Source organism: Helianthus annuus, chromosome 10, assembly GCF_002127325.2.
Source record: "Helianthus annuus cultivar XRQ/B chromosome 10, HanXRQr2.0-SUNRISE, whole genome shotgun sequence".
NCBI classification, from domain to species: Eukaryota; Viridiplantae; Streptophyta; class Magnoliopsida; order Asterales; family Asteraceae; genus Helianthus; species Helianthus annuus.
This window is the reverse complement of record NC_035442.2, coordinates 124,265,114-124,337,202: the sequence shown is the minus strand read 5'-3', so window position 1 is coordinate 124,337,202 and position 72,089 is coordinate 124,265,114. Positions and strand designations below refer to the sequence as shown.

The 72,089-nt window shown below is 36.0% G+C and overlaps 3 protein-coding genes across 4 annotated transcripts; all 3 read left to right on the top strand.

The window, feature by feature from the left end:
* The first annotated feature begins 23,657 nt into the window (after nt 1–23,657).
* LOC110884795 lies at nt 23,658–29,778 on the top strand. 2 transcript variants are annotated; one of them, XM_022132512.2, is made up of 10 exons: nt 23,658–23,823; nt 26,728–27,086; nt 27,187–27,288; nt 27,362–27,521; nt 27,603–27,779; nt 28,330–28,464; nt 28,538–28,620; nt 28,725–28,821; nt 29,342–29,417; nt 29,530–29,778. In XM_022132512.2, the coding sequence occupies exons 2-10, from the start codon at nt 26,812–26,814 to the stop codon at nt 29,565–29,567; spliced, it is 1,143 nt and encodes a 380-aa protein (XP_021988204.1). In that variant the 5' UTR covers nt 23,658–23,823; nt 26,728–26,811; the 3' UTR covers nt 29,568–29,778. The 2 variants fall into 2 exon arrangements, with proteins under 2 accessions (XP_021988204.1, XP_035834911.1); XM_035979018.1 differs by lacking the exon at nt 23,658–23,823 and adding an exon at nt 25,846–25,940.
* Nucleotides 29,779–45,432: 15,654 nt separating this feature from the next.
* On the top strand, nt 45,433–48,446 carry LOC110884796. Its single transcript, XM_022132513.2, has 4 exons — nt 45,433–46,623; nt 47,058–47,137; nt 47,227–47,491; nt 47,931–48,446. Exons 1-4 carry the CDS (start codon nt 45,876–45,878, stop codon nt 48,185–48,187), a joined length of 1,350 nt encoding a protein of 449 aa, XP_021988205.1. The 5' UTR covers nt 45,433–45,875; the 3' UTR covers nt 48,188–48,446.
* Nucleotides 48,447–49,441: 995 nt separating this feature from the next.
* On the top strand, nt 49,442–53,412 carry LOC110884797 (heat shock 70 kDa protein, mitochondrial). The gene is made up of 6 exons (XM_022132514.2): nt 49,442–49,618; nt 50,621–50,694; nt 50,774–50,852; nt 50,956–51,522; nt 51,588–52,208; nt 52,614–53,412. Exons 1-6 carry the CDS (start codon nt 49,544–49,546, stop codon nt 53,235–53,237), a joined length of 2,040 nt encoding a protein of 679 aa, XP_021988206.1. The 5' UTR covers nt 49,442–49,543; the 3' UTR covers nt 53,238–53,412.
* Nucleotides 53,413–72,089: the final 18,677 nt, after the last annotated feature.

The window sequence follows — 72,089 nt, the reverse complement described above, 5'->3', positions numbered from 1 at the left end:
ATTCTCTGCCGATTACTGGAAACTTATAGATGGTTATGAATTTGCTCGATCTTATTCGTTGTTTCCAAGGCAACTTTTAGATCCTGATAATTGGACCTACCAATTCTCTGCCTAGCAATAGATGTTTAACATCTATCTATACAAGGTCTCCCAAAGGAGCAGCCCTGATACTTATATAACAACTATTATAGACAAGCTAATCTTAGGGTGAGATGGTTATTCCAATCATTGCTTAAAACTAATCTCAAAGAATAGTTGTTCCTTACAGCTAGTCGAATAAATCGACGATCCTGGCAGAAATTTGGGGATTCCTAGATATTGCCTAAATAGGGTTGCGGTAATCAATGCATAAGCAAGATGAACCGTCTTTCTTATTTTAAAACTCGGAGTTCTTAGAACCTTGAATTTTGGCTTTACGAAACCTTATCCAAAACTTATTTATTTGGCTCTTAGTTCTTCCTATTTCGATGGTAATAACAGATATAAGATTCTTACAATAACTGCAGCCCTAAGCGGGATGTTTGTCCTAACATCCTCTTGCCTCTCAGAAGGTAACCATGGTAATTCTTATAAGGAAGCTAATTATGACACATAGAGATGTCAGAGATTTCTGCATTCTCAGGCTTTGGCTCATCTATCGCTTTCGGTGTCAGATAAATGACACATTCCCTTTACCATTGCAAAGATGCCCTACGTAGAGACACTTATAAGGACATTTTTATATTGGATATCTTCTTTGAATACTACTAGTCGACTTTAGTACAATATGATCATTGGGATATCTTCGGGGATCCCATGCATTAAACCTCCATACTGATCAGGCATGGAAGCAATCTATGGGACACACTAGGATACGCAAATCCTCATATGGTATTCTTATCAAACATAGTTTGGCATTCGCAGACGATAGAAAACAATGAGAAAATAATAAAATAAAATAAATAATATATATTGTCGTACTCTTTCTGGGGAAGAGTACTCTAGATTCTTATGAAAGGATTATCTCCGAGGATGGGAGAGAGGTCATCAAAGATTCCACTGGTAAATTATACCTCATATTTAATATATGAAGTCCTTATGAATGTAATCCAGAGTTTGCTAAGCTTATGGTTTGCTAAAGGTTTATTATCCCTTGCATCAATGCAAAAATACTTGGCAGTCATTATCAATGCTAAATGGTAAAGGACGTACCTAATGCTATTATCGATGTGCACTGCCTCAGGTATTCAACCGGTAGTCTAGGCGGTTCCTTTCTTATCCTTTCCAGACCTAGCTGCTCCTTTCTTGGCAGCCTTAGGGCAATTAGTACTGATGTGCCCCTTTTCACCACAGCTGAAACAGTTTGCATCCTTCATGTCCCTACATTCGTGGGACTGGTGGCCAGTTCTTTTACAGATGCCACATTGCTTTATCTTTTGGCTTAATCGACACTGCCCCCAATGTCTTCTTTTACAGGTTTTGCATGTAGGCTTTTTGTTGGAATCCTGTTGGTTATTGTTGAGCTTGGATTTGCTCTTCTTAGGATTCTGAGAGTTATCCTCCTCCCTTTGTCTTTTGTCATTAGTTTCATTCATGAACGACTTTTGTCTCACTACATCTAGAGTGAGAGACAAGGATAGATCTACAGCTGATCTGTAGTTGGTTGGCCTTGAAGCCTTAACATCCCCTTTTATTTCTGGTGCCAAACCACCGATGAAACGCGCAATGCGTTTTGGTTCCGGGGTGATTAAATAGGGTACTAGTCTAGATAGGGAGTTGAAGTCGGTAACATATTGCTGGCAATTTAGGTTTTTCATTGAGAGGTTCAGAAAATCTGTCTCCACCTTTTCCACTTCGTGTTGTGGACAGTAGTTCTCTTTGATAAGGTCCGCAAACTTGGACCATCCCATAAGGTATAGGGGAATTTTCCCCGTGGACTGCATCATGGCCTTCCACCATACAAGAGCCTCTCCTTTAAAAGATTGTGAAACAAATTTTACTACGTCCTTATCAGCACAATCGCTGATGTCCACAACCGTTTCCATTTCCTCAAGCCATTCCATAGCATCAATTGCTCCTTTTTCGCCATTGAAATCTCTGGGTTTGCATGAGACGAAATATTTGTAGGTGCACCCGCCCTCAGTTGAAAGGGGCTTATCATAGAGTACTAGCTCCTGAGGTTCGCTCTTTTCATCTGAAGAGTGAACAGAGCTCTCCTTACGAGCTGATGTATACGTTTCCGTATGGATCTTTGAGTGAGTGACACTCGGTTCCTTTTTGTTCTCAAGTACCTTATCCACAACTTCACTAATTGCTGCGCTAATCAAGGCCTGAAGAGTAGTGCCATTAACATTTATATTTATACTTGCATTCTTGTTTTTAGCCGCTGCACTGCTGTGCGCTTCGTCGGAAACCTCCATTCTGGAGCTTTGGTACTAACACCAAAAATAACGTATGCTTAGATGCAAGTTATTATGAGATCATCGTAATGGATGATTTATAAAGTCATGGTATTACTAAACCATAATGGCTGTTTGGTTTATAACTTCCTTATAGTATGCTACTAGAAAGTATGTCAATTATATTTAGCCTAGGTCAAAAGGACCATCAATTGAGTTTATGGTTTGGACCGAGTCCATCACCTTTTGACTGGGGGTCACAATGTCACAACTGCCTTTGTCATAACGACAATCTTTAGATAGTTGGAAGGCTTGTCATGAAGGACATTAATAATCATAGGCCCGAAGGCCTTGTCACAAAGGACATACAAAATATGGCACTTAAGGTATTAATATATAAGCTGCAATCTTATTGGATCAGAGATCTTAAGGTTCGAACATAGTTCTTTACCTTTGGACAGAGAGTCAAAGACTACAACCGTCATCTTGTGGAAGATAATTTATTTTGCCACAAAGGCTAGTCAATGAACATCATTCTGACTAACTAGATGATTGTGAGCCCCAGAGGAGTCAGCCATGGTGAAGCTTTGAAGGCTAACTAACCATGATGTAATAGCTTACTTAATTATAGGGAATTGTCGAACTTGATAATTTAAATAGCCATGGTGCAAACAAACCATATAGGCCAATAGATAGTATTTAGTTTATTTGATCATGTCTTGCCTAGATTTTTAAATAAACCATCTTTGGCGTTTTTAAATGGAATAAATCCTTTATACTTACTAGACAGGGGACATAAGTCACGACTGTCAATGTCATAGCGACATCTTATATAGCACAACGGCTTGTCCCATAGGACTTTTCGATGGCATAGATGCCTTGTCACTAGGGAAATTTTAAAACATAACCAATGATTCCTTTGGATCGGAAAATTTCATAATTCATTGTCTTGACAAGAAGTTATGAAGTAAAACTATCGTTTTCATGTATGCATCTCTGCCCGTAGGTATACATCCCAGGTGGATGTTTAGATGTGTACATCATGTTCGACGTTTATTAGCCATGATTCCTATCGATCATATAGGCTAATTAAGGAGTTTGGAAGTTCCTAATATAGAGGTGACCATCGTGATTTTATCGCATCACTGTTGTCGGGAGTGTTAACACGTTTTCAGGTTTTTGACAAGGACCTGAGTTTCTTTAAGCAGGTCTTACCATCGTAGCCAGGTTCCTAACGACATTCAAGCTAGGTTGTACCTTACTAAGATTCTTGTTAAATGGCAAATCAAATAAAAATTGATATTTTCCATTTATTTAATATTTCTTATTTAGAATGAAAGTCCAAACGTAATCATTCCATTATATAAAAGTAAAGGTATAAAGTTGCCCTAAGCGGGACTTAAAAGGAATAATGTTGTCCTCGCAGGGACTGAAAGATAAATATGTCCTTATAAGGACTAATATGGAAACGATCTTCAGTAGAAGGAGCTTCTTCTTCATTTTATTTCTGAATGCTTTCTCCTTGGATGTTCATTTCACTTTAGCCGTGGTACGAAGCTCAGCATCTCGGGACTCCGGGTGTGGAGAACTCCTATTACGGCTCCTTCGCTTGGCGACGTATCCAATATATAAAATAATTGGAAGCAGTAAATTCCAGATTAGAATCGGGAGTATTCCTATGTTAAGTCTAGACTCAGAAGGTTAAGGAATGTGCTATTGTGTCATTGAGATTAAACACTAAGGGCTAGTGTTTAATTCACTCAATGTTGGCTCTGATACCAACCTGTCACACCCCGATCTCCACGTGTCACCGGTGGGCCCGGTGTGGGGTATCGTGACGTAGTTGATAACATCATAGTCAAACAACACAATTTATAAATGCACAGCGGAAGCAAAAGATAATATTTTACAATCCGAATATAAAGTAATATCAAGTATTACAACGGATAGTAGAGGATCCACAGGCGGATCTTAAAAATTAAGTATTGTTCAACAGACTTTAGACGCCTAAAATTTGCAAGATTCCTTATTAACGCCCTGAGCAGCTTCCAGCCTATTACGTACTTGTACCTGTCACTTAGACTTTGGAAAATACGTCAGTTTTCACTGGTAAATACACTCAACTGACTCATTTGAAAAGAGTTTATGAAAATTGGTTTAGGCGCACAAGGCACAAAACTATTTTGACACTTGATTAAAATGCACAAGGCAAGATTAATCTTTTATACTTGGGACAAACTATATCTCATGTTATCAGTTTTACATAACTTGCTCTACATGCGGGGCCCGGTCCTATGCCGGTTCAAGATTAACCGACACACCACTATTCCCCTATTGGGAATCCCATACTGGGTATAATCAAATAATAAGCATGAAGCATCTGTCAGGTGTATGCCTACACCCCGTGCTTAGGTCGTGGCCATTGCAATTAATGAGTCAAGGATATCCAGGACACGGTCGCATTAATCCCCAATGTTTCAGTCAAGCAATACGAATTAAAACAGGTTATTTGGATTTCCCGACACATTGGTCTTCGAATCCCATACCTGACCATGCGGTATTTATATTACCGTATCCCAAGCCCGTAATAGGGAAAATAAGTTAAGAGTATTTACCTGAGCTAGCTCCTGTCTTAAATAGCAAGAATTATAATAACTCAGCCGTATTCACTTAAGTAGGCGTAGGTACAATTTACCGGAAGGCTCTCGTCTGGAACGATGGTATAAATAACCAATTAGAATACTAACGGGTCTTTAATTGAGCCTAAGCTCAGACCGGTTAGTTTTAAGGAAATATACGGTTCAAGCGCACGATTAAGCGAAGACCGGATAGAACGTGATTTAGACCCGACAAGTTTGAATACTTGTATAATATGGGTATACTAAATACATTCTGGATTTTGAGATAAAAATGATAACGTTTGACCCGTTTCGGTCAATTTACGCAAACTAGTTACGTAAACCGAACCGAACGCAAAAAAAAGGCGTTACGGGTAGTCAAATAAGTCAAATGCAAGTTCCCTGAGGTAATATGCTTTAAATATGATATAATATCAGTAAGTTATGTTCTATATTGCCCGGAATAATTTTAAACTCAGTTTATGCCTTATAAGGGCATTTTGGTCATTTGAAAGATTATAAAAGAGTAAAATTAGAAATCTGAGTTTCGGGTCTGGCTTATACAGTAAATATACTCCATTTAACATATTATATCAGTAGGGTATGACCCATATACCAAACTTAACATTTAAAAATCAAACTATGCACCGTATGGGTATTTTAGTAATTTCACAAGGGCTAAAACTGGAAATCTGAGTTCATATACTTATACTTACTGTTATTATGTGAGAATATGCTAATTACATCAGTAGGTATAAGTCCTATATGTTTAAAATGAGTATAACGCTTACTATGCGCTAAAAATGCTTAAATTGCGATTTAACGCCGTTTCCGGGTTTTCAAAATAAATCTGGGATTTTTATATTTCCAAAATACTTAAAATAATTTATTTAACATATAAAATCAGTAGGAAAAGGTTTCGGGTCAAAAGAATGCATAAAACTCATTTTATGGCCTAAACGGTCAACACCGGCATTAACCGAATCGACTTAGCGACGTATGATCCGATCAGCCAAAAATTAAATAAAAATCATCAAAAATCCCAAAATATTATATAACATCAGTGGGTAAAAAGTTTTATATCAAAACGTGGCCTTAAATAGGTTATACGCTAAATGCGCCGTTTATTAAACATAAAGATATAGTTTTACGCTATCGGCCATAACTCAAAATCTGGACCACCAACTGGTCTCAAATTTTCGGTGCAAGTTTATATATTAGAAATAAAGATTTCTACTCTTTCACTTTTCCAAAAATCACGTTTTATATCAAAAAGGGCAAAATAGTCAACTTTTAAGCATAATCGGAAACATGCGAATGAATCGGCTAAGCATAGACTCAGGCAACAAAAATTCCAGAAAGTTTTACCAAAATAAAAATGGTCAAAAATACTCTCCAATACAGATCTTAAACATGCATGTACGAATCCGAATCGATGGTCTACGAAATAGTCGTTTTACAAGACTTTCGGTTCCGATTCGTATCTATACTAAAGATTGTCGAGTTGATCATAGTAAAACACATTCTTATATTCATTATAAAGCTATTTTTAATGATCAAACGGATTGCATGTCATCAACATTACCATTTAAGCTATTTTTCACAAAAATCATTTCTGTTGACTTTTTAGAACCAAGTTTGACTCGACAATTAGCATGCATAAAGTGGGAATCAGAGAATACCCTTTTGAGGGTTTGTTTCCCACATAAATACCAACATATATCTGGTTTCAATTTGAGAAATGACTGAGTGAAACTCGTTTAATCAGAAAGTCAAAGTGTATGAACAATCAGTTTGACTTTTACTAATAATCGATGCAAGAACGAATTAAGGACTGAATTAGAAGCTTACAAGGGTCCTATTGAAGCTTAGTTAACACTAGGATGCTGCCTTGTCGTTCAGAATTGCTCCAGAAGCTCTTGAGAGGTTTTGCAAGTTTGTATGTTCTTGTTATCATCACAAGTGCCTCACAAATGAGAACAATTGATCTAATTTATGGCAATCCAGATGTTGTAGAGAGCTTCTCAGTAGCCTAGGCATGCAAGACCACCCATTGGAGCATTTTGGAGGTGATATTAGCTGGTATCCACTTCAAATTCAGACCCAAAATGGTCATTTTCGCGAAACTCTGCTTCTGATAGTCCCACGCGGCCCGCCTGGGCATGTCCAGGCGGGTCGCCTGACCCTCTGATCAGCCAAACAAGTTTCAAACATGGCAGATTTGGTCCCTGAACTTGCATGCGATGTTTCGGCTGCTTATTTTGACTCGTAAACCCCCAAACTTGGTTTCTAAGAACCTTGGGACATTTACCAACATGGTAATGTCCTCGGATAACTTTGCGCTCAACCGAAAAGCCATGAAATTCGATGTTCACGCTTTTAGCCCTTCAAGTACGGTTTTGGCCATAACTTTCTCATACGTTGACGAAACTTCATGAAATTTTTACCACATATTCTAGTGAGTATATTTTAGCATTATAAAGCTTCGGGTCTGCCAAAAGTTCACTCAGAGGTATAAATTCAACATGTTGACACTTTTGGCCCCTATAGTTTGCAATACTTCACTTTTGTGCAATTTCCGCGTCGTATGATCCATGAACCATCCGTTTAAGGTTATAAACATTGTGTAGGGTTATCATAGAGTCTATTTATCCATTGTTGATACTTTGGACCCTTACGTTCCATAGTTTCCAATGTTTGTCACTTTTAGTCCCTCTAAAGTATGTTTTCACATACCGGAACCTTATGACACGTGTCAAGACATTATTGGACGAAATTTTTTCGAGGTGTTACATCAAGGAATCAAGCACTAGGCCTAAGTGTTGAAGATCTACAAGATCTCCTTGAGCTCTCACTGTGCAGGGATGAGGATGATACAAGTTCCAAAGAATTTGAAGAAGAATTTAAAAGAAAAGCAAAGGAACGTCTGATGAAGAATAAAGATCCTGAATAAAGACAGGTTTTGGCATTATCTGTTCCAGGGGGAGATTGTTGGGATTGAACCCTATCAGAGGAACAGATAATATAAAGCCAAAACCTGATCACAACAATGGATTCAAAATAAGCAGAAGTTTACTCTAAACTCTCCCCTTGACATTGGTTAATCTAACAGCTGATGGATCTTAAGTGCTGCTCAACTACAACAACTGATAAACCAAACTCTGATGATTATCCAACGACTGCTGAAGACAAACACTGATGCTCTATCTACTACTGTTTCCTAAGTATTGCTGAAGACTCAAGCACTGCTCTCTCAAAGACTAATCACCTTTGAAGAATGCACTGAAGATTCAACATCTGTGCTCAGGCTACAACAGTGGAAAGTGAAGCAGTAGTTTTCCTTAGTTTTGCTTTTTACTACTTATCAGATGTTACATGCCAGTAGTTTGTATAGAACAGTGTTTATAGTTTGTTAGGTCGTTAGATGTCACTATCATGGTGACGTCAGCTGAAGCTCATCAGTAGTTTGGTTTGCCTATAAATATGACAGTATTCTGTACTGTTATATTTGATTCGTTTTGAGTGAGTTCTCCTCCTCAATTCAATCCTTTCATCTTGTGCAACCAACTCTGGAGTATCAGGCTGAGGGGGAGTTTAGTCTGTAAGCTTGCTGTAATCATTTGCTTTGTATTGTAATCATTTGACTTAATGTGAAGCAATTGTTTATCAAACTATATTTTCCTTTGATTGTGTTTACAAAGTTTGCTACTCATTTCCGCTGCACTTACATCATCACATATGTTTTGAATGTTCATTTTATGCAAACAAACACAATCAAGACGGCCTCAGATCCTAACAATACTGTTTTCTCAAGAATTGTTGTTGTCACACGGGCCCGCGTGGTTGTCACACGGCCCCGTGTTGTAGTTTGTGTCTGGCAGAAAACAGTTTTTGTTACTAGGGATGTGACACAGCCCCGTGTTGATCACACACAGCCCTGTGTTACTCTTGCAGAAAATAGAAAACTAGGAGAAAAAGAAGAAAAAACCTAAAAAGAAAAGTTAGAAAAGTATAAAAATGATTAGGCCGCCGATTTTAAACTTTCTTAAAATTCTTATGTCCACGGCAATGGTGCCAAAAACTTAATGTGCTTCGAGTGTGTATGGATTTTTATTGTATTTTTAAGTACCTTTTACTCTTTTATCAAGCTTTGAATTTATAAAACACGATATAAAACTATTACTCTCTACAACACGCTAAGGAAAGTGCACCCATTGTTGGCGTAGTATAGTGATGGTAAGATACCGAGGTCGTCCAAGGACATAAGAGCTTTTGATACCGGAATATCGTCGATGTCTAATCTAACTAAATTTTGAGAGAAGATTTTTGTTTTTGATAGATATAAGTAAAGAAACTAAATAAATAAAAGAACAGATAGACAAGATAGAATCACTTGGATCTGACTCGTCATTTATGTATCCTTTAATGATTTCTGCGCTTTGGGATTTTTAAGAGATTATCTTAGTTATAGTGGCATGTCCCTCTTTTGGAGACAATGCTACCCTCAACCATATTGGTCTGAGTCAACAGGGATACAGTCCCGCAAGGCCGAATTATTGAAAGATAATTAAGTAAGTTATTAATGCAAAATGTGGCATGTCCCACTTTTGGAGGCAACGCTACCCTTGGCCATATTGGTCTGAGTCAGCAGGGATACAGTCCCGTAAGGCCCATTTAAAGTTTTAATAGTAGTTTATAAGGGATTACAAGCCGTTCTTACTTCCCCCGATTTGATGTTATCTGCCACAAAGGAAGTCCTAATAAGCTTGAATCAAGTCCTCGCAGGATCTATACACTAAACGAGGCAAGAACTTTACCCAAACCACCATTCTAACCCCTTCTAGGCAGTTAACACACTTTACATAGACCGTAAAGACACAAATGAGTGAATCAACAAAACATGAAGAAATGATTGAATAAAGCTCACTTTCAATATAAAAAAAAAACTAGTTATTAAAGTCATTAATACATATCCAAATAAAAAGTTACCAAAGCTTAGAAATCAAAAGTAATACATAAATAAGTTGTCTTCACCAAGTGTTGTAAGAGATTAGCCAAGCATGGCCTTTGTTTGACAAAAACTCTTACTATCAATCTTGGATCCCGAGACTAGTACACATACTCTAAGGATGGATGATGGATGAATGTGGTGGATGATGGTAGTAGTGGTGGTGGAGTGGTGGCAAGTGTGAGAGAAGTGGTTTGCCAAGGGATAAGTTGCAAGTGAACCAATCACCTTCTTTTATACCTGAAAACAGTGTCTTTACACGGCCCCGTGCCTGGTAGGCATGGCCCGTGTCATTCTCCTTCTCTGTCTTCATTTAATGTTGTTGTCAGTCTATCTGCACACACGGCCCCATGGCCCTTGTACTTGCTGTATGAACCCATATTTGCAAATCTGAGAGTTGACCATGGCCCGTGTCCATGAGACACGGCCTGGTGTCCCTTGTCATCTTTTGTTTGTCTTTATCTTCAAGGAATCTTGAGTGGGGCATGGCCCCATGCCCGGCAGGGACGACGCCGTGCTTGGGTTCTGGTTTGTTGTTTTTGTCTTTGGGGTGAAGCTTGGAGGGTTGGTATAGTTTATCAACTTCCTTCCTTTGTATTTATGTTGGTTTTTGTCGTTAATTTGTTCCTTTTGTTCGTGTAAGCTCTTTTAATCCTAAAAATCAAAAGTAAACAAAAAAACACACTTTTTCCAACATTAGTACTAAAAAGGGTTGTTTTTATACCTTATTTGATACAATTTATATGTTGCACTTTATGCATATCAACCCCCACAAGTATATACTTTTATAGTGCTATGCCTTTTGGTTTGAAAAATGTAGGTGCTACATACCAGCTAGTCAACATGATGTTCAAAGAGAAATTGGGGGACACGATGGAGGTCTCCATAGATGACATGGTAGTTAAATCAAGAAAAGCTGAGGATCATCTCAGGGATCTTAGAGAAGCATTTGATATCCTGAATCAATATAATATGAACCCAAATCCTTCAAAGTGTCATTTTGGAGTAGAAGCAGGAAAATTCCTGGGTTACATGGTTACAAAGAGAGAAATTGAAGCTAGTCTAGAACAGATCAAGGCAATCCTAAATTTAGGATCCCCAGCTAATGTTAAAGATGTTCAAAGATTGACCGGAAGAATAGCGGCTCTAAACAAGTTTATATCAAGATCCCCATAAAGATGCAAAGAATTCTATGAGATCCCGAGGATGAACAAAAAGTTTGAATAGAAGAGAAACATGAAGAAGCATTCCAAGAACTGAAACGATATTTGTCTACAGCCCCTTTATTGATGAAACCAAAAAAGGAATAACCTCTAACTCTTTACTTGGCAGTATCACGACATACAGTCAGTGCGCTTTTAGTTAAGAATCATGAAGGCCAACAATATCCTATGTACTATGTAAGTAAGAGTCTATTAGATGTTGAAACCAGGTATTCACACCTTGAAAACTTATTTTAGCTTTAACTATGGCCTTTACTAAGTTAAGACAGTCCATAGAAAGCCCTAGATGTCAGGAAGAATGGCTAAATGGTCAATGAAATTGAGTTCTTATGACATTATATACGAACCTGGGACAGCTATAAAGTCTCAGGCTTTAGCAGACTTTGTGGCTGATTTCAGTCATGATATTGAAAATGAAGTGGACTTAGAAGTACAACAGTTACATGAGACAGGAGAAAATTGGACCTTATATACCAATGGTGCCTCAAATATAAGAGGAACAAGACTAGGGATCCTATTGAAATCGCCACAAGGGGACATATTACCCTAATCAATACATTGCAGCTTTCAAGCTACTAATAATGAAGCAGAGTATGAACTCTGATTGCAAGTTTATAACTAGCTAGGGAGATGAAGGTCAAGTATCTTCAAGTGTTTGTAGACTCTTTTTTAATTGCTAATCATTTTAATGGATCTTATGCAGTTAAAGGAGAGCTAGCCCAATACCTCAAAATTGTTAACTTTATCTGCACAATTCGAAACATTTGACATTATGCAGGCTCCTAGGGAGGAGAATTCTAGCCCCACAGATACTACATTTCATTATAACCCCATGCTTTGTGAGTTTCCCTGGTCTTTTTGGATCTTCATGAGGATCCATCTTCCTATTCTTCTCGGGCCTACCAGGAGCAGATTTGATTGGTGGTGGATCCATAGGATGATGGATCTTGGGCCAATACCTTTCTCTAGGCAATAAAGGTATTGAGAACTCATAAGCCTTCATGTATGTATCTTTTTGGTAACACACATCAACATAGTCTTCTGCACTCTTATGTAAAAAACCAGCAAACAACACATACATGTTAACAAGGATATCCCCTTAAATCCCATTTTCTACAGGTGCGGGTTCTTTTCTCCAAATCCACAGAGACATCATCAAAATCACTAACTTGAAAAAGATGATATGATGAGGGATACACCTCACATCTATAAGAAGCACCTTTTGAAAATTTAAGCTTTTCCTGGATTTTAGGGGCATATGATAACATCTCTGGCAGCCATTTCTATTCTTTTTGTGACTAACCTACTCATGACTTGAATCCTTATATCCTCTAACATATGTATTATGTGTTTTGACCTTGCATTAATGATAAGACCATTAAAGGTTTCTGCCATGTTGTTTACTATTACATCACACTTGGTGTGGGTGTCCAAATAGCACATGTTAAACCATTTGGGATTCTTCTTCAGTAAGGCCTCTACTGCATAAGGATTCATTGCTTTCATGTTATCAATGGATTGCATATAGCCAGGTTCACAATAAGCCCTAGCTGATTTCCAGAACAACTCCTTCAGCTCCTCATCTTTGAATGTTTTGTGCCAATTTGCAAAGATGTGCCTTGCACAGTTTCTATGCTCTGCATAGGGCCACACCAATGCAACATCATTTAACAGGCCCTGCCACAAGTAAACATAAGTAATGATTAGGAAGACAGAAGTAAGTAACAACCTTTTGCTGGTCAGATATGAATGTCCATGAAGCACCACCATCAATTACTCCCAAACATTTCCTGAGCTCATCCATGAATAACATCGATAGGTTCCATCAGTTAAGTTAAATCGGTGTGTAAAATCACAATGCAAACAACCCTAACATAAACCTTACCTCTGCGTTGTATGAATTTTGGCTTCAATCATCAACTAACAAAGACTTAGGGCTCGATCGCCATCATTGCAGTGGAGATTATGTATACAGGGGTTTGAGTTGAAATGCAACTGATTTTAGGGTTTTTATTAACAATACATGGGTTGTTTAATGGGTGAGTACACGTATACACGCCAGCTCAGAACTCCCTTAACACATAGGATTAAAAACAAACTGAGTTACTGATTATTTAACGAAGGGGTGACACAGAAACCTAAATGTTAAGTAGAGGGTGATGGGAGCCAAAATGAAAGTTGGGAGTGGCAGCGGCCAATTTTTATTAGTTTAGGGTGATAAAATCCATTTCTCCTTAATTTAAACGAAATATGAATAGTAACTTTATTATAATATATTTTGTTGATTTTTAATATTATCACTTATATTTTAATATACGCTTTTAACAATTTAGTTTTTATTTAATTAATTTTCTTTAATAATTTGTGTTTGTTAACATATAGATGTAGAGAAGAAAGTTTAAATAACAACTTATTATTTAATAGATACTCAGATGCATTTAGTTATATTTTCTCAACAATTCAGCATATATTTTGTTAAATTTCTCAACAGGTCGGCTTATATATTTTGTTAAAAAGAGAGTTGTATAATATCTTTTAACAAATAGATTTCGTTAAAATTCACCATTTGTGGCCTAATAGTAGAGAGGCTTAGGTTTCTTCAATGGAGAGTTCAATCAGCCGGCGGTATGGTTTCCAGGGAACGCCTAAGCCAAACTCTGAAGCTAGCATGAGCCCTGTTAAAACAACATAATCTGCTTGGAGGAAAGCAACGTGTAACGCCCCGTGTTTTCATAACTTTCCATATTTAGAAACCATTGTTCATATTCCTATCTTTGGAAACTTTGGATCCTTGTAATAGTCGTTTCGTTTTAATCGTTGAAAAATCTTCATCTTTAATCTAATCCGTTATAAAAATGGTTATTTATTCACGGTTTAATTAATTAAATTAATTGATTTTACTATTTAAAAGTTTATTTTTATAATAATCTAATTAGTCTCGTTGAACTTTAAAGTTAGAAAATGATACAAATTAACCCAGTTAATTTAACTGTAAAGATTATTTCTTTTAGTAATATAAACTAACCCAGTTAGTTAATTTTAAAGTAGATCTTTTTTTTTAAAACATCATGACATAGGTTTTGTTTATTAAGGTTGAGGGACTCATTGTGAACTAACTGGAAGTATAAAATACTCCAAACCCTTCTTTTCTTAACACCAGCCGACACTGGTCTTGCCCTTTGCCTCTTCATCTTCAATCTGGAGAAAACCTCCTCTCTAACTCTAGACCTCATCACCTACTATCAAATACTCACACACATCAACATCCGCACACTCTCCTCCCCTCGTTTGACTGACCGACGAGCACAAGCAAGTCCGACGGGACTCCGGTGACGGAACCAGCAGGTTTAACTGGCCGACCAAACACACCAGCGCCCCCTGCTCGATCGAACCGCCGGCGACCACCATCGTCTAGTGGCAGCGGCATACAGCGGCGACAGACGAAGAGCAACGACGGCATCATCGCCATCATCTGCGGCGGCGGCGACAGTTGTTCAGCCGATGCAGCTTCTGTTCGGGTTTCCCTCCAATTCACGTTTGTTTCCGAATGTTCCGATTCAGGTACGGGTTATGACTACTCGGTTTTGTTTGGATTATTTCGTTACTCGGTTCAAACCTAGTTCAGTTTCACTTTTGTTTGGATATATTTCGATCGTGAGTATTATTCGGGCTCGATTCAGGTCCGACGACTGACGGCTCGGGTCAGGTTCCGGTACGGGTCAGCCTTCGCGACATGATAGACTCGGGTTTTGGGTCAGATCGGGTTCAGTTCGGGTCAGTTTCGGTTCGGTAAAACATGGTCAGCAACAGTTTTGGTTCGATTCGGTTCGAGTCAAAGCTAGTCAAACATTCAACGCCGGCCAAACCGATCAAATTCAGTGTTCGGTAAAATTCTAACGTCTTGAAGTTCGTTTTATTATTCATGTTAATTCTACGCCAAACAAACTCTTATAACTTGTACACATCCATAGGAATATACATATGTAAATTAACCTTAACAATTTATTGTTTCGTATCGTTTTGTATTCTATCATTGTTAATGAATCGTTGAGTTTTGGCAAAATATCAACACTAAGTGTTGTCGGGATCGTCCAAAAACAGAGGAAACTCTGTCCGATTTTCATAAAAATCTATAATTCAAAATGCGTTAAAATTTTAAAACTAAACGTATCGGATTCAAATATTTTCGTTATTTTATAAAAAAAAGTAAAAATAAATATAAATGCATAGTAACTTTTGACAACTCTCCTAATGTACCCTTGATGGATTTTAATTAAGAATTTAAACTATGTAATATATATATACACACATACATATATATCAATACGTTATACTTTAATTTCCAATTCGAATCATCTGTCATAATTCCGTTACTCATGCACCAACGTTTACCCATATAGGGTGACCTTGGTGTTCCATCCTCCTGAACTTATACACTCGTCAACGCTTGGATAATCCGAAGACTTAGCAATATTGTGAGTATACTCGAATTCCCCCTTTTTACTTTTACCACTTTTGGGGTGTAACATGTTTATCTATCAACAAACTTACACATGAACATTTTGCTTAAACACATGAACATTCCTATAACATGCTTGTATACGTGATGGCTTGATGCTTTAAACTTGGATTAATCTTATGTGTTGAATTTATCATTAACTTCGTACGAGCCAAACCGTGACATATGTAGCGCTATAGGATTAACGACCCGCCTCTTTATCTTCGGTAATGTCATGAGCATATTGCGTTTCCTTGGTTTGATATGTTAGACACATACCATATTTAAATGTTCATCTTGAATCACATGCTTGCTATGAGGAATTGTTCAAACTTAACTTTTGCTATGTACGTATCAAACTTGTATACTCGCCTTTGCTTTTGCATTGAACTTTATTTTAACATGTTACAGGTGGATGTTGACGATGCATGGAATCTAGTAGGATGCTTAGATACACACTTAGAAAGAATTGTATTTGTATTGTATCATTTTATTATTCATGTTGTTGTACTTTGTTTCAAAACCTTGTACTTGATTCTTTAGAAATGAAATGAAACGATTATTTAAATACTTGACACAATTATTAGCGTTATGATGTCTCGAGCAATCTTCACACTTCGTCTCATCCCGATGTTTCCGCCATTGGTTGGGGTGTGACAGATTGGTATCAGAGCCATAACTATAGGGAATTAGGAAAAGTAGGAATGCTTTAACCTAGTCTATAGTTTTAGATCTTTATTCTCATGTATTGCTTGAAACTACTTGCATGCTACTTTACTCGCTTCTCATTTATTCGCCTTGACTTTTAAACATATAAGTCGGTTGTGTGTTAATACTTGAATTGCTATTCTTATGTGTCAATACTTGTTTACTATGTGTCGATACTTTGATTTATTGATCTATTCTTTGTGTGTTATTCTCAACATGCCTTTTGTGTGCTTATACTTGTTCGTTATTTCTTTTAACATACGCCTTTTTCCAAGGCATTTTACTCGATTTTTTTTCTTAAACTCGAAAACACTAATATTATACGAACGAGACGAGTTTACCAAAATAGGCGTGAAACCCACAATTTGGTAAACGACTCTCACCCCGCTTGATTCTATTTTTTTTCGCACGAAATTCACCATTAAGTTAGGAGTGAAATCCACATCTTAACGGAAATTTCAAATTTAAATTCTAGTGGACGCTCGTCAATGTGTCGAAATTAAATTTTGACTCGATGAGTGCCAACCACACTTAGGGTACGAAATCGTCAAGTTAGGGGTGAAACCCGCACCTTGTCGACTAGTTCCGCTCCTTGATTTTGAAAAATCCCGTCAGGTCTCGAATTTTCGATGGATTGGGAACATGTAGTAACTGGAAGGGTGAATATCATTAACCGAGATATCGGCGAGAGTATTCCACCTATTAGGCCAAAGCATGTTTCTCAAATTCAAAAGACTCTTCGACCTCTTTGGTTAGTCAACGTTCCGTTTTGGAACCATCCGAGTTTCCTTTTATCAAACTCACGCTTTATTATTTTCGATCTTTTGTCAATTTTGAACCATTTTGAGATTTCACTTTTGCGCATGCATCATGCTATTACTTTTCATACGATTATACATTATTTGCATGCATATTTTCACGTAATTTTATTTACACTTTTGTAACGAGTGGAGACATATCATCGAGATAGGAGTGATTTCCTTACCTTGACGATTAACTCCGCTTTATTTCTCACCTTATAACGACCTCACCAACGAGTTAGGGGTGATTCCCTTACCTAGGTGATCGTTACCAATGCTTTCTTCTAATAGGTTATATTATGTAAACACAATCATGTTTATACCTAAATCATTATGTATTTCAAAATGCTGCATTTATTTAAACGTACCTCTTATTCTATAATTTATTTTCACATCACTCGCACACACAAAATTCTTAGCTTTTACCATAAACACTTATTCCCCGACATTCAAAATTTCACGAAATGCTACTCATCAACTTAATCGTTCCAACAAAACCATTGCTCACAAAATTTTGTATACAACATAACTATTGAAACACTTATAAAATATTACAAATATTATTCAATAATTACTAAAACTTCTTTCAAAAACAATAAAACATTTTATTAAAAGACGTTTTTTTCAACAAGCACTAAGTTCATGCACCAAATGCCTTTTTCTAAGGATCAACTTTTTCACAAGAAGCTGTAAGTTTCAAAATTTTCTAACACAAACTTGCTTAAAAAATGATGCAAACTTAATAATCTCTAGAACTTTTTCAAAATCTCATTCAATATGTCAATTAAATCCAAAACACGTGGACAAGGGAACTTCATAAGAACCGACATATTTTCAACTTATGTAATCTCTTTTAAAACCGTAGTAACATTTCCATTCTTTTTACAAAGCACGTTTCACGTAACCAATAGCTGTTTTATATTCCCTTACATTCACAAACTAGATTCTGCATTTCATGACAACTCAATCTATTTAACTTCACGTTTTACGCAAACAACTACATATGCATACCATTTTACACGTTTTAGTCAATATCTCACAACAATCTCACGCGTGTCACTCGTTCACTTTTTCTTTCATACTCAAAACTTTCGATCTTTTACGCACATAAACTCGTGTATTTCGATTTATACTATAAACAAAATCATTATTTTCTACATCCATGCTTATACATTTTACGCCTTCACTTATGTTCACACTTACACATTTATGTTATACTCACGATTCAAAATTCATACGTTTTACATTAATAAATACACTCACAATTATACACTTACGTTGTCCTTACATTCATGTCTATACTACATTCTTATTAATATTCATATTCATACGCTTTATGTTTCCATTTGCACTTACACAACCTTGTTACACTTATATTCATACACATATATTTTACTCATACTTAACCTTCATGTTTTACACCTATATTCATATTCATATCTATGCTCATACATCTTATGTTCACACTGATACTTGTATTTATACTCATACGCCTTGTGTTTACGCTTGTACTCATGTTGTACTCGCATTTATACTCATTTTTTTTCATACGTTTATGATTATAATTATCCACATACTACTTACACGGTTTATGTTTATGCTCATACTTACGTGCCCATTCATACTTAAACTTATACTTATGCTTGTGCTTTCATTCATACACATGATTCATACATTCGTACCTATACGCGAGCGTAATCCAAGGGATTTGCTTGCGTGGGTCCCTTACATACTTAAGCATGGACTTGCTCATACTTTATTCTTCTACGCACACATTCTTATTTTTTTGTGTACCTACCCAAATTCATACACAACTAGTACGAGCTATACGGATCATGCGACGATCAATGTAATCACGGGTGCACACGGGATTATAGTGATAGGCGTATGAGAACCATAGAGTGTACTACTGTGTATGGTAAGACACAGAACGTAACATGACCCCGAGTAACGAAACGGACGTAATGTGGTTAAAACATGGTGGATACGCCGCTGGTACTTCTTATATATAAGTGTTCTCACCATGTTACCAAACTTTCGTAAAACATGCCATGAAAAATTCGGTGTGTTACAGACCTACTTAGACCTAATACGTGAACTTTAACAACTCACAAACGCATTGCTAAGCGTGCGATATCCGATTATTCACGAGGATACTTCATTCTTAGCACGCTACTTTTGTCTATTCGATACCTATGCTATCCTTATACTCATAATCGCTTATTAGATCAATCGTTCACCCTTATACATCCATTATTCGTTGCTGTCCTTTTTACAAGCCTCAACTTTTAAAACAATCCTCTTCTGTTTGCCAAAACCCTTTCAAGTCTTCCTTCTGAATAAATTTCGGGACGAAATTTCCTAAAGGAGGGGAGACTGTAACGCCCCGCGTTTTCATAACTTTCCATATTTAGAAACCATTGTTCATATTCCTATCTTTGGAAACTTTGGATCCTTGTAATAGTCGTTTCGTTTTAATCGTTGAAAAATCTTCATCTTTAATCTAATCCGTTATAAAAATGGTTATTTATTCACGGTTTAATTAATTAAATTAATTGATTTTACTATTTAAAAGTTTATTTTTATAATAATCTAATTAGTCTCGTTGAACTTTAAAGTTAGAAAATGAAACAAATTAACCCAGTTAATTTAACTGTAAAGATTATTTCTTTTAGTAATATAAACTAACCCAGTTAGTTAATTTTAAAGTAGATCTTTTTTTTTAAACATCATGACATAGGTTTTGTTTATTAAGGTTGAGGGACTCATTGTGAACTAACTGGAAGTATAAAATACTCCAAACCCTTCTTTTGTTAACACCAGCCGACACTGGTCTTGCCCTTTGCCTCTTCATCTTCAATCTGGAGAAAACCTCCTCTCTAACTCTAGACCTCATCACCTACTATCAAATACTCACACACATCAACATCCGCACACTCTCCTCCCCTCGTTTGACTGACCGACGAGCACAAGCAAGTCCGACGGGACTCCGGTGACGGAACCAGCAGGTTTAACTGGCCGACCAAACACACCAGCGCCCCCCCTGCTCGATCGAACCGCCGGCGACCACCATCGTCTAGTGGCAGCGGCATACAGCGGCGACAGATGAAGAGCAACGACGGCATCATCGCCATCGTCTGCGGCGGCGGCGACAGTTGTTCAGCCGATGCAGCTTCTGTTCGGGTTTCCCTCCAATTCACGTTTGTTTCCGAATGTTCCGATTCAGGTACGGGTTATGACTACTCGGTTTTGTTTGGATTATTTCGTTACTCGGTTCAAACCTAGTTCAGTTTCACTTTTGTTTGGATATATTTCGATCGTGAGTATTATTCGGGCTCGATTCAGGTCCGACGACTGACGGCTCGGGTCAGGTTCCGGTACGGGTCAGCCTTCGCGACATGATAGACTCGGGTTTTGGGTCAGATCGGGTTCAGTTCGGGTCAGTTTCGGTTCGGTAAAACATGGTCAGCAACAGTTTTGGTTCGATTCGGTTCGAGTCAAAGCTAGTCAAACATTCAACGCCGGCCAAACCGATCAAATTCAGTGTTCGGTAAAATTCTAACGTCTTGAAGTTCGTTTTATTATTCATGTTAATTCTACGCCAAACAAACTCTTATAACTTGTACACATCCATAGGAATATACATATGTAAATTAACCTTAACAATTTATTGTTTCGTATCGTTTTGTATTCTATCATTGTTAATGAATCGTTGAGTTTTGGCAAAATATCAACACTAAGTGTTGTCGGGATCGTCCAAAAACAGAGGAAACTCTGTCCGATTTTCATAAAAATCTATAATTCAAAATGCGTTAAAATTTTAAAACTAAACGTATCGGATTCAAATATTTTCGTTATTTTATAAAAAAAAGTAAAAATAAATATAAATGCATAGTAACTTTTGACAACTCTCCTAATGTACCCTTGATGGATTTTAATTAAGAATTTAAACTATGTAATATATATATATATACACATACATATATATCAATACGTTATACTTTAATTTCCAACTCGAATCATCTGTCATAATTCCGTTACTCATGCACCAACGTTTACCCATATAGGGTGACCTTGGTGTTCCATCCTCCTGAACTTATACACTCGTCAACGCTTGGATAATCCGAAGACTTAGCAATATTGTGAGTATACTCGAATTCCCCCTTTTTACTTTTACCACTTTTGGGGTGTAACATGTTTATCTATCAACAAACTTACACATGAACATTTTGCTTAAACACATGAACATTCCTATAACATGCTTGTATACGTGATGGCTTGATGCTTTAAACTTGGATTAATCTTATGTGTTGAATTTATCATTAACTTCGTACGAGCCAAACCGTGACATATGTAGCGCTATAGGGATTAACGACCCGCCTCTTTATCTTCGGTAATGTCATGAGCATATTGCGTTTCCTTGGTTTGATATGTTAGACACATACCATATTTAAATGTTCATCTTGAATCATATGCTTGCTATGAGGAATTGTTCAAACTTATCTTTTGTTATGTACGTATCAAACTTGTATACTCGCCTTTGCTTTTGCATTGAACTTTATTTTAACATGTTACAGGTGGATGTTGACGATGCATGGAATCTAGTAGGATGCTTAGATACACACTTAGAAAGAATTGTATTTGTATTGTATCATTTTATTATTCATGTTGTTGTATTTTGTTTCAAAACCTTGTACTTGATTCTTTAGAAATGAAATGAAACGATTATTTAAATACTTGTCACAATTATTAGCGTTATGATGTCTCGAGCAATCTTCACACTTCGTCTCATCCCGATGTTTCCGCCATTGGTTGGGGTGTGACACAACGAGACTCTCCAATTTACACTCTGTTCCCGAGACTCATTTAACAGGGGGAGGGGAGGGAAAAGAGATGAAAATATGAAAAACCATGTTCCCGAGTTTCATTTAACAGGGAGAGGGGAGAGAAAAGGGAAGAAAATATGACCAAATATGACCATATATTAATCCTCCCAAATTGGAGAGATTAGGAAGAGAAAATTTTCCAACCCCTCCCCTCCCCTCCCCTCTCCTCACCTCCCCCTGTTAAGTTAAATAAGAGTGTGATAGTGTAATGAGAAAAATGTCCGGATAGTCCCTGTGGTTTGCCATTTTTTCACCTATAGTTCCCAACTTTCTAAAATTACCTGAATAGTCCCCAACTTTTCATTTTTTGTTCCCGGATAGTCCCTGGCGTGGATGGAGGTTAGTATTTGTTGTTAACTATGTGTGAAATTACTAGAATGCCCTTACTCATCTTAAAACAAACTGATGGGACCCACCAACCCATGTTATCTTCATCACCCCAATCCCCATCCCAACGTTGGCCGCACACCACCCAAAAAACTCCGGCCACCACCTCCTTCTGCCTCACCCAACCTCAACCGTCACCATCTCAGTTAATTTCAAGCAATAAAAAACAATACATAAAAAATTACATTTCAACTAATTCACTAAATTCAGCTTTAAACTCTGTCCTGAATTCAGCTTTACATCTCAGTTAATTTTATGAACTTGAAAATAAAAAAATGAAGTCTTTGCAATTTGCAGTCCTCACTATATGCAAGGATTTTTAGATCCCTCGTATGTAGAAATTTTATATTGGAAATTCATGTATTATTGTTGCAAAAAAGGTGAGAAACGGATGCACACAGTTTCAAGAATGCTGCAAAGGTGACATCTGACGGTGTAACTCGTTCGGTTTTCGGTTTTCAATCGAAACCAGATCTGACGTGGTAGACCTCGCCGGTACCACAACACGCGCCGGATTCCTTGAATCAAGATCCGCCGCTCCGGATCCGCCATTAAATATCTTCGAGTCAGCTTCCATGTGTCTGATGTGAACCATAATATTCCGGTACAACTTCCATAATATTCCGGTGGAGGGTGGAGCTGTGGAGAGGGTTATGATGGTTAGGGTGCACGGGAAAAAGGGATTGGGTGAAGGGTTGGGTTTTGTATTTTTATGAAAATGGTGGGCCCACTTAGTTTATGGTGGGTGGAGGTGGAGGAGGGTGATGGTGGGTGGAGGTTGTAGATGAAGTGTGGTGGTGGGGTTTTTCTCTAAAAATGAAAAAGATGCTCGAATAGTCCTTGTGGTTTGGTCTTTTAAAGGAAATGGTATTTTTGTAATTTCACACCCACTTAACAGAGAAAACAAACTGAAGTTAGACCCAGAGACTATCCGGGAACAAAAAATGAAAAGTTGAGGACTATTCAGGTAATTTTAGAAAATTGGGGACTATAGGTGAAAAAATGCGAAACCATAGGGACTATCCGGGCATTTTTCTCTAGTGTAATATAAGAAAGTTTCCGTTCTAAAATTCTTTTTTTTTTTTTAAAAAAAAAAGAGAGTTTAACAAATACCTTTATGGGTACTAGCACTATCGTTGTTATTATTGGAATCGAACCGGCAAAAAACTTATTTATATGATTTTTATCAATCAGTGTTGTAGAGAAACAAACCAACCCGAATTCCCGCCGCTTGGAAATCTTTATCTGACTGGTACAAAATCAAACCGCAATTTGCTACTGCAAAATCCACACCTGCTTCAATCGTTTCTTCACAAGGTAACTTTTCATTTCTCCTTCCTTATATGTTTCTGCAGTTCACTAGATATACAAAATTACTCTACTGATTAGTTCACATCCTAAATCCAAACTCACAAAGCTGATTACTTAAAAATCTATGCCCACAACCTATTTGATAAAATGCTTGTGCGAGATAAACCCTTTTGACATGCTGATTACTTCAATATTAGGTTTGATTATGTTTTGTTTCATCTAGTTTCCTTTTCTAGCTAGCGTATATTTCGTTAGATGTGATTTACATATCTAATTCACAAGAAACAGGTTAGAATGTGGCTTTGGGTGAATGTAGATTTGTTTTTCAAAGACACAAAGGGTGAGCCTTGGGACTTAAGGCACTTTAAAAGCGAGAGGCCGAGATAGGTCAGGCGCATAGCATATAAATATATGTTTTTTTTGAGGTTTTAGACATGTTGTAGGCTTTTTCAGGGCTAGTTTAGGCTGGTTCCAGCCCATTTTTGAACGTTTCAGTCTGGGGCAGGCAGAGGTATAGTATTAAGAGGGGTATCACGGGCTATGGCTCAACCTCGTCTTCGTAGCGTATTTTTTTTTTCCGGTTTTATGTAAATGATACCCCTGAACAAATACGGGGATACCCCTAAAAATAGGTTACTTTAATCTATTAAAATTCCAAATTTTATAAGCCCAAACCTTTTACAACACCAGACTTGTATAATAATAATTAAGCGCAAATGATAGAGTTAACCCAAATTAAGTATAATATAATTGAAAGAGGCCCAATTGACAAACATAGCCCAAGCCCCAAAACAATAAAATATCCTTTTGTTTTGTGTATGGGTGGCAACGTAAGAAACAGAACGTCACAGAATTACGATGTGATGGAACGATTTCAAGCTATGAAAAAAAGAAGAGGACAAATCTATTAGGTATTTGTTTTTATTTATTTATTATCGTTTTTTGTTATTGCATGATTGGACGATAAAAAAAAATTGGGGATACCCCTAAATTAATGGGCTAGCTCCACCACTAGTTACAAACCAGTTTGCCCGATTTTGCCGGAATATGACTGAAATCTGGCCGGAGTTTCACCCAAAGGTTGCCGGATTGCCTAGTTGGCAACAGAGCTTTTTCCCTGCACCTCGCCTGAGGGCCTAGACGCGTGCCCGAAGGGCTTTTGACAACATAGCTAGCACTTTGGTATGCCAACAAATATCATGTTATGGTTAGGCATGGAAGGTGACATAATAAGACATGACACGTCCTTTTGTAAATTTGGTGCTCATATAAATAATCTCACAGTAATGGTTTGGAAATGGATGTCCGAAAGATTCTTTTGGGTATACCTTAATCATAGCTGATGTGCAATTGGTTAGCTTCTGATTGGTTTATTATGCCCACCTGACATAGCCTTAACTCTGTTGCTGAATTATTAAAGGCAGTTATCAGAGAAAGGAGAGCAGGGGGCACAAAACAATTTTGGTTTATTTAAGGTTTACCTTGAACAAGAGATGGATTTAAAATTAGAAAAAGAGGCGTAGATCAATTTATGATTGCTAAAGAAGAATATCACAATATTCTTGCTCTAATCGATTGGATGAAAACGTGTGCTATGGAAACAAACATCATAAAGTTTGCTTTTTTAGTTTATAGTGTTGTTGCTTATATAATGTAATGAATTATAAAACAACTTGTTTCTTATTGGTTTGATATACTATTGTAAGTTGTAACTTTTTAGTTGATGTGAATCCCTTGGTTTTAAAAAGCACAAAGCGCACAAAAGCGACGAGGTCTAAGACCGAGGCGCAAAGCGCAAAAGTGGCAGGTTTTACGTACCCGAGGTGCTAGACGATCATATGGTTTTTTCATATATCCCATAGGTTTTTAGCTATAAATAAGTTCCCCTGCCCAAAATATAGCTATAAATAAGGTTTTTTTATATGATTTTACCTACATATGCCAGCCAGAAGCCCAAGGTACAACAGCTTGATGCATAAAACACCCCAGGTACAAGATGCGCACGCCTCAGGCTAGAAACCCCCCCCCCCCCCCCAATTTGGCGCTTCTTGGAAAAATGCGCTTTTTGGGAAAAAGCGTGCCCTGGGTAACAAAAGGCTCCAACACTCGTGCCTCGCCCCTAGGTGCGCTTTTTAACCAAGATGAATCCTGATATCCACTTATCATGTAAAATATCTCTTACAACTTGTTTTTTTATTGGTTTGATATGCTATTGTAACTTTTTAGTTGATCTAAATTCTGATATTCACGTATCATGTACATATATCCCATACACTCGTTTTCATCCCTGTTGGGTTAAACTGTTTCCGATTAACCCGAAAATAATAATTAATAGTCAAACTTCTATAAAAAAATTTTAGAAAATATTTTTAGAAGAAAGGATAATAAGACAAAATAATTAGTAGTTAAGAATGTAGATGGAAAAACAAGAACATAGGGATGAGGATGGGGAATGGGATGTGGGAGGCTTTTAGAAGAGTAAATTGTCATTTTCGTCCCTGAGGTTTAGCACTTTAGCCACTTTTGCGACTTTCATCCAAAGGTTTGTTTTTCCGCATCTGGGTTCTCGTGGTTTCAAAATCTTGTCATTTTTGTCTCTGAGGTTTGGCAATTTATTGCGACTTATTTCCCTTGAGGTTTGGCCCATAGGGACGAAAATGACAAGATTTTGAAACCACGAGGACCCAGATGCAGAAAAACAAACATTTGGATGGTAGTCGCAAAAAAGATCAAACCTCAGGGACAAAAATGACAATTTACTCTTTTTAGAAAATGAGAGTTAGATTTAGGGAATGTTGATTTTTAGTTAAATTATAGGGATGCGATCATGGGGATAGGGAATGGAATGGAATGTGAATGCTCTAACCAAATTTATTATAACCAACAACATTAATCATTTTGATGTTTTAGGAAAAAAAAAACTATGATTTGAACTCAGAAGTGTTATGATGTACAATCCTTGCACAAGAATCAATATCAAGATTTTCAATCGAAATGCCGCACTGGAATCACTCAATCTCACTCATAAGCAAGAACTGGACCGTAGCATCTCGATTCCTAACAAGAACATCATCACGCCCGCAAGGTTTTCGATCAAATGCCGCACTGGAATCACTAACCAAAGCCCGCGAAGAACGCACACAAAACATTGTCCTCTACAATTACCCTTCGTTTTCCGGAGCTTTCTCGGCTCTATTTGCTCACCTCTTTCACCGTCACCTCAATCTCCCATGCCTCATTTTGCCTTTCTCGTCCGTCGAACCTTTCAGGTAACTCGGTGCAACATTCTCAGTTTCTCACGCTGTAACTCACAATTTTCGGTTGCAAATGATATAAAATTATACGTTTGGATCTCCATATGTTAAACAGGGTTGAAGATTTGTGTATCGATGGACTGAAGAAATCTTATTTTCTTGATTTCATTGGCCCCAAAGGGTTTGCAGTTGAGCTTTCACGAAGAACATCATGCCAGTATGTAATTAAGTTTCTTGATTTGCGTTTGTTTGTATCGCTTAATTCTCTAATTGATTATTAAAACATTTAGGGTGATAGGATTCGATCACCGGAAAACCACACTGTCGGATATCCATCTATATCAAGATGGTAACAACAGTCTCTCACTTCAAGTCAATTTGGAGAAGAACAGTTCTTCTGCTGCATACAACTATTTTTGTGACAAGTTATCAGAAATGAAGCGTGATAACGTAAGTAAATCAGGGATTTAATTGTTGTTTCAAGAATCTTTTATAAAGTTTCTTTGCAAGTTTACGTATTTTGGTAACCAGGGGCCTGCAAGTCTGTTGAACACCGAAGATCAAGAAAGAGTGGAAACGGTTCTTAAGTACATTGAGGACGGAGACCTTAGGCTATGGACCCTACCCGATATCAAAGAATTTAATATCGGTTTATCTAATTGGCGTTCAAAGTTGAATTGCGTCACAAATCCACACTTGTTTGAACAGGTTTAATGCTCTCCATAAACTAACACCCTTAATAAATATTATTTATTCACGAGTAAAATGGCATTTTCGTCCCTGAGGTTTGGCCAGTTTTGCAACGTTTGTCCAAAGGTTTGTTTTTCCGCATTTGGATCCAAAAGGTTTGAAATCTTGCCATTTTCATCCAGCTTATGAACTCCATCCATTTTTCTCCGTTAAGTCATGGGTATTTCCGTCTTTTTTGTTAACTTAAAGGGCAATTCGGTCTTTTTCACTTTATGTACAAGCATTTAGCATAATTTGAAAAAGACCGAATTACCCTTTAAGTCAACAAAAAAGACAGAAATACCCCTGACTTACCGAAGAAAAATGGTTGGAGTTAACGAGCCGGACGAAAATGACAAGATTTTAAACCTTTTGAATCCAGATGCGGAAAAACAAACCTTTGGATGAAAGTCGTGAAATTGACCAAACCTCAAGGTTGAAAATGGCATTTTACTCCTTATTCACTATGGTTTTAAGTGTCTATTATATGGTTGTAACTTGTCTTAGCTGAAGTCGTATTTGTTAACAGTTGATGAAGATTAGTGTTACGAATTTGGTTGCACGTGGAAGTGCTTACGTGGCGAGCCAGCAGAGTTTAGCAACTAAGCTTCTTGAAAAGGTGTTTAAAGTTAGATTGGGCAGAGGATTATACGGGGAGTGTCTGGTATGTTATTCTATATTCTTAATGATGCAACGTGAAAGCATAAATATAAACGCATAAAGATTTTATTTTTCAGGGGGTTAGGATCGACGGGAATTCGAATTTAAGTGATGTTATTGGCAAAGAACTCAGCATGAAGAGTGAAGCAGCTGGTTTGAGGTACTTCCAACTGACGATATTTATCAAATCTAAATATTTGTCCTGAATATGATTTTTTTTGGATAAAATCGGGGGTGATGTGGCATATATGATCGTAACCTCAGGCCTATCGGAGCCGTTATCTACATGCAAGGGAAAAATCTCAAAATGTGCTTAAGGAGTACGGATAAGCATGGTACTGATACATCTGCAATTGCAAAGGTATGCATGTTTAACCGGTTCAGTGATATCATTTTTTAATAATTATATTTGTCAGGCTTTTTAAAATACATTAGTTATATTTGTTTAGGAGTGAGTGAACCATAACCAAACAATATGGAAAACCGATGGTTGGGTTTTAATATATTTAATGACCAACTATATTAGTTCGGTTTTGGTAACATACTTTTACAAAAACCGATTTAACCAAACCGCTTATTGTATGCCTATTGTTAAGGGAGGAAATCCAGAATTTCATTGTGTACTAGGAGTCTAGGACCCAAATATGTATCAAATCAGTTGTGTCTTTCGTTTTTGACAAAGAACAAATATGTATTAAACTTTGTCCAATTTAGCCAGACCCAAAAATGAAGGCCCCTTGGTCAGTTAACTATTAACCCAATCGTTTTGTATAACTAATGGGTAACCAAAACGATAGGTATTACGTTCTCAGTAACCGAAACTTTAGTTAAAACCGAACTGAATGATACACACAATTTCCCTAACTTTCTCAAATGCTTAGGTTTATGGTGGAGGAGGCACCCCTTGGTCAAGCTCATTTATAATTAGAATGGATGAGTACAATCAGTGGATTTCAGGTAACTAAAGCTCATTTGTGTGCTCAACAATTGTGTGCCAAGCTATCAGAAATGAAGCGCGATAATGTAAGCATTTGATTGTTTTGCCTGGCATGTCTATTGAACACTGAAGGCCGAGAAAGAATCCTTAACGCTATGGACCTTGCCTGATATCAAAGAATTCAATATCGGTTTTATCTGTCACACTTGTCGTATTTGTAAACAGTTGTGTCACGAATTTGGTTGCGCATGGAAGTGCTTACATGGCTAAAAGTTGCTTGAAAACATTGGCTGGGCAGAGGATTGTAGGGGTATGTTATTCGACATTCTTAATGACATAGAGTGAAAGCACTAATATAAAAGATATAATATTTAGTGAAAATTACTTTTTGATCAGAGTGTTAACCACTTGATTCCAAAATTAAAATGTTTAACGCCTTGAGTCCCTAAACTCTTTTTTTGTAACTTTGTCCAAATTTTTAACTTTGTCTATCAAGTCTGTTAACCATATGGGTATTATAGTCATTTACAAATAAAGTACAATTTTTTTAATGGCAAATTTGGATCACTGACGGACCACTGGAGTATCATTGTGCCACCGGCGGAACCATTTGATCATATCCATCTCCACATAGGCAATAATAATGTCTATACACTAATTCAGAAGGAAAACCAATAAATCTAGGAAAAACCCCATTATGGGAATCGATATTGAAGGACATTGGTGGTAGCAATGAAGTTTAGAACTAGGCCTCTCTAGAGGTCTCTAGTTCGAAACCAAGCCGAATCGGGTTTTACCGCAGTGGGCCTTCAGGCGGCGGGTTTTCCCCGGAAGTGGTGGCTCAGGTATGCATCCAACTCTGACCGTTATGGAGGAGGGAATGCAATTGCTCGATTGAGGTCATCTCAGGATGCTTATCCGATTATTTAGTTGGCCGTTAAAAAAAATTATTAACTTTAGTTATCAATTTTAAAATATAAAATTGCCAAGTAATATAAATATAAAATTGTCAAGTAATACAACATTAAATAAAACGATAATCACGAAATCGATTTTAGAATGTAATAAATTCCTTAAAACATGCATAATTAAATGACATTTATTATTTTACTATTTTTAAATTTTTGGGTATTAAAGTTACGCTAGTTTGACAAGATGCTTATTGTACGATCAAAATCCCAATAAGGTAAATACAACTTAATTCAATATCTACAAAACCCATGAGGGGAATAGTAGTTGATGTCACACAATAGTGCAAGGTAACTGTCTCGAACTCTCATATTAGCCCAACAAATTTACGATTTTATCATGCTTTAAAATTACGATTTTGCAATCAGTTTAAAATTATGTTTTTGCCCCCTCTTAAAAATAAATTTACGCTTTTGCTCCCAGCTAAATATTTCAATTTTACCCCGGTTCAAAATTACGATTTTGCCCCGTTCAATTTACAGTTTTGCCATTAGTTTTTCCTCTTAAAATTACGATCTTCCCATCAGTTCAAAATTATCTTTTTACCCCCACTAAAAAATAAGTTTACGCTTTTGCTCCCAGCTAAAATTTCCAGTTTTGCCCTCAGTTCAAAATTACGATTTTGGCCCGTATAAATTTATAGTTTTGCCATTAGTTTTTTTTCACAGCCAAGTTACGATTTTGCCCTCAACTTAAATTTACATTTTGTCCATCGTTTTTGTTTGTTTTGCTGGTAAAATTACAATTTTGCCCCCAGTGTAAAATTACAGTCATGCCGGCAGCTGTCTGGCACTCCCCTGTCGGTTCATTTAATTTACGATTTTATTCCTGAATTAAAATTATGATTCGCCCTCAGTTAAAATTTACATTTTTCCCATCGTTTTAGTTTTTTTAGCAAAACTATAAAGGTTTTTTGTTTTAGTTAGTTGACTCGATTTAATTTTTTTTCGTGTCAAGTAGCTTCGTAACACTGGCTCATTAGTACTGAAAAATTACAATTTTGCCCTGAGCCCAAAATTATAGTCTTATCATCGTTTTTATTTTTTTTTTCTAGCAAAATTATAGTAGTCTTTTTTTTAATTGGTTGAGAATTATTCGGCTATCGCCCCGCAACACGGACTGGACATCAACTAGTTTTGTACAAAACTGAGATGAATGCTATGATTTTAAAACACTATGAAAACATCTTGATGCATGCAATTTGTTTAACGTGTAAGAACATCTAAGCTAACTATACGCGTATGTTGGTAGCAATATATACATTAAATGCTCATGAAACACCGCAATAGAAGGCATATGTAAAACTTGGAACATGCATCGCATGTGTACTTAGTGGAAACACCTTTGTGGACATTAATGATACGGGTCTTTGCTAATCAAACCTGTGATAAAGATATTGTTATCTCTTATTTAAAAACGTGCCTTTTAACTATATTTACCAACAAAAGCTCATGTATTTTTATAAGCATGTCTCTAAGGAGTTGGGTGACCAATAGAAGCAGTATTTTTCTAAGCATGTCTCTAAGGAGTTAAATGATAAAGATATTGTTATCTCTTAAACCTAGTGATGCTACCCAAGATAATTGACCTAGGTTTCCTCTTTTTGAAACATGAAACTTTTGTAACAATGTTGCTGCTACGTCACATTAAACCTTATGAAACCTGGTTGACTATAGACCTGATGTTTGTATATGGTGTGTTTAAATTAGTGAAACCTTTGTTTATATATTAGTTCCGTTGTATATATGAAACTGATATTAATCCTTCACATGTGCCTCACATACCTTTCGGGCCTACCAGGAGGTGGAGTATGACATGTTGGTATTAGAGTCATCATTTGAGATATTTAGACACTAGCCACATTGTCATCTCAGGTGGTAGTTAATAAATAATTGAAGGGGTAAGGTCCCAAAAACCTCGCTCTAAGTACTTGGGACCATACAACAACCTTGTCTTTTAAACCTCTTTGGACCTTGCGCGGCGCGCACTGATCCTACAAAGAGAACTTAGAAGAGAAATATCAGACAACACCTGCGCGTCAAAAGAAAGTCAATGAATTCTTGCGCTTTTCTCCATAACAAACAGGGATAAAAATCCCAGTTAACACTCCCGCTTAAATAATACCCAGGCTTGGATATTATTTACTTCACTGATACCACACGATAAGGAGTCACACTGGATTATGGCTGTAATCTTCTAGAAGACTCAACCGTGCACCACCAGACGGTTATAACCATCTGGGCCACGTGTCATCATCCTAGGCTCCGTTGAAGTCACGATGATGGCATGAAATTGGAAGGAACCTCCACTTGCCCACTTTCCACGTGGCAATACCCCAGACGTTGATCTAAATAGCGATCCGTGTACTCTCACGTCAGATTAAGAGGATTAACGGAGGGGGAAATAACCGCTTACGGAGTTAGCATATTCCGTCAACATTTCAATAACAGGTTTTCCTGCCCAAACTCCCGGCTATAAATAGAAGAGTAATTCAGGTACAAAATTCAAGTTACATTCACTTCACTTACACTTTTCTTCTTCATATACCGATACTTATTCTCACGCCGGAAGGTGGTCACGGAGAGAACCCCCATTCTCCCCGTGACGAGGCTGACGGTGTTTGTTTGCAGCTATCGAGAAGAAGAGAAGATCTGTCCCTTTAAACCAAACGAGAGAAAACCAACCCTTTTTATGCAGAACCTAACCCCATGAATTATTTGATTCCGGTCATTTATCCAGTGTTTCTTCAAGAATTGATATTATTATATTTATAAAATGCAATTTTACATATATCAATACACGGTACATTCAATATGCAACCGATTTGACGTAAAGAAATGTAGGAATCTCATAAACACTTGTAACTAGTGGATAAATGAAAATTACATGTAGCAAGAGAGAAGAGGTTATGCGATAAAAACTTGTCTTATATATGACAATTAAAGTAATATGTATAAGTGTTTATACGGCTCCTGCAAGTCTCTATTATAAATTGGTTTGTACTGAAAATCTTGTGTGTTGCTTAACATACTAAACGTGATAAGTGAATGGGGGATTTTTTTTTTTAATTTTTTCTTATCTTGTCAAACACATATTTTAGCCCATAACCTAAAAAGGGTTCGTGTATTTATACTAATTGAGTAATTATGTAATCACTCTAGTGTAATTGTACATAATTACTCTACTAGAGTAAATACACAAAAAAAAATCTTTTTTTTTTATATTTTGCAACTAAAATCATGCTTAAGTAAATTGAAAAAAATTAAAAAGATTTTTTTTCCTTCACTTCTCATGTTTAATATGTTAAGATCCATTTGTATTTGATCTTTGTCCTAAATAATTAATTATTTTCAAACACTAATAAACCGAGTAAAGTTAACAGTTTTAAGAGCAAATTACATGCCTCGTTTATATGGTCCTAACTTGAGAAAATTTACATACACGATTGATTGATTCCAATTACTTACTAACCCTAATCGTGTTTCACATTAATTTAATAGTAAGAGATGAGGGTGTTATGAGTGGAGTGGCAAACTGGTCAGCAAACGGTTTTGCCGATCGGCAAACACCGCCGTCAACAGTTTGCCGTTGCCGACAAACACATGAATCGGGGGATCAATGCCGACGCGGGGAACAAGGTTCAAACGGCTATAATGCCGTTGGTTTATTAAAAAAAATTCATTTTTACCTTTTATAAATTAACCTTTTCAAATCCATTTTCACCAAACATCAATCTCATCCAATTTTACTACATTTCACTCTCTTGTTGAATGAAGAAAGCTCCGGCTCGGGTCTAAAAAGAAAGTCTTCGGATTCGGAAAATTATACACAAGGATCACCGAATGTCGAAATCTCGAGCGGATTCGGTATTCCCGACATAAACGAGGATCCTTCACCACCACCAAGACGACAAACGAGAAAGGAGAAAAAGGACAAAGGGCCGTCTTCAAGAAACGAAGATCCAAGAGATATAACACACAAATTCGAAGAGTACAAGGCCATGAAAAAAGAGATAATGGAAATTAAACGTATACGAGAAGAAAAATACTTGACCTTGGCGGATGAGCAACGAGAGGGTTGCGGCAAACAATGTTCGACAAGGACTTGGAGACGTATAATCGGCCTACCGACAATGTTCACCCTGCGATGTTGAAAATCACACTCGCTAGAAAACGTGAGATCGCAAAAAAATATGGATGGCCTTGTGATTTTTAGTTTTTTTAAAGTTAGATTTTATTTAAAATGTAATGCTTTATTATTATTTAAAATGTAACTAGAACTACGACCTGCCGCAATGCGGCGGGGATTCTTTAGTTATAACTAAGTCGATTTAGGACGCCCACGTTATGTTGAATCTGTCAAACAGGAAAAAATAGACGATTTAAAAACGTTCACCCACACACGCACATTGTGTCGTGTTAACTCGCAAAATTTAGAACGAAACGTAAAAACGCTAAACCAAAGACGCACGTTGCGATGTGTTAAGTCACAAAATTTAGAACGAAGCATAAAGCGAAAAATTTGCGGAAAATGAAAACTATAAAGGACCAAAGTTGAAAGTAAAAAAATTTGTGAGGATAGATTGCAAAAGATAAAAAGTTTAGTGTTAAAAGTAAAAAAAAAAAATAGTTTTAGGTTAAAAGAAATTTATGAAATACTTTTGGGTGAAAAGTAAAAAAAATCAATTTTTTTTTTTGTAAAACCCCTAAAGCAAAGGTTACAACAACCATATGCATAACCATTTTTTCTTTGGAAAACCCCCAAAGCCAAGATTACAACACATAAGTAAAAAAAATCAAAGTGGTTAGATCGCAAAAGATGGAAACTTTTGAATTAGAAGTAAAAAATCAAATTAACCAAAGGGGTTAAATTACCAAAGATTAAAATTTTAAACTTAAATTGTCAAATATTAAAACTTTAGGGTTAAAAAGGAAACAAAGATTAAAAATTTTAAACTTAAATTGTCAAAGAATAAAACTTTAGGGTAAATTGTCAAAGATTAAAACTTTAGGGTTAAAAAGGAAACAAAGATAGAAGTTTAAACTTAAATTGTCAAATATTAAAACTTTAGGGTTGAAAAGGAAAATTACCATTTTTTTTTAAAAGACTCCCAAAACTTACATTACAACACATATATGCATAGTTGGGTTGCTTCTTTATAGTGTTTAATAATGCTTTATTTTTATTTATAAAAAGTTGATGTTTTTTCCATTTTATCTTAATTTAAAAAAAACAGAAAATAAAAAAAAAGTTTGCCACTCAGCAAGTGTTTAAACCGTTGCCAACAATTTTCAGCAAAGTTTAAACACTTTTGACTGATTACCATGGCGCACTCTGATTGATTGGTTTTTTGGTTTACCACTCCAAATTGTTTAACCACTCCTAACACCCTGACGAGTAAGCAAATGGTTGCGATCATATACCTTGTTTCTTAAAAATCAGAAACAAAAGGTAAATTCTCTTCTGAGCTTCACATTGGTGTCAAATCACCCAATTTTTCCTATTTCATCCCAATGAAATGATTTAATCTCGTTAACTCATACTAACCCTAACTTTTAGTGGTTTTTGGTCTAAAAAGAAAAAAAAAATTTAATTCAATCTCTTAATATCCCGTTAACATATACACTGTTAATTAACATGTTAGGTCATTGTTAACACCTCAGATGTTAAATGTTAGAGTCCACCAAAAAGGCATAAGGATCATACGACATATAGGTTACCAAGTATAGGGGGAGGTTCATTTGAGAAGACAATTAAATTGAGAAAAAAAGAACAAAGGTTACAATTGTAAAACATTAAATTGTTTTTCTCTTATCTCATTTATTATTATTTTTGACTAATTAATTAGTCACAAAGACTATCATCCTCCACACTAAAATTTTTGCCTAGACATATCAAAATTTATCCTACACGTTTTTTAAATTTATCATACACATACTGAAATTTATTCTACACAACTCGTAATTCATCCTACACACCTCATAATTTATCATACACTTTAAATTAAACATATATATATTTTTTTTAAATAAGTTACAAATTTAAATTAGTTAGCTATTAAAAGGGAAGACTAACAATTAATGATCTATCTAATTTTACCAATATACCCTTACACTCATATTAAATATAAAAATTAAATGTAGTAAAATAAAACATCTTATTGGTTGAAGTTTGTTCTTTTTTATTCTTACAAAAAATTTCTTCTCATTTGAATCTTCCACTACCAAGTATATTACTTCATATATGCAAAGATTTTACATACACTTTTTTATCCAAAAAGCAACATAACTATATACATGATAACCCACATAGGGATGGCAATCAAACCCGAATTCGTTGAGTAAACTCGAAACCTGACATATTTGGAACGGGTTTGAACGTTTTCGCAGCGCCATGCTAGAACAAAGCGCCCCACTACGGATCACCTTAAAAAAAGGTAGTTTTACTTTCTATAATTGACAACTTCATAAGGCTATAGGGTGTGGTCATGACCCTCATGACCACCATGACCCTCCATGTTAGTGTAACGCCCTGCGTTTTCAAACTTCCTACATTTAGAAACCTTACGTGAAATTCTAAATTTGGAAATCTTGTGTTCTTATAACCATTCTTTCATTGTAATCGTTGTAAAATACGGAACTTGCTTCGTAAATAAAACTTGTACATTACACTTTTTACCTAGTTAAATCATGTTTTATTTCATATTTCACCTTGTTACAAGTTAGGGGAAACATTGTTGCACATTATTACACAACTTAACTAACAAAATTACTCATTATAATGTTTTAAAAAAATAAAAAAATAAAGAAATATGGCAGCCCCAATTCAGCAAAATTCAGCCCATATAGTTGGGTTTTGTGGGCTAGTTTCAAGGTGTAACCCCTTCTAAACACTTCCAAAGCCCAACCCATTGAAACCCTAATCCTTCCCCCTATAAATACCACTTATAACCAGCCTCCCTACCACTTTTGCAACCCTAAAAACTCACAAAACATCCACCAAACCGTAGCTGAAAGCAAGGGTTCGAGTAGATTGACACCCCTTCACGAAAATGAGCATAACTCACTCAATTCTTATCCGATTCACTCGATTCTTTTTCCTACTTGCTTGTATAATCATGGGGTTCGATTCCTAGACTTCTCCTTGGAGAAATCAGACCTGGAAATGCCCCGAAATAGTCCATAAACTTTCTGTTTGTTTTTATGTTCATCAAAAACTTGTTTAAACCTATGCAACTTGTGTCCAACACATCTCATACCTATGTCCTAATGCTTACAACTTATCCCATGGTTGGTTAAGCTTAAAAACAAGGTTGAGACATTTAAAATCAGAGGATTAAACCTCATAAACTTGGTGTTTTGTTTAGGGTTTTTAACCCACAAGTCATGTCAAACTTTGTCTTTGATACATGAGTGATTATGGAACAACTTGGGTTGTCCAAACATACAATCCTCACATGATTTGATGATTTCTCTTAGTTAGTGTGTATATTTCTTATTCTTTATTGTATGTTCATGACCCTCCTTGGTTGTTTTTTTTACATCAAGTGTAGTGGTGAACACATAGAGGTGCCTAAATGGAAGACTTGATCTTCCTACCTCCTACATGACTTCTATGACATTTAGAGGTACCAAAATGAAGATTTTAATCTTCTACCTCATGCTTGAACTATTGGACATATATTATATAACCTAAATATATTATTCGAATAATCGAATCTTTGATGATGAACTAGTGTTCATATGTCGGGGTACTAGATTACATCATCCTAGACTATGATAACTTGTCACGATTCTAATGGAACCTTGTTCCATGAAAACATCTAAACTCCTTCGAGTTTCCTAGTGTCAAGAACAAGCATCAAATGTACTAAATGATTATTTTCCATGTTATTCTCATATCTTATTCTTATGTTGTTTTAAACACCGAATCTCGACTCTAAACATACTTGAACTTTAACCCTTATACATTCGGACTCTAAATCTCTACTCGTCAACAATTGGATAATCGGAAAACGTATGCAAACTTTGTGAGTATACTCGTATTTCCCCTTTTTACTTTTACCACTTTTGGGGTGTAACATGTTTACCTATTGAAAACTTACACATGAACACTTTGTTAAACACATGAACGTTCCTATAACATGCTTGTATATGTGATGGCTTGATACTTTAAACTTGGGTTATTCTTATGTGTTGAACTTATCATTAACTTCGTACGAGCCAAACCTTGACATATGTAGCGCTATAGGATTAACGACCCGCCCGTAAACTTGAGGTTATGTCTTGAGCATATTGCGTTTTCTTGGTTTGATATGTTAGACACATGCCATATTTAATGTTATCTTGAATCATATGCTTGCCATGAGGAATTGTTCACACTTTTTATCTTATGCTATGTACGTACCAAACTTGTATACTCGCCTTTGCTTTTGCATTGAATTGTATTTTTAAACATGTTACAGGTTGATGATGATGAAATGAAAACGGATAGCAAAGATGCCTAGATACTCACTTAGACGTTTAGGTTTAAAGTGTTGTATCAATTTTGTTTATGTTATGTTGAACAATGTTGTTATTTGCTTTTCTTGTAATGTTTTGACAATTTATTTTGGAAATGAAATTTGGATTATTAAATTATTGTCACAAATAGCGTTATGATGTCTCGAGCAATCTTCACACTTCGTCTCATCCCGATGTTTCCGCCATTGGTTGGGGTGTGACAGATTGGTATCAGAGCCATAACTATAGGGAATTAGGAAAAGTAGGAATGCTTTAGCCTAGTCTATAGTTTTAGAGCCTTATTCTTATGTTTTACTTGAAACTACTTGCATGCTACCTTATTTGCTCTTATTTATTCTCTTTTGATCTTTTAAGCATATATGTCGCTTATGTGTTAACACTTGACATGCTATACTTGCTTTATTATGTGCTAATACATGTTTTATTGTCCCACTCATTATGTGCTATTCTTAATATGCTTCATTGTGAGTTTATATTTGTTGTTTATTCCTTTAATATACTCTTTCCCTCATGCATTTTACTCGACTATTCTAAATCCGTAAACACTCGAGACGAATTCACCAAAATAGGCGTGAAACCCACAATTTGGTGAACGACTCTCAATCTACATATTCTTTTTTTACACGAGATATCGCCATTAAGCTAGGAGTGAAATCCACATCTTAATGGTAAAACTCAAATTTCAAATTCTAGTGGACCCTCGTCAACATGTCGAAATTAAATTTTGACCCGACGAGTACCAACCACACTTAGGATACGAAATCGTCAAGTTAGGGGTGAAACCCGCACCTTGTCGACTAGTTCCACTCCTTGGTATTTTTTTTTTTATAAATCCCGCCAAGTCTCGAAACTTCGATTGATTTGGGACATGTAGTAACCGGAAGGGTAAATACCGTTAACCGACTTGTCGGCGAGAGTATTTTACCTATTAGGCCAAAGCATGCTTCTCAAATTCAAAAGACTTTTCGACCACTTTGGTTAGTCAAAGTTCCATTTGGAACACTCCAAACTTTGGTCAAACATGTGTTTCTATTGTTCATTTTATACGATGCAATCTTTCAACCTCGAGTTTACCTTTGATTTCTCTTTTCACACGCACAACATATCGAACCTTTTCGATACATTTATATATGCATGATTTTCATATAATTTAAATTCATATTCCTTGTAACAACTAGTGGAGAGGTATCATCGAGATTGGAGTGACTTCCTTACCTTGACGATTGACTCCACCCCTCTTCCCTTAAAACGACCTCACCAACGAGTTAGGGGTGATTCCCTTACCTAGGTGATCGTTACCAAAACATCTCTTCAAAAATATCTTATTATGCAAACTCGATCATATTTTATACCCAAATTGTTTATGATTATTCAAAATACCCACTCATACCGATTTCAAAATGCATTGTTTTATCAAACGTACTTCTTATTCTACAATCTATTTTCACTCAACTCATATACGCGAAATTCATAATCATGTCTTAAAACGTTTTATTGCTCGAACTTCAAAACCTTACGAAATGCTACCTATCAATTTAATCGGCTCAATGAAACTCTTGCCCATGAACTTCATATTCGACTTAATCACTAAAACATGCTCACCTTCTACTTTTAATCAAAATCCAACCAACCTTTCTCAAATACTTATAAGATCTTATAGAAGTTATATGATTGTTTTACCAAATACCCTTTTCAACATCAACAAATCATTTGTTAATTTTTTTAATCACTAAGTCCTTTTGCTAAATTTCTCTTCTAAGGATCCTAGTTTTCACAAGAACCTCCTAAATTCATAATTTCTTCTTTGATGAAACGAACTTACTTTTTAACGAAAACCTTTTTCCTACACCAATTTACAAAACACGTGCGCAAGAAGACTTCATAGGGACCGACCATTTTTTTTCGGATTACGTAAACCCTTTTAAACAAAATTAGCATTTCTATTTGTTACAAAATACGTTTTGCATAACCAACGAGTACTTTATGTTCCTTTACATATACAAACTATATTCTACCTTTCAAACCAGGCTCAATCTAATTTTGATTCGATAAACTCAACGTTTTGTTGGAACAACTATACATGCACATCGTCATACACGTTTTAGTCGATATCTCGCGATAACACCATTTATATCGTTCGTATCTACATACTTAGCCTTTCTAATCCGCAATGCCTCAACGTACACTATATACGCAATATTTATTTTTTTATAACTACACCTATGTTCATACGTTTTATGCTTGTACTTATACGCATACTACTTATACGTTTTACGCTTCTGCTTATACACATACTACTTACACGTTTTATGTTTATGCTCATACATACATGCGTATTCATACTTAAACTTATGCTCATACTTTCATCCTTACTCATGGTTCATACATTCGTACCTATACGCGAGCGTAACCTGAGGGATTCGCTTGCGTGGGTCCCACACATACTTAAACATGGACTTGCTTATATACTATATTCTTGTACGTACACATTCTAAACTTTTTATGTATACCCTGATTCATACACAACTAGTACAAGCTATGCGGACCATGCGACGATCAAAATAATCACGGGTGCACACGGGATTATAGTGATAGGCGTATGAGAACCATAGAGTGTGCTACTGCGTATGGTAATACACGAAACGTAACATGACACCGAAGACAAAACGGACGTAACGTGGTCAAAACATGGTGGATACGCCGCTGGTACTTCCTATATATAAGGGTTTTCACCATGTTACCAAACTTTCGTAAAACGTGCCATGAGAAATTCAGTGTGTTGCAGACCTTTTGGACCTAATACAACTTCACGCAACTCACAAACGCATTATATCCGATTATTCATGACGAGACTTCATCCTTAACACACTACGTTCATCTATCCAACACTTATGCTATTCACATACTTGTACTCTTTAAGAGCCATTCGTTCATTCTATACTCGTATTATTTTATACAAAACTCGTTCGCAATCCAGCTTGTTTAAACATTTGAGTCCTAACTTACCTCATTACCTATAAAATAGCCTCCCTATTCTTGATTCTTGTGTAACTATACTTAGTATCTCTCTATTGCTTTATTTAAAGTAACAAACCTTTTCGTTCCTCTCAATAAACAGGTTTTACGAAAGTATGATTTTTTATACTATCCTTAAAAACTTCCCCTTGCAAATCTACCTTGATGTTCTCCAAAATTTGGTACTTTTCAAAACTTTCAAACTTCCCAAGTTTCAATTCTTAATGATCACCTTTATGCCAAAAACTCTTTCAAGCCTTCCTCTTAAATAAATTTCGGGACGAAATTTCCTAAAGGAGGGGAGACTGTAACGCCCTGCGTTTTCAAACTTCCTACATTTAGAAACCTTACGTGAAATTCTAAATTTGGAAATCTTGTGTTCTTATAACCATTCTTTCATTGTAATCGTTGTAAAATACGGAACTTGCTTCGTAAATAAAACTTGTACATTACACTTTTTACCTAGTTAAATCATGTTTTATTTCATATTTCACCTTGTTACAAGTTAGGGGAAACATTGTTGCACATTATTACACAACTTAACTAACAAAATTACTCATTATAATGTTTTAAAAAAATAAAAAAATAAAGAAATATGGCAGCCCCAATTCAGCAAAATTCAGCCCATATAGTTGGGTTTTGTGGGCTAGTTTCAAGGTGTAACCCCTTCTAAACACTTCCAAAGCCCAACCCATTGAAACCCTAATCCTTCCCCCTATAAATACCACTTATAACCAGCCTCCCTACCACTTTTGCAACCCTAAAAACTCACAAAACATCCACCAAACCGTAGCTGAAAGCAAGGGTTCGAGTAGATTGACACCCCTTCACGAAAATGAGCATAACTCACTCAATTCTTATCCGATTCACTCGATTCTTTTTCCTACTTGCTTGTATAATCATGGGGTTCGATTCCTAGACTTCTCCTTGGAGAAATCAGACCTGGAAATGCCCCGAAATAGTCCATAAACTTTCTGTTTGTTTTTATGTTCATCAAAAACTTGTTTAAACCTATGCAACTTGTGTCCAACACATCTCATACCTATGTCCTAATGCTTACAACTTATCCCATGGTTGGTTAAGCTTAAAAACAAGGTTGAGACATTTAAAATCAGAGGATTAAACCTCATAAACTTGGTGTTTTGTTTAGGGTTTTTAACCCACAAGTCATGTCAAACTTTGTCTTTGATACATGAGTGATTATGGAACAACTTGGGTTGTCCAAACATACAATCCTCACATGATTTGATGATTTCTCTTAGTTAGTGTGTATATTTCTTATTCTTTATTGTATGTTCATGACCCTCCTTGGTTGTTTTTTTTACATCAAGTGTAGTGGTGAACACATAGAGGTGCCTAAATGGAAGACTTGATCTTCCTACCTCCTACATGACTTCTATGACATTTAGAGGTACCAAAATGAAGATTTTAATCTTCTACCTCATGCTTGAACTATTGGACATATATTATATAACCTAAATATATTATTCGAATAATCGAATCTTTGATGATGAACTAGTGTTCATATGTCGGGGTACTAGATTACATCATCCTAGACTATGATAACTTGTCACGATTCTAATGGAACCTTGTTCCATGAAAACATCTAAACTCCTTCGAGTTTCCTAGTGTCAAGAACAAGCATCATATGTACTAAATGATTATTTTCCATGTTATTCTCATATCTTATTCTTATGTTGTTTTAAACACCGAATCTCGACTCTAAACATACTTGAACTTTAACCCTTATACATTCGGACTCTAAATCTCTACTCGTCAACAATTGGATAATCGGAAAACGTATGCAAACTTTGTGAGTATACTCGTATTTCCCCTTTTTACTTTTACCACTTTTGGGGTGTAACATGTTTACCTATTGAAAACTTACACATGAACACTTTGTTAAACACATGAACGTTCCTATAACATGCTTGTATATGTGATGGCTTGATACTTTAAACTTGGGTTATTCTTATGTGTTGAACTTATCATTAACTTCGTACGAGCCAAACCTTGACATATGTAGCGCTATAGGATTAACGACCCGCCCGTAAACTTGAGGTTATGTCTTGAGCATATTGCGTTTTCTTGGTTTGATATGTTAGACACATGCCATATTTAATGTTATCTTGAATCATATGCTTGCCATGAGGAATTGTTCACACTTTTTATCTTATGCTATGTACGTACCAAACTTGTATACTCGCCTTTGCTTTTGCATTGAATTGTATTTTTAAACATGTTACAGGTTGATGATGATGAAATGAAAACGGATAGCAAAGATGCCTAGATACTCACTTAGACGTTTAGGTTTAAAGTGTTGTATCAATTTTGTTTATGTTATGTTGAACAATGTTGTTATTTGCTTTTCTTGTAATGTTTTGACAATTTATTTTGGAAATGAAATTTGGATTATTAAATTATTGTCACAAATAGCGTTATGATGTCTCGAGCAATCTTCACACTTCGTCTCATCCCGATGTTTCCGCCATTGGTTGGGGTGTGACAGTTAGTGCCATGTAACTCACCTCTAATCCACCATCCAAAATCACTACCCTAAGGTAGCGTTTGGTATGAAGGAATGGAAGGTGGAATGGAATGGAATGGATCATTCTAATTGAATGAAAATAAACATGTTTGGTTATCATGTGGTACTGGAATGGAGCATTCCAAGGGAATGTAACTCCTTCCAAATATAATAATTTCCATTCATTGGTATGTAGGTGTTTTTTTTCCATTCCCTTAAGGAATGGAAAGAAATATGTTATTATTATTATTATTATTATTATTATATTATTTATACTTATACTTTTATTTGTATTTATATTTATATTTATATTTATTAATATTCATACTAATATTAATATATATGAAAAATCTATTACTAATTTTTTATCATTAATATATTATTATTATTAGTATTATTATTACTATTATTATTATTATTATTATTATTATTATTATTATTATTATTATTGAGTCAATTATATTTTTGTCGTTTTTAATACAGTTGTGTTTCGTTACTTCATCTTTTTTTGTTTATCAAATTGTACAAAGTAATAATTCATTCTATTCACATATGAGTAACCAAACATCACAATGGAATGAAATGATCCATTTCATTCCGTTGTCCATTCCATTACCTCGTCCATTCCATTATCTCATCTATTCCATTACCCCATACCAAACAGACCCTAAGGGTGTGGTCATGACCCAAACCATTAACCCCTTATTTGTTATCTTTGTCTAACGAAAAAGGAAATGATTTGTTGAAAAATGGAAAGGAGGACCATGGTTGCCATGGTTTAATCCATGCAAACCATGGTAGATCAATCAAGGGGTGGTGTAGCCTTCCATTCATTTTCCTAGGTGACAAATCATGTCCCAATCATGATCCCCACACCCTATAGCCTAACTTGGTAAATCACCAACTCCACTTTTATTCAATTTAACAATAGATTTAAACAGATACAAATCTTATAAACTACCACATAATAATAATTACGCAAAATCTTGATCGAATTGGACAACTAGTATTCAAAAAATAACCAAGACGAACCTTCATCGAAACTGCTCCAGCTGGATACCCACTATTTGACTTTAATTTTTCAACGTTTAAATCATTTCAATTGTTCATCCAACAATCTTGAAATCTTGATAATATTTTCTTCAATTTCTACATCATATTCTCTTTACAATCATCAATCGAATGAATATTCATTCATTCACTTCGAATTCAATTTTCCACACCAATTTTCGATCCTGAAATCGCTGATTTCACGGAGAATTTGACGCATTCAATACCGATTGTTGATCTTCAGGGTTTAATTTGATTACCCTCGTGCCGAATTTGGGTTTGATGACTTGAATTCCAGACACAGTTAGGGTTTGTATACTCTGTTTTCCCCCAATTCATCCAATCCTTTTAAATTCAAATTAATTCGATAAAATTCGAGAAGATTGTGATTTGATATGGGTAGTACGGATATTGAGGGAGATGAATTGGAGGCTGAATCATCATCTGCACGAGTACGTAATCACAACAATCAGGTGACCCCTTTCCGAACCCGATATCCGGGTTTAGTTAGATTAAAAGCATATATTTTTGATGGGTTAGGTGATTACTACAATAAAGATTGGGATTTGTTAGAGGGTAATGGGAAAGAATTCTGTTGGTATCATGTCGAAATCCCGAAAGGTAACCAAAAGCTTTCTCAATCTGCACAATATTTGATTGATGTTTTGTGTCCACCGTTAAAGCTGCAAGATATTCTTGCATTGATTAGTAATGGGCCTTATTGTGGGCACGTTGATGGGGCACTTGTGTTTCGGGTTAATTCGCCTGGACCGCCTGCTAGCAAGTTTACGTTTAGGTTAGCTGCTCGGGTGACTGAGAATTCGGTGATTACTGTGTCGTTGGGTCGGGTGCCTCGGTTGGGGTTTTCGCCAATGGGTCAGTCTTTGTTGTCTGAGATCCCGAGTGTGGAGAGCCCGGGTAATAAGCCTAGTGGGTCCCGGGAGAACGATGGGTTTGTGATTAAGGAGCATGTTCTTGATTTCTTGTTGACGATGAATCATTCTGAGGAGGCGGATAATCCTGTTCCTAAGTCGGTTTCGAATTTGGTTGTGCATATTGTGGATACGCATGTGGATCATCTCGAGGATGTTGTTACCAAGCTTGAGATTGAACTTGACTCGGTAGAAGTTGATTTGGATAAAGGTAAAGTTTTTAACTTAGAGTAAAGTACATGGAAGGTCTTTGTGGTTTGCAGTTTTGCATTTTGTGACTAATTTAGTCCCCAACTTTTGCTAAGAGTACATGGATGGTCCCTGTGGTTTGCACTTTGCAACTCATTTAGTCACTAAACGTTGGGGACCAAATGCGTTACAAAGTGCAAACCACAGGGACCATCCATGTACTTTTGGCAAAAGTTTGGTACTAAATACGTTACAAAGTGCAAACCACAGGGACCATCCGTATACTCTTTTAACTTTGTATCTTACTATTGATAGCACAAAAAATAGTTTTTGGAGTCTGCTATGAGTGAGATTATACTGGGTATGTTTGTATGTTACTATTGATGATAGTAACGTTTGGATAATGGTTGGTTGAGACAAATATTATTCTTATTTCATGAATCGTAATGTTTTCAGGTGGTTTTGCTTTGAAGAAACAAATGCTTGACGATAGAAGATTTCCAAAAATGCATCTAGACTTGCAACGGCTCTTGCAGGTGACCGGTCTCTTTAACTTTTAAAACATATTATGATCATGCAATGGGTTCTTAACGTCTTGTGGTTTTACACGCATTGATGAATGTAGGTGATTACACACGGAGAACAAGTGTTTCCACGAGTGAAGGAGAAATGTTCCACAAAGGATTGGTTTGCAGGTGAAGACATAAATTCATTGGAAGAGTTGATCAGAAGGTTGAGAAGGTTAAAGGATAATGTCGGTTTTATCTCTAATCGGGTCACTGCTGTTCAGGCCGGTCTTGACAGCTGGCAGGCTGAGCAAATCAACCGAAAACTCTACTACCTATCGTTTCTCTCCATCATATTTCTTCCTCTTTCCATCATCACAGGAGGTTAGATTCTATCAGTTTGACTTTTTAGGTCAAACAAACTCGTTTGAACTTTTATTTAATTAAGTACCGTATCGATTTTTAAGAATTGTTTGATCTTGCTGTTAAACTTTCAGCATTGATAAATTTCAAGGCAACAAATTTATCATAAAACGTGATAGATTTACGTAGATCTTGGATTGAGAAGGAACGTATTTGATGTCGAAAGTCAAACTCCCTTTGTATAGGGAGCTAGCCCGTTATTATAGATGGCTCTCGGTTATTGTTTAACGGGTCAAATAAAAAAATATTAGCTGACAGAGGCATGGGTCAACTAGGTTTAACGGGTTGAAAGTTGTCCAACTATGTTTACAGGTCAAACCAACCTGACGTGTGCTAAAACAACAAGTTCTGTCCAAACCGTCTTTTGTTAAATCTTGATTTGACTTTTGAATTGTAACAGTTTTCGGGATGAACGTGGGAGGCGTTCCTTGGACGGGACAAAGAGATCCAGCGCTAGCAGACGGTTTCAGAAACGTGATGTTTGTTTGTTTGGGAACGTTAGGTCTCGTGCTTTTATGTTTCCTGTTCCCGTTTCTTTACACCAAAATAACGGCTTGGAGAAGACAAAGAACTATAAAACGAAGTTGGTCTCTTAACCGGAGATCTTTTCTTAAAAGAACCGTGCCTGAAGAACGAGGCGGGTACCTTCGGCTCTGACCCGAATCAAGATTTGAACCGTTTCGTGATTGTTTTTTCTTGGTGTAATGTTGTTCATAGTTACTGCATAACTTTGTTCGGTCTGATTTGCCATGATCAAGCCTGTTTAGACCTGATTGTAGCGTGGTAAGCACTTGATTTGTTGATTTTTTTTTTTTTTTCATTTTTTGGTTAGTTGATCCTTTGTAAAATTGAATGCAAACTCACCATTGTATACATTCGAGTTTGTGGAAATTTCAGTTATTTATAATTGAATTAATCGAACTAACATTGATTAAGAAGGGGCCTAGAGCTCTAGACAAGTTTATTTGATTGACAAAAGTTGATTATTATGAATTTTATCAATCAATCATTATTATAATTTAAAAAGCTAAATTATTGAAATGATAACCTCTTTTAATACATACTTAAGTATATAAGAGAATATTTATTTATTTTATTTGAAATAAAATTAACTTTTTTTAAAAATTAAGTTGAATCAATCACATTTACGTGATCCAAAAAATAAGAAGTCATACAATGGGTGTCAAACGGACTTCGATTGACCTCATTCAGCGGTATTGAAACCGTCTTATCGAACTATATGATATGAGATTTTAGGTTTTCACTTTTGGATTTATAGGTTGTAGATTTTAGAATTTTTGTTTAGTATCATTGTGTCTTTTTTCCTTGACAATGTGTTATATTTTTCGGCATTGTGTTATATTTTGCAATCTATTATATCTTTGTACACTTCCTATTTTTAGGAGCTTTTATAGAATAATAGAATAACTTAACCCATATATTGGAAATCACAATAATATTCATCTTGATTTGCTTTTTGGCTTACTTTTAAATACACTTGTTTAAATGAAGAAAAATGAACATATTCAACAAATTAGATGTCACAATCTTACTGGTCATTTTCCTCGATAAAGTTGACAACGCACCATTTTTAATATATAAAAAAGTCATGTTCTATAAAATCCTTTATTTCATCAAACAGTTTGATGTTTGTGAAATAGTTTTTTTTTTAATATAACTATATATATCTAAATAAAAGATGTCCGTCAAAATTGAAACTTGACATTTTCGTTTGTTTCATACTAGTCGAATGGTCAAAACTCAAAAGAAGAGGTTTTTATTTGCAATTCTTTTCTAAAAAAATAGAAAAATTGCAGTTTTTTTTTTCTAAAAAAAAGAAAAAAGAAAAAGGTTTATTTGGTAGTGTAGTATCTAGAAGGTTCGTAAAACCTAATTTAGTCAATAGCCCCTTCTCCAAGCAGGGCCACCTCAATTTATTCTCCCCTTTTTTTCCCAAAACCCTAAACCCTAATTTCACACCACATTCATTCATTCTCTTCCACTCATCCATCAATGGCTACCGCTACGCTGCTCAGATCTCTTCGTCGCCGAGACGTCGCATCTGCTTCTTTCACCGCCTTCAAATCCGTAAGCTTCTCATCTCCACTTTCACATTTTCTGTCTCTATAGATCTATATTCATATCTGTATTTATGTTTGCTTAATACATGAATTGATCTGTTAAATTTGAGGAAACGAATGGTATATGATTTTAGCTTATTTGTTTGATGTTTACCTAGTGGATGAATTGATCTAATATTAAATCCGTAAGCTGTTTATTTGTTATAAATCGGAGAAAACGAATGTGTATATTATTTTTGAAGTAACCTGAATATCTCCTTCACTCACGTAGCTTGTTCATCTGCATAATCAGATGTTCTACTATTGGTACTATAGTTTGTAGGTTTTAGTTTGTTTCTCATATGATGATTTGAAGTTCATAAGTTGTATGTCTGTTTTTGTGTTTAACAAATTAAATTATTGTCAAGTTTGATGCTCAATGTGTAGTTAGATTTGTGTTTTGATACTGTGTGTTTTGGTTGTCTTATCTTATTATAAGATTCTAGTTGTTAAATTGTTGGATCAAATTGATCTGATGCCGTTGGAGTAAACGGACGGTGTATGATGTTTAGCTTCTTTATTTTTGTTTGTTTGGATATGATTTTATAAGTAACGTGAATATCTTTGCAAATTCAGATGTTTTACTACTGGTAGTACACATCTGGACTCCTATTTTAGCTTTTAGATTGTTTCTAGTATGATGATTTGAAGTTCATAAGTTGTATGCTCTTTTTTGTATTTAGTGAAATAGTTATTGTCAAATTTGATGTGTAGTTTGTACTGGGATTTGTATTTTTATACTGTTTTGATTAAGATGGCGGTTGTAAGAGTCTAGTTATTATTTGTTGGATAATTGGCTGCTTACTTACTGTGTCTGCTACTCAAACGAATCACGAAGGATATGTTTGATTGTTGTTTTATGCTGTATAATTATAAGTATAATGTCCTGTTTTAGTATTGTCCTGTTTTAATATGTCAATAAACCTTTTGAAAACTGTTTATGAATGTAACACCATGAATCTATATGCAGTTAAGTGGAGCTAAACCATCATTTACCGGGTCACATTTAAGTCGCAAGTTTGGTGTAATTGCCAGACCTTTCAGGTACCACGCGTCTACTATTTTGCATATGCATGTTTTTTCAGCTCTTTTCAATCTAGCTAATAAATCGCCTCTGATACAGTTCACGACCTCTCGGAAATGAAGTTATTGGGATTGATCTGGGTACCACAAATTCTTGTGTTTCAGTCATGGAGGGCAAGGTATGATCTGTATTTCAAATGTTTGAAGGACCTACAAGTTTTAAGTTTTACCATCTATTAAGTATTAAATATATTTGTTGATGTTCTTACTTCTTATATTCAGAGTGCAAAAGTTATTGAGAATGCCGAAGGAGCGCGTACAACTCCGTCAGTCGTGGCTTTTAACCAAAAAGGGGAGTTAATCATAGGTACTCCCGCTAAACGTCAAGCCGTCACTAACCCAACAAACACGGTATTCGGTACCAAGCGTTTGATCGGAAGACGATTCGATGATCAACAAACACAGAAAGAAATGGGTATGGTTCCATATAAAATCGTCAGGGCTCCAAATGGAGATGCGTGGGTCGAGGCCAATGGACAGAAGTATTCTCCAAGCCAGATCGGTGCTTTTGTTCTTACCAAAATGAAAGAAACCGCTGAAGCTTATCTTGGGAAAACGATTAATAAAGCCGTCATTACCGTACCTGCTTATTTCAATGACGCGCAAAGACAAGCTACTAAAGATGCTGGAAAAATTGCTGGTTTAGATGTTCAGAGGATCATAAATGAGCCGACAGCTGCTGCACTTTCGTACGGGTTGAATAACAAAGAGGGTCTCATTGCTGTTTTTGATCTCGGTGGTGGAACGTTTGATGTTTCCATCTTGGAGATATCTAATGGTGTTTTCGAGGTATATAAGTTTTCTGGTTATGATATATATATATATGATATGTACTAATCTTTTTGTCTCTACAGGTGAAAGCAACAAACGGTGACACGTTCCTTGGAGGAGAGGATTTCGATAACGCGTTGTTGGATTTCTTGGTTGGTGAGTTTAAAACCGCAGAAGGAATAGACTTGACAAAAGACAGACTTGCCCTCCAGAGACTTAGGGAAGCTGCCGAAAAAGCTAAAATCGAGTTATCATCGACAACACAAACCGACATCAACTTGCCATTTATCACCGCCGATGCATCGGGTGCAAAGCATTTGAACATCACTCTTACACGATCCAAATTCGAGGCGCTAGTAAGTGCTCTGATCGAGAGGACCAAGAACCCATGCAAAAACTGCGTGAAAGATGCCGGTGTCACAACCAAGGAAATCGATGAAGTTCTCCTTGTCGGTGGGATGACACGTGTTCCGAAAGTTCAGGATGTCGTTACGGAAATTTTCGGGAAGAGTCCTAGCAAAGGGGTGAATCCCGATGAAGCAGTTGCTATGGGAGCAGCTATCCAAGGTGGCATTCTTCGCGGTGATGTTAAAGAACTGCTTTTACTTGATGTCACTCCTTTATCGCTCGGTATCGAGACGCTTGGTGGCATTTTCACCAAGCTTATTGGCCGGAACACCACAATCCCAACCAAGAAAAGTCAGGTAAATCATTAGTAAAGTTTTTTCCAACTTATGTTTATATATACATACAGTGAAAGGTTTAAATACAAAAGGCTATTAACGTGCAACGGTACGCGACCACCAATATAACGTGTGTAATTATGCAAATAACGTGCGTAATCAGGGTTAACCCAACTCATGCGTAATTATGCAAATAACATGCGTAATTAGGGTTTTAACCCATCCCATGCGTAATTATGCAAATAACATGCATAATTATGTATTATGATGTGGGTATTTTAAAAATGAAGTCGCGTACTGCCGCATGTTAAGGGGCTATTGTACGTTAACCTTCTCTCTCTCTCTCTCTCTCACACACACACACATATGTATATCTACACACACACACACACACTTTTAAGTTATAACTTGAGCTTTTGTGCGTAGACGTTTTCGACTGCAGCTGATAACCAAGTGCAAGTGGGTATCAAAGTGTTGCAAGGTGAGCGCGAAATGGCATCTGACAACAAGCTGTTAGGTGAATTTGACCTCATGGGTATCCCGCCTGCGCCAAGAGGCATGCCACAAATCGAGGTGACATTCGACATTGATGCAAACGGCATTGTTACAGTTTCAGCCAAAGATAAAGCCACTGGTAAAGAACAGCAAATTACAATTAGGTCCTCAGGAGGTCTATCGGACGATGAGATTGAGAAGATGGTTAGGGATGCCGAGCTTCATGCCCAGAAGGACGCTGAGAGGAAGGCACTTATTGACGCTAAAAATAATGCCGACACTACCGTTTACAGCGTCGAGAAGAATTTGAATGAGTATAGAGATAAGCTTCCGAGTGACGTGGTGGCTGAAATCGAGAGTGCGGTGGCTGATTTGAGGAAAGCAGCGGATAGTGAGGATGCTGCGGAGATTCAGGCTAAGATAGACGCTGCGAACAAGGCGCAGTCGAAGATTGGACAACATATGCAAGGTGGTGGTGGTTCGGAGTCGGGATCGGGTGGATCACAAGGCGGTGAACAAGCCCCGGAGGCTGAATACGAGGAGGTAAAGAAGTAACATTTTTAAAATTTCATTTTTGCTCTATTCTTCCATGAGTACTACAGTTTCATGTATCTAAAACTATCATGAGAAGTAGAAATAATTAACAATTTGTTTTGTTGTCATATGGCTGTTATTTGCCAAGATACATTTTTGAGCGAAAAGGTTGAATGAGAATTTACCATTTTTGTCATGGTTTGAATTACTTCTTATTTATTACAATGTATCAAACCCAAAGATTTGGTTTTGCAAGTCTCCCACGCCTTTTGCAACCTTTTATATTAGTTCTTGGTGACTACGATGCGGCTAGCATAATTGGCCTTGCCTACCAAGGGGATTATGACATAAGTGATACCGTGGATGAACCAAAGCAGGATCTAATTCTCATAACATAACTGGTGCCTTGGTGAAAGACCACTGCCAAAAGTAATCGTGACAAGGGATTCTACACGCAAGAGAAAATGATAGATCCGGGAAAGGGTTCCTCTTGGTAGATTCTTACTACTTTTTTCCAAATCATACAAGGTTCACACTATTTTTTTTTCCAAACTTAGTGGGTTCTACTTCTTGGGAACCCACAAAACAGGGCTGGATCCGTCCTTGTAAAGAGATCTACACTAACTCAATATAATACCACTTACCGTACTCTAAAAGACATGCGTATGTGTAGAAGTGTGGTTTAACGCGGCAAACTGCCTCTTAATATACCACTGTAAAATACTTGCTATAGGTAGTGTAGTTTAATGCGGCAAACTGCCTTTTAATATACTGCTGTTAAATACTTGCTCTCGTGGGAGCATCTAACATCACTATGCCAATTATCATGTACGGAACCTCTGTGTGTAGATCCTTTCGGACATGACCAATGTCTTAGTTACTTGACCCACCTATAGCAGGGTCTTCCCATTGACCATCCAAGCATATACCTCGTCATGAACCCCAACACTTAACGATATGAACCTCTACACTTCACGACTAAGTATGTCACGTGATAGTCACATGGCTTGATGACAAATCAATTTTATTGTTCTTGAGCCCAAAGATCTACGTAATCATATATTTCATAATATTGTTCTTGAGCCCAAAGATCTACGTAATCATATATTTCACATAAGCTTTTAAAATAACAAAAAGTGAAAACATATGTATGGCAACCTAGAAAAAATCTTATATTTCATAATATTGAAACACTTGACTACTCGAGTGAGTTAAGATAAAGTTTGATTTAATAGGTGAGTTTGTTTACAATTGTATGAGTTATCTCAAGTTCAATTCCTACTTGTGTCACTTTGGTGGATTAGGCAATGATAGATAAATGCTAGCCTCCTTGCAGAGGTGTCAGGCTCTATCTTAAGCCCACCCGGGTTTTCGTCTCACCGTGTGTTTACACCAGAGAGTTCTGCTCTTGTGGTAGCACGACTGTCAAGTGGCAGCCGGCGGTATGGTTTCCCGGGGAATGCCTAAGCCAAACTCTGAAGCCAGCGTGGGCCCGGAGTGCTAGTGTTGAGGTGGTGGTTAACAGGGGTCGTGTCAGAGTTAGAATCAACATTGTGCGGTATTAGAGTGTTGGTGTTGTTTAGGCCGGAGGGTGTGGAGGGCGCCACCCCTGCCACCTCACCTCCGATAGCGCCTATGGAGCGCCACCGTCCATACCCAACCATTTAAACGGGGGGCGCCATGGTGCCTTCTCCAACATGTTAACGGGAGAAAGGGGGGGGGGTGTAGGCGGGGCCCACCTATTTTCAACCAATGAAATCTTTTTTTTTTTTTTTTTTAATTTTGTTTAATAGGGGTGCTTTATCCCACACCCTGCAAGTTAAAAGAAGGCGTGATAAAGCCCCCTTGCTGACGTGGATCTGACGTGACGCTGACGTGTCGTGATAAAGCTCCTAGGGGCTTTATCCCACACCCTCCAGCCTTAGGGTGATCAAAACCCCTATATTTGATGCATATTTAGAAACTAACTTTAATTATGGTAATGGGTATTTTGCTTGATCATTTTTGGGTTTTAGCTGTTAATGATCATGGTTAACCCATTGTGCAATCGTTTAATAAATATGTAACTATTGAATGTTTTTAAACTAGTAACTGGATGTTTCTACAATTATTGCTTCTTGTGTGATATTGTTGTTGATGTAAGCATGTTTGTTTATCTACTGTTATTGCTGGTTCATGTTGGCAGAATGCATTTGATCATAGCATGTTATTGGTTGTTGTTTGATACTTGCAATCTTGGTAATATCACTTTGATGTTGGTTTATTGTAGGATTCAGTTACAATGTAGGTGTTGATGGCACAAGACAATTATGCATAATAGGAATTAGTTATAATGTAGGTGTTGATAGTACATGACAATTATGCACAATGGACTCTATGGACATATGGCAACATGAATATTCAGCCAAGGATGTGATAATCAAGCCTTTAACCTGATCATCGTATAGTAGGATTTAGGTTTTTATGCAGAATATAACTTGAACAAGGATGATACACTCTTCTTTGCACAATAGGACTTACCTGTAACTTGAACAGGGATGATACGTTTTGGTTTGCACAATAGGACTTATATATATATATATATATATATATATATATATATATATATATATATATATATATATATATATATATAAATGAGATGGATTTGGGCTAGGTGGCATTTGTATTTGGCCATCTTGGCTGATGTGGCAATTTAGTTTAGGAGGGAAATCACACAAATTCACAATGGACACGGGATCCAGAAAGCATCGGGTCGGACTTTTGGATTTGGATCAATCATGATCATGGTTGCAAAAGTCGCTAGGCGCTCCCTAGTCGGTCGACCGGGGAGTTGAGAGTACTCGGTCTAGACGGAGAGTACTCGGGGAGTACTCGGACATGTAAATTATACAGAAATTACTTTTTGGAGATTAAATATATGTCAAATAACATAAATTAACTAATATTTATAACAAAATATGTGAAAATGATATTCATTCCTTAATATGAGAGGCATAGAAATTAATTTTTTATTATTATTTAAGTCAAAGTAGGCCCGAGTTGACCTACTAGATCCAATTATGGCCAAAGTTGACCGCGTTTGACCGAGTTCGAGTAATTAGGCGGAGTCGAAGAAAGTCGCCTCGGCAGCCTACCTTGTAGCGACTACTCGGGGAGTACTCGGCCTTGGAAACCTTGTTTTACAACCATGATCATGATGGATCCTTTATATATGTCTTTTTTTCTAATTCTTCTTCCATACTCTTCAATAATCTTCACAACCCTAAAACCAAACCCTAGATCAACTCAACCTTTCTGGACGTCACAGCGATTTCTCATCTCTCTAATAAGATCTTCTTCCGCTATTGAAGGTATGTGGTTTTACCCTTCAATCTATTTTTCTTAGCGTAGATTTTAATTTCATTCTTTTGATTTCTCTTTCTGATGTTATTTTGTTTCTTCACATATAATCTACCTCACATCTTTGTCGTTGTTGTTCCATAACAGATTCATGTTAGCAAGAAGTATTTTGATGATAAGCACCGAAAAAATTCTACCTGTACGTCTTTTTTCTAGGGCTTGAAGGACTATATTCATTTGATGGTGTCTGAACGTGGGATGCTTTTGGTCGGACAACTGAGGTTTTTTTTTTTTTTTTTTTTTTTGTCTATTAAAAAGTTTTGATTTAGTTTTTTGTGTTTAGATTTATCAAGATTTGATCAAATTCAAAGGTAAATCTACCAAATCAAAGCTAAATATGGTTTCTTTGTGTTATTCGATTATATAGATGTTGATTTTTTTACAAACTGATTCGATTGATACTAAGTTTGTCATTGTTCTTATTTTTTTTTGTAGATCCGTAAACATAAGTTGCAGGTATGTTAATCCGATTCGATGCTCTCTTTGTTTCCACCGTTTTCCAGAAGCATCATCATGTTGGTCTATCAAGATTTGATTACTGGTAATCTTTTCCTTTCAATCTCACATATACTTTGTATTTACGAATTTAGGCTTATTAGCTCTTTGATTGCGAATCTTATCGTTTTTGGTTTATTGATTAGGTTTAATTTGGCTGTAATCGTCTAGATCTATGTGTTACATAATCTATTAGGTTATTGTTTGATGTGAAGTTTTTTAGATCTGAAGATTGGTTTTTAGGTTTATTTTTTCATGTGATTCCGTAATCTGTGATAAAAATCGGACTCCGATAATTCCACAAACAAAAGAGGTTAGTTAAATTTTATATTTTTTTAATCTTTTTTAAGTTTGTAATATTTAATTTTATCCTTTCTGTTCAGTAATTTTTTTTAAATTAGTAATATATGTTCTGAATGATTTATGGTTTGTATTTTCCCATGGTTGACCGTCAATCTTTTGTGAAATTCGTACTCGGAATGTTCGTCTACCAAAACAGGTTAGTTAAATGTTGTTGGTATTGTTTGTTTTTTGATGTATAGTCTTTCTTATTTCTTATTAAATTTTGTGTCACTATTTTTTTTAAATTAGTAATATATGTTCTGAATGATTTATTGTTTGTATTTTCCCATGGTGAACCCTCAATCTTTTTTGAAATTCGCACTCGGAATGTTCGTCTACCAAAACAAGTTAGCTAAATGTTGTTGGTATTGTTTGTTTTTTTGATATGTATACTCTTTCTTATTTCTTATTTCTTATTAAATTTTCTGTTTAGGCATAATTTTGAAACTTTATGTCATTATCTTTTGAAGTTCATATTGTTAGTTTTGTCAGTTATGAGGTTTTCTATTTAGGCTTAAAGATACCTTTAATTTCTTTCTAAAGAGGTTTTTGTTTCCATAAACACATTACTGTTTTTAAGGTTAATTTTTGTATTCTCAATTATAACTCGGTTTCTGTAATTAGACATTGCTTCTATAAATAAGTTACCGTTATATTTTTTTAGAAAATTCATTATTTCCTTTGCAGTTATGGATCCTAAAAACAACGCTCCTTCGTTTTTAAAGTTGATTGATGACTATGATCCTATATTTTTTGTATGTTTCTTTGGTTTTCATTTTATCAACAGACAATAAGTTATTTAAGCTTATATGTTTTTTGTTTCGATTCATAGGAAATACCGTATGATTTTGCAAGCTTATTGTGGGGAGGAAAAGTTCCATATGGTCAATGTTTTGAACTTATTGATGATGACTTATCCTGGGTCGTTAAACTTAAAAGAAATGTTCCGGGACCTGCCTTAGGTGATGGATTCACCAAATTCGTTAAAGATTCTGGTCTCAAAAAGAATGATTATCTATTGGTCAAGGCTATTGGAACATCGACATTTTATGTTTCTGTATTTAAATCATGTGTTTTCGAGAACTCCTTCATCTCTAAGGTTGCTCCTGATGATACCTTTATTGTAAGTCATATTTATAATATAATAAGTCTGTTTTAGAATTTTTTTTTTGTTTTTTTACGGTTTGTTTATGTTATTTTGTAAATAATTTTCAGTTCCTGGCTGACAAATTCTGAAAAGATTTTTACGGGGAAAGGTTTAAAGGTGGAGAGGCAACTCTGTATGTTGGAAATAGGTATTGGAATGTTAAGATGGAGGGATGGCCCGACATAAGTGCCTTCACTGATGGTTTCTCTAAGCTGATTGACGATATTTCGTTAGATACCCGCTCTACTTTGTTGTTTACGAGTGTTGGATATAAAACTTTCGAGGTATCTATTTTTAATCACTTAACATTTACTGAAATATATTTCAAGAACGTTGAAGTTGTTGTTTTGGACGATTCTATTTATGGAGATGAAGGATTTGATTTATTGACTGCGGTTAGTGTTATATAATTTATTATTAATTATTTATTAATACTATCTTATTAGTTGAACTTTATTTTAACATTGTTACTAATGTGGATTTTTTATATGTAGTCTAAACACAAGGAGAAACATGAGACTAACGAAAGTCATGTTGAACAAGATCTTTCTGGTGATAGTGTTGGTGACTTTCAACTTTCAAATTTTGAGTCTATTTTTAATGTATGTAACTATTTTTTTAATATATACTAACAAACTTTAACAACCAGTACATTGTTGTATTCTTATTTTTTTTTATTTATGGTGTCATTTTTTTAGGACACTGAAGACTCCAAGTTTGATCGACATATAACTGCTCAAATTGAGATGGAAGATGCTAAGAACCTGGTAAGTGTATAAGTTCAAATTAGTAACAGATCTTATTATATCTATTAGATACGTATACTATTTAATTGTGCTACTATTTTATTTTATGTAGTTCAAGGATGGTTGGAATACAAAGAATGATGCTTTGAATCAAGATCAAAGGTAAATACACCAAGTCGAACATAAATCTTTGTTATTATATGTTCTGAATGAAGATCGGATGTTGATTTTATGTTATTCCGTACACCAAATCGAACTTAAATCTTTGTTATTATATGTTCCGAATGAAGATCTGATGTTGAATTTATGTTATTCCTTTGTATTTAAAGGTATGTTGAATCTTTGTTCTTTCTACTTCTATTAACTTTTTTTTTCTGATTTTTGTAAATCCGCCTATATATCTTGAAGGTATGTTGTTTTACTCTATTGTTTATGTAGTATTCATCTTTAATCTAAGCGATTGAACATGTTTAATTTTTTTTTAACTCTATTAACTTCTTTTTTTTCTGATTTTGTAGATCCGACCATAAATCTTGAAGGTATGTTGTTTTACTCTGTTGTTTATGTAGTATACATCTTTAATCTAAGAGATTGAACATGTTTATTTTTTTCTTAAACCAAAATCTACATCAATTTTTTTTGTTGATTTTTGTTATGTATAAAATCAAGTTTCCGGGTTTTTCTTAATCATCTATTCCACATTTATCGCAGTTAATGATTTTGGTTGTTGTATTTTTTCATGTGATTCCTTACATCCGTTATAACAATCTGAATCCCACTATTCGTCAAGCAACAGAGGTTAGTTTATCTTATTTTTTTAAATGTTTTTGGTATTGTTTTTTTTTATATATATAGTGTGTTTTGTTCTTATTAAATTATCAATGTTTTGAAGTTCATATTCTTTGATTTTTCAGTTATCATTTGTTCAATTTACCTTTAAAGAAACCTTTAATTTCTTTTTAAAATTTATTTTTTTTCCTATAAATAGACTACTGTTTTTAAGGTTAATTTTTTGAAATTTGAATTATAAGTCTGTTTCTTTAATTAGACATTGTTTCTATAAATAGGTTACGGTTATATTTTTTTACAAAATTGCTTACTTCCTTTGCAGTTATGTATCCTAAAAACAACTCTCCTTCATTTTTAAGGTTGATTGATGAACATCATCCTATATTTTTGGTATTTTTCTTTGGTTTTCGTTTTTTCAACATACAATAAGTTATTTAACCTTCTATGTTTTTTGTTTTATTTCATAGGAAATACCTTATGATTTTTCAAGCTTATTGTGGGGAGGAAAAGTTCCATATGATCAATGTATTGAACTTATTGATGATGACTTATCATGGGTCGTTACACTTAAAAGAAATGTTTCGGGACCTGTCTTGGGTGATGGATTCACCAAATTTGTTAAAGATTCTGGTATCAAAAAGGATGATTATCTATTGGTGAAGGCTATTGGAAGATCGACATTTTATGTTTCTCTATTTAAATCATGCGTTTTTGAGAACTCCTTCATCTCTAATGTTTCTCCTGATGATACCTCTATTGTAAGTCATATGTATAATCTATTAAATATGCTTTATAAAATTTTCCTTTTTTTAATTTCTGTTTGTTTATGTTGTTTTGTAAATAATTTTCAGCATATGGCGGACAAATTCTAGAATGATTTTTACGGGAAAAGTTTTAAAGGTTGTGAGGCAACTCTGTATGTTGGAAATAGGTATTGGAATGTTAAGATGGAGGGATGGCCCAACAGGAGTGCCTTTACTGATGGTTTCTCTGAGCTGATTCACGATCTTTCGTTAGATACTCGCGCTACTATGTTGTTTACAAGTATTTGATATAAAACTTTCGAGATATCTATTTTTAATCAGTTGACTGGTGCTGAAATATATTTCAAGAAAGTTGAAGTTGTTGTTTTGGACGATTCTATTTATGGAGACGAAGGATTTGATTTATTGACTGCGGTTAGTGTTATACAATTTATTATTCATTATTTGTTAATACTATCTTTTTAGTCTTACATTATGTGGAATGTTTGTATGTAGTCTAAACAAAAGGAGAATCAAGAGACTAATGAAAGTCATGTTGAAGAATGTCTTTCTGGTTATAGTGTTGGTGACTTTCAACTTCCAAATTTTGAGGCTATTTTTAACGTATGTAACTATTTTTTAATATATACTAACAAACTTTAACAACCACTTCGTTTTTTAATTATTTTTTTTATTCTTATAATGTCATTTGTTAGGATACTGACGACTCCAAATTTGATCGACTTATACCTGCCCAAATTGAGATGGAAGAAGCTAAGAAGCTGGTAAGTAAATAACTTCAAATTATTAACAGATTTTATTATATTTATTATATATGTATACTATTTAATTGTGCTACTATTTTATTTTATTTTATTTAGTTCAAGGATGGTTGGAATACAAAGAATGATGCTTTGAAAAATACTCCGTCTGCTACCTCTGAATGTGATGTAATATTTTTTTATAAGTTTGTTTATATATTGTATAGATTCTATTAATTACTTCATGATACGCTTATTTTTTATGTTATTCATTTTTTTGAAGTTTGACACGAAAGGGAAGTCAAAGGTTGTTTGTGGTGATCAAACTGTTCATCCAAAGGTTTAAATCAAATAATAACATAATTTAGTATATTTTTTAAATATGTAAATTTTATTTTGTATCATATAATGTATTTTACTTTATCATGAAGTTGTTAATTTGTTTTAGGTGTTAACCAATGTTGATATGGATCTCAATAATATCGCCTATCGTACGCGTTCAAACTTTCCTATCAACAATGACTGTGTTGACATTGATATGACGAAGCCTTCTGAAAACATTTCTGTAAGTACATGTTGTTTAATGTTTATTAATAAATTATTCATGAAATTATTATAGTTCTTTTTAACTATTAAACTTATTTTATATATTTTAAATATATAGGTTAAATCAAAGCGTAAGGCTTGCAGACCCACCACGTCCCCGTCTAATGTTTGCCCTAAACGTAAAGTCAAAAGGTCGAAAAACAATTCATTTTTAGAGTTCACAAAAGTTGCTGAAACCAGACTGGTATACCTTCTGATGTGTTTATAATAATTTTTTTATTAACTGTCTACAAATTCTTTGATTAATAAATTTAATAATTAATCTGTTCTCTTTGTTTCTCAGCGTTTACCTGTTGATGTTTCATATGATCTTTGTCTATCTGTTGACAACTTGCGTGACGTTAGTATCCAGAACCTAAGTTGTGAGCTAAGTAATATGAAAACAAGAGCCGAGAAGTCTGGTGATGGTTACAGGTATGGTTTTACCAAGTGGTCATCTTTCTTGAAATCAAATCACATCCCGTTCGGCGCCACTCTTTTCTTTAAGTACATCAAGTCTTCGCAGCTTTTGGTGTTGACGAACGTTGTACACAAGACTATAAAGAAAAGAGCTCGTGCGTGACTCTTGGCATTTGTGGTTTTTTTGCTTCGTTTTGGCAGAACAGTTAATGTAGTAGGTTGTTTTAGTTTTTTGATCTGTGGTGGGTATTAGTCAAGTATGGTTAGACGGTTATGTTTGTAGTATGTAGTGGTTGACATGGTTGAAGGTGGATAGTTGTATATGTTATCCTTTGAACTGTTGTTACTTAAACAAAGTTTTTTTTTTTTTTTGTGAAAAATCTGATAAATACCTATTAATCTTAGTTTGAATGCATAACACCATTTTGTTATTACATTCCTTTTCATACTTGTGTCTTTCTTTCCATATCAAAAACTTTTTTTGGTTATGATATTGATTCCTACAGTCAACCATTTGAACTGATACTGTAGCCGTTAACATGTCATATACAACATTTCTTCACCTATTCCAAACCGATACTGAAATAATGTTAATTGCTTTACGTAATCTTTTTTTTATTTTGAATTAGGTTTTTAAATGTATATAGACTTTTAAAATAATATGTTTTTCGAAAATGTCTTATATTTCAAACGAAAAAGAAAATAGTAATAATTAATTTACATACATATATTTTGTTATTTTTCCTACCTTTATTTACAACAAAAATATGGTAAATATTTTTCTAACTTTTGACTATATATAATAAAAACTATGATACATAATTTGATTTCCTTACTAATTTACAAGCAATTTTACCTAATATGGATTCTAAATTTTGTAGACTAATAATTTTAATGTATATTGTATGTTTAAAATTATTTTAATCTTTATATGTATATTCTTATAGATTATAGATATAGATTTTAAATTTCCGTATTTTTCCTCATTTTATATTTTAAGTATTATATATATTTTTTATATATCTATATAAATATAGAAAATATGTAAAACATATAAAAATTTAATAATCGTATGTTTTGCCATGACTATTAACAAAAGTCAAGGACAGTCTCTTTCCAGAGTTGGTCTGTACCTAAGAGACCACGTTTTCTCACATGGTCAGCTTTATGTTGCGTTGTCGAGAGTAAAGACCAGATATAGCGTGAAGCTTTTAATATTTGACAAAGATGGAAGGCCAACGAATACAACTTCAAATGTTGTTTACAAAGATATATTTGGAAAATTGTAGTTGAAAAATTAAAGTTTAATTTCAAATTTTTAGTTTTGAATTTATTTTTTTATATAAATTGTTGATTTGATTTTACATCTTGATTTATTATAATTGTAATTCACTTTTAAATTAAATTATTTAAGTATAACTACCATATTTTTGAATCGTTTAAACAATTTGTAAATTTTTTTTGAAATATAAATATTACAATTTATAAACTATTGGTAAAGTACTATTTTATGGTAAGTTGTTAGTTAAATTGATTTTGTAAAGTTTTGTAACTATTAGAGATCTATACGGGGTGAATTTGTAATTATATTTTATTTACTTCAAAATTGGTGCAACTCAAAACAAAACCATCATATCACCTGCAACATCATTACCCATCAAGATCACTTTCACCTCCTCTCTCGGTTATCCCTTCTTACCGCCATTGTTGGTTAGGGTTTCAAGAAGCCATTACTCTCATCTACTACACTACAATCAACAGAAGAAGGTATGTTCTTCATCTTTAATCATATTGAGAGGTTTTCGTCCTATTGTTTTGCAATGTTCCGATTTTGATGTTATATATAGAAGTTTTTCCAATGTTCGGTTGTTCAATCAACTGTTATACACAATTTTCTTTAATAACTATCCGATTCCGATTTTGATGTTATCTTTACAACAATTTCCCACTTTTTTATGTTTCTTAATTTCCTTTTTCATGGTAAACCGTAATTATTTGATAATAATGTGATTAATATTTACGTTCACAGAAAATAGGGTAGTCAAATTTGGTTATTGTTTCTACTATTGATTTATATATATACTTTCTTTATTTATCAGGAATATTTTTCCATCTTTAGTCATTGTTAATTGAAAGAATAAAACATTTTATTTATTTTGAATGTGTTTATTTTGTAATGTTATCATTTTATTTCTTGCTCTAAAAAAATGTTGATAATAATTTTACAGATATGGATCAAAAGAGAAGTAGTTGTTCTTTCTTGAAGTTAGTCGATGTTCATCATCCTACAAAAGTGGTATGTACTTTTGTTATTATGTTTACAAAAAAAATATGTTGATACTTATATGTCTTATGTTTCAAATTATAGGAAATACCGAATGATTTTGCTACATTACTGTGGGGAGAACAATTCCCATATGGTGATCGTATTAAAATTTTTGCTGCTGATAGCTTATGGATTGTTGAAATTGAAAAATATGGGTTGGGTCCTGTTTTAGGTGATGGGTTTGGTAAAGTCGTTACGGACAGTGGTTTACAAAAAAATGATTATCTGTTGCTCAACAGTCTTGGACCATCTACATGGTATCTCGATGCCTTTAAGTCATGTGTTTTGGATAACTCTTTTATTACTTCCATTAGAGTTGATGATAATTTCATTGTAAGTATTGTATATAAAATAATTATTTTTTTTATGTCAATTTTTTTTGTGCATATTTTGTTTAACATGATTGTTAACAAATTTACAGCTCATGGCGGACAAATTCTGGGGACAGTTTTATGGCAGCAGTTATAAAGGTGGATCAGCAACTCTTTATCTCGGTGATAGGTTTTGGAATGTGAAGATGGAAGCGTTGTCCGACAAATGTGCTTTCACTGATGGATGGTCTAAGTTGATTAGGGATCTTGAATAAGATTCCCGGACTACTTTTATTTTTACAATGGCTGGATATGAGACTTTTGAGTTGTCCGTTTTTAATCATGAAACTGGTACTCAAATGTATTTCAAGAAGGTTGACGTTGTTGTGTTGGATGATCCTATTTACGGAGATGATGGATTTGATTTACTGCTTGCGGTTAGTGTTATTATGCTTACAATATATTTTTTTCATAATATCAAGTAATTAGTTATTCTTGAAGTTAACATTGTTGGTTTTTTGAATATTATTTTTTTTGTAGTTGGAACACAAAGAGAAAGTGATTACCAACGAAAGTGATGTTGATGAAGATCTTGGTGGTCATATAGTTGGTGAATGTAACCGCCTTTCATCTTCCTTTGATTCGTATCGGTCTAATGTAAGTGATTCACAATGTGCCTTATATATATATTATATAATGCTTCTAATTACTTTCTTCTATACTTATATGTTTATCATTCATTTTTATTATGTAGAATGACCCAAAAGGAAAGTCAAAGATTGTTTTTGGTCACGAGACTGTATCTGCAAAGGTTGTTTGTTATATACTAATTTAATTTAATAGTTAATTTTAGTACATATAATAAACTTTTTATTCTATTCGGTGTATTTGTTTTCCATTATGTAATCCTTTTAAAGAATTTTTTTTAAATGTAATAAGATAAATCTTTTATGGTTTTGTAGGTTCATCCTAAGCTCAAATCAAAGTTTTATGTTGGAGATAAAGGACTTTCGACAAAGGTTGTTTATGATTAGATAATATAGTTTGATGTTTTTTTCTATATAAAAAAATAATATTTTCAAGTTTCGTTTTTGTTAATGTGAAAACCCAGTTTGATGTTGTTTAGAAATCTTTTTTCATACCAAACAACACATTACATGTATAAAAACATGCTTAATTAGTATATAATTCATTTAATTAATTATTTCTGTATGAATATGTTAATTGTTTTATTTTCTTTAGTTTGAACGAAAAGGAAAATCAGCTGATTATGTTTCTGAGCAAAATCTGTCTTCTCACGTTGTCTCGCAAGTAAGATACCGTAACCATGGATTCTGTGACACTCTAGGTTTTTCCCGAACAAATACCTTGTAATAGCCTTATGTGTATACGTTATTAAATGAAAAGTTGCGTGTTATCTTGCGTGTTATCTTGATAATACTATTTGATCTTTGTGCTAAGTATGTGGTATGATAAATATATATTAGATATATGTGTGTCTTACAAGTGGGCCGAGACCCCACGGATCCGACTCGAGACCACTCTTGGCCTCGAGTAAACACTAGTTAGCGGGCCGGTTGGGCCAAGCAATCAAGAAACCCATTCGGGAGCCCTCAACCCACTCGAGATGGGTATAAAACCCATGAGGGTGACCAACCTTTACCACTTTTGCAAACACTCTCCCTCACTCACTCCTTCTTCCTCACTAAACCCTAAAACCCTAGCAAACCAAGATCACTTCCTCACCCTCTCATCTCTCTCGGATCCAACCGTAGCACCAAGGCTCTCGGATTCTAGCTTGAGATCATCATTTGGAGCTTGGTTCATCAATCCCTCGCACTCCTACTTCTAACCGGTTAGCATGAATATCTTCATAGTTGTTTTGCTTGTTTGTCTTGTTACTAAAATGCTTGGTAGTGCTTGATTGTTGATGCTTGTTGCTATAAAATGCTTGTTTAATGATAAAAGTGGCTGCTTGAAATGATTTTGTATCTTAATGAAAATGATCCGGTTTTGTGTTTAAAGGTTTGCTATTCGGTTGTGGTAAGGGTTGGTTAGGAGGTTTTAGGCATAAATGTTTGGGTTTATATGATGAATCTTGTTTGTGTGCCTTGATATTGTCCGAGAAGTATATAGAAGGTTTAAACAGGATTTTGGGTTGGATTGTTGATAAATGGGGTTTGAATGTTCATAAATAATTGCTTGAATGTTACATGAATATGATGATGAACAGCATGAATGTCACTTAAATATTTTTGAATATGCCTTGTTTGATCCGATTTAGACACAAAATAGACAAACAGACATGTTTAGTGTGGATAGTACTATGTTTCATGAAAATGCAATATCATTGGTTAGTACATGTCAGGTTCTAGAAGATCTTCAGTGCACGTAATCACGGTTGCGAGTCGCAATCTTTGGTTGCGACTCGAGACCACAGCGAGTTTTGTCGAGATCTCCGCGTTGCGAGTCGCAATCAGCACGAGTCGAATCCGGTTGCGAGTCGTAATCACTGCTGTCAAGTCGGAACCGCCGGTTGCGAGTCGGAACCTCTGGTTGCGACTCGTAACCAAAACGTGATAAACCGAGACCTCGGTTGCGAGTCGTAACCTCGGTTGCGAGTCGCAACCACCCTTGTCTCGACTGGGCTATTTTGGTGTTATTGGGCTTTGACTGTTGGGCTTTCTGTTGACTGGGCTACGTGTTGTTGCTGCTGATTGTATGTTTAGGGCTGGCCCAATAACCCAACTGTTTGTTGTTACGCATGTTATACGTGTTTGCTATATGTGTTTGCCGTACGTGTTCGCTATGTGTTTATTTGTACCCAACTTGACCCATACTTGGTAACCATGCTAGGACGTGGTGACCAACATACTTGACCGGGTAAAATAATCTACCGAGCAACCCAAGGTGAGTTCACAACTTAAAAGCATGCGTCCCGGTGGTTTGGGACACGAGACTAAAACAACCCTATCCCCTTGTAAAGGGGATACCATTTACATTCCTTCCCTAGTTACTGGGAACAAACTTACTTTTCCTTCCCTTGTCATTGGGAAACCTTTTAGTTAATTACTGTTTATACGAAATGCAACCAAACGGCACTAAACGCAACTCTATCACTCAAGTCCCTACTACATAATACCGATTAGTCGCCGGGGCCAGGCGAACGGGTTATTAGTTGATAGCGCTATTTAGGTTTTACCAACCTCACACCGTGCCATGGTATGGGATCGGTCGTGAACTAATGTACTCAGGCATCCGTCAATGATGATAGAACATTGATATCGGGGCATCCTGCGGAAACGCAAACGGTTACCTAGTGTTCGGTATTGGAAAAACAGTTTAGTCGCTAACTTTTGGGGTAGCTCCCCATGGCATGTATAAACGGATAAAATAACTGGTGAAACAAGTTTTTGGTAATTAAAACTGGACAACTAGTGAACTCACTCAACATTATTGTTGACCCCTTACTGCATGCTTTGCAGGTAACCAGTGACTGAGGAGCTGCTGCTTGGGAATGTGTAGTGATCGTCAAAACCCGTGTGTTGGGTTTTATTTATCTTGAACCATGAACTATCTTTTAAAACTATTTGGTTTATGCTTCCGCTGTTTTGTTTAAACTTACTATCGAACTTAAACTAAGATGTTGCTAAACTACTCAAGATAGCAATTTACTTTACTAATAACCAATGCTTAGTATAATTGGTGGCTGGATCCTGGTCAGTCACGCCCTCGAATCGGGTGTTATCCGCAGGTGGAATTTGGGGGTGTGACAGATTGGTATCAGAGCCATTGGTTATAGTGAACTTGGTTTTAAAAAGGGAAAAATCTTTTTGAGAAAAACCAGACTATAACCCGTGACTCGTGACGACACTACACTCCAAGTGCAAGGCTCGGCTTATCTGACCTCCTAGCTCGGACCCATATTTACTTGCTTAGTTGTCTTATGCTTTCTGCTTTACTATACGTACTAGTTTGCCTGATTAGATAGATACGCCTCCCCTCTTCTATCTCATTCTCGCTATGTTACGACACCACACTCATACTATGTTTTCTGGTTATGAAGACAATGAGTGGACGCGGACGAGGAAACGTCAACATGACTCAGGCTCAGTTCACTAACCTGCTCAACACGGTGGCTGCAGCTTTCGCAGCTCACCCTATAGGTAAGCTCGTTGTTATAGGATGTCTAGATCCTACCGCCACATCGTCTTTTTGCCTCTAAACCTATTTCGCTTCACTCCTCACAACAGGTCAGCCTGCGCCTGTGCAACCACGTGTCTGTACCTTCAAGACCTTCATGGATTGCAAGCCTCTTCCATTCAGTGGCACTGAGGGTGCCATAGGTCTCCTGCACTGGATTGAGAAGGTCGAAGCTGTCTTCGCTGTCTGCGAGTGTTCCCCTGCTAATTGGGTGAAGTTTGCTACTGGTACTCTTGAGGGAAGCGCACTTTCATGGTGGAAGGCGCAAATTCAAATGCTTGGTTTGGAGACTGCAAACGCTACTGCATGGGAAGATTTCAAGGATATGATCAAGGAAGAGTACTGTCACAGGGACGACATCCACAAACTCGAGGACGAGTACTATGAACTCAAGATGGTTGGGTCAGAGATTGAGACCTACACCAAGCTGTCCAACGACTATGCTGCTCTTTGCCCAAACATGTCCCGACCCATGTACCGAAGGATCGAATTGTACATCAAAGGCTTAGTCCCTGAGATCAGGAGCCATGTAACTTCGGCCAACCTCACTACCATACAGCCTGTGGTCCGTCTTGCCCACAAACTCACTAACCAGGCTGTGGAAGAGGGCAGGTTGCCCAAAAGGATCAGTGCTGCGGAAGGAACTTCCAGTGATGGCAAACGAAAGTGGGATGGAAATCAGGGCAAAGATGCTAACTCTACTCAGGCCCCAGCTCAGCAAAGGAAAACTGACAACAACAAAGGCACTCAGCAACAGGGTGGCTACCGGGGAAGCTACCCTAAGTGCAACAAGTGTAACAGGCACCACAATGGGGCATGTAACAAGGGTCAGTGTCAGCGATGCCACAAGATGGGGCACGAAGCCAAGGATTGTAGAAGTCAGTTCCCAGCAAGGCAGAATCAGCAACAACCTCAACAGCAACAGCAGCAGGGAAACAACCGAGCATGTTTTAAATGCGGGGCAACAGGGCACATGCGAAAGGATTGCCCTGAACTGAATCAGAATCGCAACAACAATCAGGGAGCTGGGAACAATGAGCAAAACAACAACGCTGGGAATGGTGCAAGGGGAAGAGCTTTCGTGATTGGAGCTGGAGAAGCAAGGAACGACCCCAACGTCGTGGCGGGTAAGTTCCTACTTGATGATCGTTATGTTTCTGTGTTATTTGATTCCGGTGCCGATGCCAGTTATGTATCCCTTCGCATTAGTAAGAAACTTAAGCACCCGCCTGCATTATTAAGTTCTAAGCACGTCGTCGAGATAGCTAATGGTAGGATCCACGACTGCACACTAGAATTGTCTGGCCACACGTTTAGTATCGATCTTTTCCCTGTCAAGCTCGGAAGCTTCGACGTCGTCATTGGTATGGATTGGTTATCCAAACATCGCGCTGAGATCCTCTGTCAAAAGAAAGCAGTTCGTATACCTCGTCGTTCTGGCCAACCCCTCATCGTCCAAGGCAACAAAGGTGGAGAAGTCACAGGCATTATCTCGCTTTTAAAAGCCCAGAAGTGTTTGCAGAAAGGGCACACCGCTATCCTAGCACTCGTCACCGACACCCACGAAAAGGAAAAGAGGATTGAAGATTTTCCTGTAGTACGAGACTATCCCGAGGTATTTCCTGAGGAACTACCTGGACTCCCTCCCCACCGTCAGGTCGAATTTCAAATCGAGCTAGCTCCCGGAGCAGCACCCATAGCTCGTGCACCGTACCGTCTAGCCCCTGCAGAACTGAAAGAACTCTCTACGCAACTACAGGAACAATTGGATAAAGGATTTATCCGTCCTAGTTCATCACCCTGGGGAGCCCCAGTACTCTTTGTCAAGAAGAAGGATGGCACGTTCCGAATGTGCATCGACTATCGTGAGCTGAACAAGGTTACCATCAAGAATCGTTACCCTCTCCCGCGCATCGACGACCTATTCGATCAGCTGCAAGGATCGAGCTACTATTCTAAGATCGACCTACGGTCAGGTTATCATCAGTTGAGAGTACGTGACGAAGATATTTCCAAGACTGCGTTTAGGACCCGTTATGGTCACTATGAATTTCTCGTTATGCCTTTCGGAATGACCAACGCGCCGGCAGTGTTCATGGATCTTATGAACCGCGTATGTAAGCCTTACCTCGACAAATTCGTGATTGTGTTTATCGACGACATCCTGATTTATTCGAAAAGTCAAGAGGAGCATGAACAACACCTACGCCTTATTCTGGAACTCCTTCGCAAGGAGCAGTTGTACGCCAAGTTCTCGAAGTGCGACTTTTGGCTTCGAGAGGTCCATTTCCTTGGACATGTGGTCAACAAGGACGGAATTCACGTCGACCCCGCTAAGATCGACTCGATAAAGAATTGGCCTACACCCAAGACTCCGACCGAAGTTCGCCAATTCTTGGGATTGGCTGGATACTACCGCAGATTCATCAAAGGATTCTCAAAGATTGCACAACCCCTCACAACTCTTACTCAGAAAGGCATTGTTTACAAGTGGAATGAAGCTCAGGAGTCGGCCTTTCAGAAGCTAAAGGATAACCTCTGTAGCGCTCCTATTCTCTCGTTACCTGAAGGCACTGATGACTTTGTGGTTTACTGCGACGCGT

What these genes read in the sequence shown, in the direction of transcription:
- LOC110884795 (XM_022132512.2), top strand. Translation starts at nt 26,812, where the DNA reads ATGCCGCACTGGAATCACTCAATCTCACTCATAAGCAAGAACTGGACC. An exon ending in ATCCACACTTGTTTGAACAG is followed by an intron (nt 27,780 to 28,329) that starts GTTTAATGCTCT and finishes ATTTGTTAACAG; the next exon opens with TTGATGAAGATTAGTGTTAC. An exon ending in ATACATCTGCAATTGCAAAG is followed by an intron (nt 28,822 to 29,341) that starts GTATGCATGTTT and finishes TCAAATGCTTAG; the next exon opens with GTTTATGGTGGAGGAGGCAC.
- LOC110884796 (XM_022132513.2), top strand. Translation starts at nt 45,876, where the DNA reads ATGGGTAGTACGGATATTGAGGGAGATGAATTGGAGGCTGAATCATCA. An exon ending in ACTTGCAACGGCTCTTGCAG is followed by an intron (nt 47,138 to 47,226) that starts GTGACCGGTCTC and finishes TGATGAATGTAG; the next exon opens with GTGATTACACACGGAGAACA. An exon ending in TCTTTCCATCATCACAGGAG is followed by an intron (nt 47,492 to 47,930) that starts GTTAGATTCTAT and finishes GAATTGTAACAG; the next exon opens with TTTTCGGGATGAACGTGGGA.
- LOC110884797 (XM_022132514.2), top strand. Translation starts at nt 49,544, where the DNA reads ATGGCTACCGCTACGCTGCTCAGATCTCTTCGTCGCCGAGACGTCGCA. An exon ending in CTTTCACCGCCTTCAAATCC is followed by an intron (nt 49,619 to 50,620) that starts GTAAGCTTCTCA and finishes ATCTATATGCAG; the next exon opens with TTAAGTGGAGCTAAACCATC. An exon ending in GTAATTGCCAGACCTTTCAG is followed by an intron (nt 50,695 to 50,773) that starts GTACCACGCGTC and finishes CCTCTGATACAG; the next exon opens with TTCACGACCTCTCGGAAATG.